At 34.0% G+C, this 72,089-nt stretch overlaps 1 protein-coding gene across 3 annotated transcripts; it reads right to left on the minus strand.

The window, feature by feature from the left end:
* Positions 1–7,080: 7,080 nt before the first annotated feature.
* Positions 7,081–51,663, minus strand: LOC129942497 (uncharacterized). Of its 3 annotated transcripts, none has more exons than XM_056051470.1 (3): positions 49,557–51,661; positions 8,691–8,905; positions 7,082–7,741 (listed from the first exon to the last, which is right to left on the minus strand). In XM_056051470.1, the coding sequence occupies exons 1-3, from the start codon at positions 51,502–51,504 to the stop codon at positions 7,685–7,687; spliced, it is 2,220 nt and encodes a 739-aa protein (XP_055907445.1). In that variant the 5' UTR covers positions 51,505–51,661; the 3' UTR covers positions 7,082–7,684. The 3 variants fall into 3 exon arrangements, with proteins under 3 accessions (XP_055907446.1, XP_055907445.1, XP_055907444.1); XM_056051469.1 differs by having other exon boundaries at positions 7,083–7,741; positions 8,696–8,905; XM_056051471.1 differs by lacking the exon at positions 8,691–8,905 and having other exon boundaries at positions 7,081–7,741; positions 49,557–51,663.
* Positions 51,664–72,089: the final 20,426 nt, after the last annotated feature.

Here is a 72,089-nt window from a genome sequence, read left to right on the forward strand (position 1 = left end):
AGAGTGGCAGACCATGCTTACGCACAAGTGCCGCGAGCCGTTCAGAGATGGCATGGCGTAGACCAGGACGCTAGAAGCTTTGGTGTACGCAACTGGATAGCGTCGAGTCGCCTCGCGATGGAGATAGACTTGATGTTTAAGGCCAGGACCGATCGATGATGACGATGATAGCAAATAAAATATTTAACCTAACTACATTATTGAGAATTACTTCGACATATAACTGATAAAATAAATTAATATGGAAGTTTTGTAAATTTAGAATTGGGCATATTTTGTTGTCTCACTTCTTTTTACGGCTTATTCTCTGAGATTTTGTATACAACAAAACTTGGCTCTTTTAGCAACATTTATGTTTTTGATAAGATCTCAAGGCTTTCTTGCAAGTGACTTTAAACACTAAGCTATCGATGTTTTTCTTTGTTCGTGCTTCATATTTTATCATTTTGAATAATACAGAAATTTGATATAACATAAATAATAATAAATATATTAAAAATGAGTAGTTACCACGAGTTCTAGTTTACATAATTTCAGATCTTTGATTGTTTTTCTTTATTTACACCTTAACCGCTTTCATTTAGCTTAAATCTATCATTCTTCAAGAGTTATAGTTAGTAAGCATAAGAGAGTAAGTGATGCGCTTATTAGTCAATACTAAGTTTCATTATTCTACAACTCTTTGAAGTGGTAATTTGAATTAGTACCTTTTATAAGGAAGGGAATAGATCCACACTCTCTAAATCAAAAACTAAAATTGTTTAATGTTTTCCTTGCAAGATCAGAAATTCTTTCTTGTACAAATTAATGTAAATGATTGAAAAAATTAAAGTTTCTAGGATGCCAAATGGTGTCAATTACGTTTTTTTGTTCTATGAAGTTGGGATCTGGTGTAGTGGATGTCCCCAACTAGCTTATTAAATAACTTAAATGGTTGTGAAGTTAGAGGGTTGAGGCTTAGTTTGTTCCGGTAACAACAGAGTGATTTCAGAACTTAGCTGAGCAATACCGTGCCCTTGGATATCCCCTTCCGTTCTTGAAATATGCCCGAAGAAAAATTGACTCAATTAGACCAAGATCTAGAACGACGTGCAGCTATAAGAACGGCTATTCCAGGAAGTCCAATTTATGACTCCGGTTCTTTCGCTCAGCTACACCATTCTGCTGTGGACTATAAGGAGATGCTTATTGCCTTTACTTTTAAAATAATTTTTCAACTTATTGCTAGTGAATTCTCCACCTCTGTCAGTTCTTAGTATTTTTATTGGTCTTTCAAAATAGTTTCCAGTTAGTTGTATAAACTCTACTATTTTCTCAACAGCTTGACTCTTTTCTTTCAAAAAATAAACAGTACAATACCTATTGTAGTCAATCATTGTTAGGAAATATTTGTTCCCACTTGGAGTTATTTCTCTTATAGGTCCACATAGAGCTGAGTGATCAAGATCAAAGACGTTATCAGATCTTGTTGTGGCTTGCTTTGGAAACTCTGGTCTTATGATTTTACCTCTCAAACAGAAATCACAATCATCAAAACAAGAACATTTAATGAGTTCAACTCCAGTAATGAAATTCTTTTGTATCGCTTCTTTTATCGACTTTAAATCTCGATGACCAAATTGGCGATGAAAAGTATGAACACATTCCTTTTCAATGTGTTTAACCCTGTTTGCATACAAATCTTCATTTAGCCTATAAAGGTTTTTGTATAAACTGGCCGTTGCATATCTTTTAGCATGATGTGATAGTTTACAAATCTCATCTTTAAATAGAACCTGCCCACCACTTTCAACAAGTTTTCGAACTGAAAGCAAATTTTTATCTAGCTCAGAAACATAAAGAACATTCTTGACAGGAATTTCCTTATTCTGACAAAACAATATACCACTACCAGAACCATTTGCTTCAATTTTGTTCCCATTTGCTAAATATATGTAATCGCCTGTCTTTCTAATTATATTTCTAAAAAAATTATCATCATTGCACATATGACATGTAACGACTGAATCAATATACCATTCAGAATGAATTTTATTTGTACGCGAACTAAAACACAGTTCAATATAGTTTTGTTTGCACTCACCCTTACCAGACATAGATGTTTCAACAGTTTTCTTGGCCTTGAAATAGTTTTTTCTTCGTTCTTGTACCTTGTTTGGGCAGTTCCGTTTTAAATGTCCGGTTCTTCCACAAAAATAGCATTTGAACTAGAAGTTTTGAGTCTTCAATGCTGCATCTTTTAATGGTCCTTTCGATGGTTTGTAACTTTTATTCTTATGTTCCTGAATCAGCTTTTCTTTAACTGATTCGAGTGCTAACTCTTCGTCTCTTCTGACTTGAAGAGCAGTCATTGTAGTCGTCTTGCAAACTTCGTAAGAGAAATGCAACTACAATATGATCTGCTAATTGCTCGCCTAAGCCAATTAGACGATCCACAATATCCAGCATATCACAAATGTGATCTTCCAATGTTTGTCTGTTCTGAAGGTGCATACGACATAATTTCCTTAATAGCGTTACCTTATTCGAGAGTGTTGACTTCTCGTGTGCTTTCTTCAGAGCATCCCAGCTTTCTTTAGCAGTATTTAATTTCCGAATATGCATCAGTTGAGAATCTTCCACTGAGAGTCCGATTGTGGCACGAGCTTTCCCATCTTTAAAGGTCCAACTAGCAAGAAAAGGATTAGGTGCTGCATCAGCAATAACTTCCCAAAGATCTTCTTGATTAATAACAGTTCCATCCTGTATTTCCATGTTTGATAGTTCTTGTTGTTCAGTTTCTTGAAAATCGATCTTCCTTCTTCCATCTTGAAAAGTTTTTTTTTTCTTTATCTATTATAATTTCCTGAATTAATTCCTTTAATTATAATTGTTGGGGTTCTGGGCCCTGGAAGTGCAATTTATAAATAAGAAGTAATTTAATTAATCATAAATTAAACAAGATGTTTATTGTTCAAGAAAATATGATCGAATAATAAAACTGAAAAAGAGCCATCTTAAATGAATTATATTCAAGAAAAAACCGATAATTGACGAACAACAGACAGTTTTCTATTAGAGTTTTTCAAAACTCGAATCATCTTGAAAAAATGGTATTACGTGGTGTTTCATACGATAAAACTATATTATTTGATTTCGATGGCCCTTTTATTTTCACGGTTTAAGAAAACAAAAAAGGTATTAAAAGGCTCATCACAACACAAGATATTTCTTGTATTGAAAACTGTCAGTTATTATGGATGTCAGTTAAGGTTGAATTTGTTACATCAAAAATTACTTAAGCTCGGTATTAGCGAATCTTGGAAAGACATTTTTGTATATAATTTAACATTTGTTGATTCATAAACCTGGCCTACCAGTATAATAACTCGCCAATTCACTTGGTGCGCTTAATAAAAGCTTACACAGAGGATCAAAATTTGTCCTCAATATTAATAATATTATTAAATAAATTTGAGGATGGTATAAGTACCCTCAGTTAATGTCAATGAGGTTAGCCGTTAGTTTAAAGACAAAGAATCCCTGGTTTCTGCAAGTAAGTTAGCATTTAGCGAAATATAGTTGTACTTATCAAAAGGCTGAAGGATTTATTAAGGAACTAATTTACGAAATGACCAACTACCACTCTTAACAGAAACTTGCTTTATTCCAATGCAATAAAAATTTAAATTCTTTGACCTATTCCGTTGACTCAAACAAATATTTAATTTTTCTTAGTAAAAAGCTTTGCACCTGGGCGAAAGAAAAACTTGTGGTTGATTTTGTATAAGTCGTTTCAAATTTGTTTCTTAACATCTTAAGGGAGTAGTAAGCACGAACAGGAATGTGTTTTCGTATTTAATTGAAATGGAGAGTATATCATATCTTTTCAAAGAAATCATTTCCTTGTTTTTTTTTGTCTTTTTGCACACATTTTGACAGTCAAATCTGTCACATTATTTGCAATTGTAAAATTTGGGTTGATTGGTTAAATCAAATTTTAAAGTTAAAAGGAACATTCCAAAATGAATTTTCAAAAAATCATTAAAATTTTTAAAAAAAGCTCTAAAAATTATAGGCAAACGTGGTATAACTTTAAAGGTTTGTCCATAGTACAGGAACATGTCAGGAAACACGGTTTAAAATGTTTAAAAGGTTTCCTAAATGTTCCCCATTTGTTTAACTTGTTAACACTTCAGAAACATTCTTAATGTTTCGCACTTTTCCCGAGATTTTATATCTACATAATTACATATATTCATTGCCACTCACTTTTTTCCTCTCTATGTAAATGCTTGAAATGGGAACCAGAGCAAAATAACAAAATCATTTCAGAATGAAAGAAAAGACATTTGACTCAGTTTGGCACGATGGAATTGTGCACAAGATGTTATATTTCAGGTTTTCTTCGTTTCTTGTAAAAATTATCCAAAGTTTTTGTCCAATCGTTACTTTAGTGTTTTCATCAACAACTGTTCGTTTAACTGTTACCAAGTCAACATTGGTGTCCCGCAAGGATCAGTACTAGGTACTTTACTGTACAATATTTATACTTCTAGTATTCCTAGATTACCAGGTTGTCAGATAGACATATTTGCGGATGATACGGGCATCTTTTTATCGCATGAATTCAGCCTTATCATTGAGACCAATTTGAAAAATGCGATAGAATTGATGACAAATTACTACACTAAATGGAAAATAAAACTGAATGCTGACAAACTACAATCTATCTTTTTCAGTAGAAATATCTTGGTATTATTTAGATCACTTAAAGAAAACATGTTGCAAAAACTCTACAAAAAGAAAGAATTGCTATAAATGTTTTATATCCTTTTATAAATAGAAAGTCCTGCCTTAGCAACGACAATAAAATGATTATTCCAAAAGTAGTTTTCCAAGAAATACTTGTCTTTGGATGCTAGGTTTAGGGGAAATGTGCAAAAAGTCTCCAATTTTCACAAGTTTCTATAAATGATGCTTAACCTTCCACGTTATCATTCCACCAAAGGCTTACATGAGAAAGCAAATGTTGAATTGATTTCACTTAGAATTAATAGTACCCGTGGCATGGTGTTTAGTGCGTTGGACTGCTATGCGAGAGGTCGTGGTTTCGATCCCTGCCTGCGCCACCTAAAGTTTTATTCACGGGTACTGCCTCTTGCAAGGAATTGACAAATTCTCCAAGAGTAATTCTTGTCATGAAAAAGTGCTTTCTCAAATAAGCCCTTCGGATTCGGCATATAAACTGTAGGTCCTCTCCATCAATGCAACTACTCGCACACAGGAATGGATGAGAGTTGTAAGTCACTAGGCCCTGGTTCTATACGGGTGAATAGGAACAAGCTTTTTTCGATTTTTATTTGACGACATTTTTTAAACCTTCGGGTTTTTTGGAAAAACAAAAATATGGATTAAATGAGTATTAAGTTTATTTTGGAAATAACAAATTTGGATAAAGCTGATTAATACAAGTTTAAGGGCGGTTAAAGTACCTGTTCTTAGTACGAGTATTAATTTGATAGAATCAAGAAGTATGGGTAGAGGTATAATTCTAACCAAGGAAGAAATAGGCCAAATTCGGGGTCTTGGGCCAAACTATCCGTTCTATAGCCAACAAAATTAGTAAAGAGTCCAGAAAGCCCCATCATTTAGTGAAAGGCGGGCGATAGTGAGAGCTGCTTCAAATTTATGGTTTTCCATTAGTAAAATCAAGGCAGAAGCTGGGGTAAATGCTAGTAGATCAACTGTTGCTTGGGTGATACATGTACATGACCATGTACGATACCAACAAATTGCGAAAAAACCACCATAGAATGGTGCACGCAAGACCCAACGCGTTAATTTTACAACAAATCACCGTATGTCTAATGAGACTTGACTAACCTTGCGTCGTCTTTTCCGATAAAAAAAATTGGACAGATCTGATGGATAAAGCTGCTATTTCCATTATTTTAGAAAGGAAGAATACTATATTAAAAAATAGCACAGCAAAGGAAGCGGTGTAATGGTATGGGGAGCAATCACTCATTACGGGGCCGTGAAGCTGTCTTTTCAAAGCTCTTAAATGATGGCAATCACTTACAAATTGATTCTGGAACGAATTTTTCCGCAGTTTTCTGTTTTATTTGATGAACAGCGATGCACTTCTCAAAAAGGTAATGCACCAATACGTACCGGACGGACACAAAAGCCTGGATTCCGTTGCCAAATGTGAACCTATTACCTCATATTCTCTTGATATGAACATCATGGAAAACGTGTGGGGATGGCTTTCGAGAAAAGTCTGCAAAGGAGGTCCGGAAAAACGAAGAGATTGTTAAAGCCAAATTTCGGTCAATTGTCTGACACCACTCTATGAATCCCTACTCCACAGATTACTTGAAGTAATTCCGAAATCAGGAAGCAGCACACATTACGAAAAAAAAATTGTATTCCATTCAATAAAACCAGCATTTACCTAAAACAAAAGATTTGTTGTTGTTTTTTTTACTTTAAAGGGTCTAAAGGTAAGTTATGATCTTGTCCCTATTCATGGTACACAAAAAACAGGTACTTTTTATGACCTTTTTTTGAAGAACTTAACTTAACTTAATCAAACATTTTTTTTGTAATAGAAACTTAATAAATAACTAAGAGTTTTTAAAATTTCACGGATAAAAATCGAAAAATGTTTGTCCCTATTCATGTGGCACTTGCATATGTAAGGATTGAAGTTATCACTCCATTCCCAAAATTTGCTATTGCCTCTTAGACTATAAATTTTTTAAATGTTTTCGAAAAGTAAAAAGAAAGAAAATATCTTTTGAATTTGTCAATTTTAATACACTTCTTGCAAAACTTCATAAATTAAAACAAATATGCGTATTATTTTAATAAAATAATTTCTTGAAAACCCTTTAATATTCTTAACTGTTAAAGCTTTACTTTTAGGAAATTTTTAATATTATATGCATACTTACAATTTGTGTTTAAAAACCAAACGGTATTAACTCCTTTAAGAAAAAACAAACCAGGTTTTTTTCAGGCTTTCATTTTATTTCTATCTAATTGTTTTACTATTTTCTAAACATTTATTAATATTTAAAAATTATTAGCACTATTATATACATACTTTTATATTGTTGTTGTTTTAACCTAAAATCTTATACAAGCATTTAAGTGGGTTTTACATAATAAGTTGCAATTTTAAAATACTTAAGAACAAATATTAAATCTTAAAAATTAAAAATAAATCTAATTGTAAGATTTTAATTATACCTACATTATAATAACTAACTTAATTTTGCTTTAATCATAACTTAAAATCTATATGAACAACACATTTTTTTAAGTCTATGAGAAAAGTCTTTTATGTTATTTTGTCGTTTATTTTTATGTTTAATTAAAAATTTTATTTCTTTATTTTACTTAAACTATAAAATGAAATGAGTTGTTTTTTTAAATTCTAATATTAATTATTTTTATACTCCCTGGGAGCGTTAAAGTTGTTTGTTTTTTATTTAATTAAGGGTCATATTTGTATTCCCTTTTGATCACTGGGTGCAAGTATTTATTTTTAATTTTTTAATACTTGCGCGATAAAATTTTGTCTTAAAAATATTTTTCGTTTTGTGTTTTTTAAATTTAATAAAACTAAACTATTAATACATCATTCCTGGATGAACGCCTCCACTTCGTTGGAAAAACACATTGGGATTACTGCTTAGTGTGGGCTCCAGTGTGGTATATAAGTTGATCTCATCGGGTCGTATAAATAGGCCTGAAATGAGACATAATCGAGAAGATATTTCCTACATTATTATGGAAGTCTTGACTTGGGTATTTTTTAGTATAATCAATTTATGTGGTGATTTTTTGAAAAGTTACATTTTTGCAGCTGGAAACTAAAAGTTCAAAAGAGGAAAAGAGGCTTCAGGAAATTTATTTAGTCAAGGAAATATTGGAATAGATTTTGGAATTGCAGTATAAATTGAAATTGAAATTAATATAGGTAAAGGTTTTGTAAAATATTGAGCTTGGAAAATACGAGTAATGTAAGCAGGTAAGTTTAGTCTTTGAAATGTGGATACCATGCTTAAATATTTGTTTTTAATTTTTTTTAATTTTTCGATTGAAGAAAACTCTGATTGACCTACCTGGAGGTATTAAACAGGTCTATCCAATAAGGGGTTTCATTTTGATATTTAAAAAACTAAAAAATGTTGTTAAAGATTTTAAGGCTGTTTCTTCGATAACTTCACGAATTAAATTTTTTTTAAAGTTTTGAGCTGATTGGCAATTGTCTTTTGCGTTGGCCCTTAGAGGAGGGTCTAAATGTGTTCGTTCAATCACAACTTTTAGAACAATCAACTAAATAATGAAACTTTTCTTGCCAATGTCAAAAAATTACGGCTTCAAAAGTGACAGCTGCCAAAATAACAAGATATGAAAATGAAACCCCTAATTGGAAAACTCTTAACATCATATTATTATTTTTGTAATTTAGATCTTTCGGTAGAAGCTTTTGTAGAAAATGTCCAAAACCTGCCTTAAAGGCATTGTTTTTTTTCGTTTTGTTTACAATAATTATTATAAGTCATTATTCGAATTACCCATTCACCAATATTAATAACAAATGTTTTAGTGTCTTTAGTTTAGAAAGTTTAAGAATTGAGAATAAATATATAATTAGGTATAATATGTACAAAGAGACATTGGGATATACAAACCTTACCTGGATACCTTAAGGTTTGTGCTAAATGTGCTGGTGTCATTGACGCTACTGAGCTGCCAAGTGCCTTAAGGGTCGGTGGTAATGGTGGATTTATTTGTGGCGGTGGTGGGGGTTGTGGATAAAAACAAAATGGGTGCGTCACATGTGCTGGAAAATAGTGGTACATACGTGTATAGCTCGGAGGAGCTGCTGCAACTAATGCCACATGATCTGTGTAATATGCATCCACAAAATTCGAAGCAAAAGGATTTTTTTACATTTTTATTTATTTTAAAAATTTAAATATTGTATTTGATTGATGATTATTTTGTATTTAAAAAATTTAGTTACGTTTTTGAGATGAGAGATATTATAATTAAATATTTTAATGACCGCCACAATGAGTTGGGTTTTTGTATATTTATGATGTTTTTGTTTATGTATATGATGATGTTTTGTATTTCCATATTTTCATGATTTTGTACATTAAATTAAATTGTATATGTGTGTGGTTTAAGTGTTGATGATGAGTTATTTCCATGAGATGAAATAAAAAAGATAAAATAAAAGTGTATTAGAATAAAACAAATATAATATTCATTAATTTTAAGTCACACCTTATAACTGCAATCTACTTAGGTTATACATTTTTAAAGGTTATCTACAATCTAACACCCTTGACTTTCCGCCATATCTATCGAATTTTTAAATATAGGGCCATTGATAATTTCAATTCTATCTTTTGAACAGAGTTGTAAGCTTACTTAACAGACATTATTTCCATACAAAATATCTTAAATTTAATTGTCTTTTACAACTTTACACGTTTTGGAAAAAATAAGTTTTTATCTTAAAAATTTAAAATTTTAAATACAAAATATCGTATTAACTTGAAAATATCTTTTTCGAAGGATTGAAGAAAATTGTTTTAACACATGGTGTGACGGTGCTCTTGTCATCGGTGGGTTGTTGTGGGACAATAAGTCAAACCACACAAAAGAAAGCAGCTTTGCTGTATTCTTAACAGCGTTCGTGCTGTCCGGGGACTACAGGGCATTCCTAGAAGCGCGGGAATTACGGTTTAATTGTTTTAGGGGAGGAATGCATCTGGCTATTTCACTGGAGTATAGTCCGTTAAAATAGTGGTAAAAAAGAGTGAGGCAAGAAACCTTGCGTCGATGTTCAAGTGATGTAAACGAGTTGATGATTTTAATGTAACCAATTATTTTAAAAGTTCTTTTTTGAATACTGTCCAAGAGGCTTAAACTTATACTGGAGCATATTCAAGTTTCGGACGTATATAGGTTTTGTTAATTGTAGCCAGATCAGACGGAGAGAAAAATTTCTTGCTATGTCTCAAAAAACCTAGACATCTTGCGGCATTTTTGGCAACATTGCGTATGTGATCGCTTCAAAAAAGGTGATTGCTGATGCACATTCCGAGGATGTCAAGATTTTCCGTTTCGTTGATGCAAGTGCCACTCATAGATAGTGGCAAAGATGGTTTATCTCGCTTTAACGATGCCAGACAGCATTGCGTTTTCGAAGCATTAAATTCCACATGATTTTTTATTCCCCATTGTAAAATGCTGTGTAGGTCGGAATTTAATGAGCTAATCATATTTTGCCGTTGCAGTTCCTCATCCGAATGGCAGGGTTGTGAGTCTGGAAACGAATATGAAAAGCAAAGAGTGGTATCGTCAGCGAAACAATGTATTGGATTAGAAGTAGCAGACAGGAGATCATTTATAAAAATGAGGAAGAGGGTTGGAGACAAAACGGAGCGCTGTGGCACCCCAGCATTTATTTTATGAGTTTTAGACTTGAATCTGTCTGAAACAACTTGATTGAACGGTTCGAAAGAAGAGATTCGTCGATACCGAAAGGACGCATTTTCGATAAGAGAGCAAGATGCCTGACTTTATCAAATGCCTTTGAAATATCAAGTGCAATAATCTTACTTTCTCCAAAACGATGTAAAGATTTGTTCCACTGTTCGGTGAGATGAACCATGAGATCACCAGTGGAGCTATTGCTACGAAATCCGTATTGCCGGTCATTAAGAAGCTTCCATTTCTCAAGATATTTCTTAAGCTGATAATTAATCAGCGTTTCTATGACCTTAGAAAAAGGGACGTTAGTGCTATCGGTCGGTAATTTGTGGGTAAAGAAGATTCGCCTTTTTTAAGTATTGGCTGATTAAATGCAGTTTTCCAACTACTCGGAACGAACCCAGAAGAATAGGATAGATGGGAAAGCTTACACAGTGGTTTTGCTAGCGTGGAAGAACACCTCTTCAGAATAATAGCGGGGATACCATCTGGGCCAGCGGATTTATAAATGATGAGATCTTAAAGAACTCTCGCCACAGTTAGAGTACGAAAAAAGATTGGTCCCATAGAATCATTTACGCGTTCAAGAACTGGGGGAGCACACTATCTGGTAAATTGGAGTTTTCGGCGAACTGCCTTGCAAATAAGTTGGCTTTATCAATAGAGCTAACTAAAGGAGTTTCATTGAAAACAAGCGTAGGAACCGATGAAGAGGAATAATTATTCATGTTTTTTACAAATGACCAAAAATTCGTACTGACTTTGCGACATTGCAGTATTTTTCGCCGTAATTTTTGGTCATGTACAAATTTGGTAATTCAAATATAGGCGTTGCAGGCCTTTATGGCTTGCTTAAACTTTTACCGGCTTTCCTCAGTTGGGTTGGCTTTAAAACACCGGAACCTTACCTTTTTCTCCTTGATAACCTCTTTGCAGCTCGAATCGAACCATGATTTAACCTTGGGTTTAATAATTTTAACCCTATTCGAGATAAACGTTTCCATTCCCAGATGAATTATACTAGAAATCATATCTGCACTATAGTCTACGTCGCTATACCAAGGAAGCATAGCGACCAGTTAAAGATCCTGAATAAATTATTGAGACCGTCCCACTTGGTTTTCTTGTACTGCCAAACGGTTTTCTTTGGAGCTCTTTCTTTAACTGGATTTTTTTAACACGAAAAAGTCAGGCCGCTATCAAATATCTGGATTCAGTCTCTAGAAACTCTAAAACAATCAATCATCAATAGATTCACCTTTGCTTGGTGCTTGACCATAGATACATTCCAGACCACGTTTGGCTATTACTGGATTACCAAACGCTACATGTAAACAATTGCTAATGCAAAGCGCTTTTAAGAAGGCCAACATGACCACGTGTCAGCTCTCAAAAAACATCGGGCCTATACTACATATGAAGCGATAAAGGTGGTTGTTATCTCTAAGAAGATCGCATGTAAGCTTGATAATCGGTGTCATAACCAGGCACCGTCTAATAAAAAGCAAGCCACGCTGCTAGAAGTATTCTCAAACGAGGAATCAGTTATGCATCTCCTCTGTACAAGTCATGTTCTAACTTAAAAACGCTTAAATTACCTTGCAAAATTTTTCTATAACGATCCAATAGATCTCAATCATTTTGACATAATCATTTATAATTCCAATAGGTTTTCTGTGCAGATAACGGTCTTCGCGCATTCACTTCTAACTTATCTATAATAAAATTATAAATCTAAAGAGTTAGTTTGTTTGAACGCATTATTCTCAAGAACATGTGGACCGATTTGAAAATTTTGTAGGTTTTTGTGTTTTGTTAAAAAAGTTGTCAGTTGAATTATTCTTAAAATATTTAAATTACCCACAATATTTTTCATATAAAGAAATAGTTTAGTTTTAAAATCTAGTTTTGTTAAATAGATTTTTAGTCGATACAAATTGGATGAATGAAAATAATTTGAGAGATATCAAAAACCGAACATCAAATTTTAATTTGCTTACTATTTTTTGTAGATTTTATTTTATTATAAAAAACAATATTTTCTGTCGAAAGTAAATTTTTACCAAGTTACACCATTGTTTTTGTTTAGGTTTTTATTTTATGTACAAAAAACTGTCAATTCGATTTTTCTCAAATTTTTTTTGAATGTTGACAACAATATTTTTTAAAATAAAAAAAAAATAGTTTAAAGATAATATCTCAAAGTTTTGAAAAGATATTCAAGTCGAAAATCAATTTTTATCAGCTTTTGTTAATTTTTTAGGTTTTTAGTTTTTGTAAAAAAACTGTCCACTCGATTTTTTTCATAAGTGTATCAGATATCAAAAACGTTTTTCTTTGTCGCATACAATTATTTTTCAGATAAAATGTTATTCAGATTTTTTGATTTATAATCAAATCGTTTAATTGCTTTACATCATAAGTTGCATTTTGACTTTGTCACGCCCTTGCATAACGGCGTGAAAACAGTTTTAAATTAAAGGATCATTCCTTGGGGGTTAGTTCCAAAGACCGATATCGTTATCTTAGAGCTTAGATAAGAAGAATATCACACAGAAGAAAAAAACATTTAAGAAAAAACAATTTTCTATCATTGGGCAGGTTCAGGCAACATAAGGGACTTCATTTGCAGTGAACGTAATTCTTTGAACGTACATTTTGACCAAGGCTACTTCAAGTGTCATGAATCTCAAATTCAAAACTTTACTTCTCAAACCTCTACTTAAAGTTCATAGTACATAAAGAACCAACAAAATAACTGTCTACAAAACACTCCTCGGGCAAGCTACAAGTCCACCACGATTTGTATTTTGTATTGTAAAGAAGTATTACTTATTTATTTTCAATTTGACAATGAACCCTTTTACAAAAAGCATTTAATGATGTTGTGCATAAAACAAGTAAAACATAGAGTAATAAATTTAAGGTAATTTTTTGGCAGCTGGTCAATCAGATGCTAGAAACTTGACAAACTTTCAAGTCCCTTATGTTGTCTGAACCTGGCTATTTTCAAGTTGGATGGATATATGACAAATATCTGATTTTGTGAGAAATAGTAATTTAAGTCAAAGTGACTTGCTCTATATTTACTAAAGGTTAATCTTAAGATCTTATTCTCCGAAATGGAAAAGTTTTATCAAAAATGTATTCCCCACTGTTATACTCTAGTTAAATGGACTAGCTCAAATCAACTTTGACTGAATTACATTTTTAGGTGAAAAGAGCATTCGATGATTTACTTCTAAGTGTAATAATCATGGGTTACATATAACTTAACCTAACCACTTAGGGCTAAGGGCTCAACTTACAAATTATCATTGCTTCACAAAATTATTTATAAATACTCAAAATTGTACACAAACTAGTTATAAATATCATAATTGTATGTAACTTCTTGAACTCAAAAACGTACTTTAAAAAAAAGAAGAAAAATACAAGTCTTGAAATTCCCAACAAACTTTAAAAACCAACGTATGTCTACTTAAATACAAGATATAATAAGTGGAGGTAGGCAATTTAGCAATAAGTAATAACATATCAACTCGCTTAAGTAATCATTTACTATACACTACATCACATCACATCACATCAACTTGTCTACTTTATAGCAGCTCTCAAGTTTCGATTTTCTTGCTGTTGCTGTTATTATTTAATCTTAAAAGGCAAAGAAAAAACATAAACAAACTAATAATAATATTGCTGAGCAAATAAAAATTACTAGCTAATACATCCATTGCTATTTAAACCTCATAAAATAAAATAAAAATAAAAAGACTTCCCAAAGTCAAGGTGTCGCTTCTCCATGTATTTTTACACGCCCCTCCAGCAGCTCAAAGTATCTTTCTGACATGGTATGGCATAGATACCTGTTTCAACCTCGTCGTTGAACTTCTCTTCAATATAATGCGCACCGATGCCGCTCCAGCTCAAGCTTCGGCTGCTGCTTACTGTTTCAACACCAAACTCGATCGCTTCTATAAGCAACCAACAACGAGCAACGTCGAAGTCAAAGTCAAAGTCGAAGTCGAAGCCGTCGACGAACGATGACGTTCCAGTGTTCCAAAGTAGTCGACTCATATATATATAGAGGACCAGCAAACGACGTCGACGTCTACGTCTACTCCAACTTCGACGACGACGAAAACGACAACAACGATAAAGACAGAGACCTCAACCATGGCTGGGTGATCTTCCAGATAGCCTAAAGATCATGATGATCATATCGTGTACCAACCGTTCGTTGGTTGAGGTTGGAACTTGAGATACTCTATAGAGCAGGCTAAGTGCATTTACTGTAATGGTAAACCTTGAATTAGGAACAATAATGGAGTGCGGTATTACTTGTGAAGTAAGACCCATTATTTAGGGCTATTCTCTTTACTTTAGCTTAGCTTTCAGTTCAGTTTCAGTTCACATCTCAGTATGCAACTAACTTAAAAGATGTTACCTTTGCTTAAGAAGAAAAAAACAAAAAATGAAGTAAAATATTCGTAATTACCATTTTTGTTTAAAGTACCTAAAGTCTGTTGTTGTTGTTTTTTGTGGTTTGATAAGAAACATTTTCGTGTACAAGACTCATAACACGAGCAAAAGGTTGTAATTAAATCGACTTTTGATTGTTGAGTGTGCTTATAAATTCATTTTACTCTTTTGGATGTGTAAATTAAGATGAGAGGGTTAAGAGGTGCCATGGGTATGGTATGGTCTTTATAGACAGAACATTATCGCTTGGACTCATTTAAGCATTTATGAGCCTTAACTTTAATCACGAGTCTAAGTTTTATGCCAATATGGTTTTTAGAATACATGAAGACACAAAATCTAACCATTTGAGTTTTGCTTCAGCTTTATAATTAAAAATCAGTCCGAGGGGTTTGCCTTGGGCTTAATTCAAAGTATAGGTATTATAGAACATATAAGATGTAATCCAGGAAGTAATCTTCTTCAAACGTATTTTTCTTAAGACTTATGTCTATGAAATTCTGATGTATTCATTTATTTTTTCGACCCCAGGGATCAATGAAATATTATGATCATTATCGAAATAATCATTTTTCGTTTCTTCTTATTCATAATTAAGCTGAAGTAATAATTTTAAAAAAGGTTTTGATTTATTGAGTTGTTAAAATTTTTTAACGTCAACACTTTGGTTATTTTTATGTTTTTTTTTTTTGGTAGTCTTTTTTATTTCTAATTTCTCATTTTTAGTGTTAAGATGGATTCTTAGTGAAATGTTATATTATGGCTTGAGCTTATGACTAAATTGATACTCATTATAGTTAATAAGCAATTCTGAGATCATTTAAGTAGTCATTAATTTTGTATTTAATTGGTGGTTTAGATGAACTTGTGTTTTATTTTTTTAAGAATAAAGATTTAGCGAGATAATCTTAAGGCTTCTAATTACAAACGCCATTTGACTGGAAGCAAGCCTACAAGTTATCTGCCCAAACCAGCTTTACATTATTCTGTTCAATAATAATATTTAGTTTAATGATGGTATTAACACGAAGTGTGAAACAAGTTGTAAAGAAAAATAAGAATCCCGATGGTTACATTAATAAATATCTTCAGTTCAATGAACACACAAAATTAAGAGATTAAATTAGAAAATGCCCCAAAACACACACGAATCCTTACCGACTTATAAAATAAATTGTAAACTTCTAAAGATTGAAGTTAACTTTTTTTTTGATTTTGAGATTTAATTTTTTTAAAGTCCATTCTTTGGCTTTTTGTGTTTTTATTTAAAACTTGGCAGCTGACAGAGCTGTTGTTACTTTGTTAAGTTTTTGAGAAAGGCAAGTTATCAATTTCAAAACATAGAGTTTGTCATTTTGCAAAAAAACTTTAAGTTTATAAAAAACTAAAGTAAAAGTTTTTATTTAACATGGAAATAAACAATAAACACATTTTGTTAGCTATCACTTTATTTTTGATGACAAAATTCCTAATTAATCCACAAACACAATAAAATTTCAAAATACTAATGACATTTGGTTTTTGATTTGAAAATATGTGTAGGTTATAGTTCAAGCATTAAATTGTGGCTCTCAAAAAAAAATTCTTTTCAAGAAAATTCAGATTCACAAAAATTAAAAAAAGAATCCTTTCAGTCTGCCTTCTGTCATTTGAAATTAAATCACTGAACTCGTTAGTAAATAAAGCGGTTGCCAATAAGAATGCTGTCACTTTTATTGCTGAAACACAAACACGCTTCAACTTCGGCTTTAAATGACACTTCCAATATGATATTTCTAAAATGGCACTTCTGTCATTAGCAGCTGTTATTTTGTTCTCAAAATAAAAAATATGAGTTTTGAAATCGAAAAAATTTAATTTATCGCGGAAGGAGCTTACACAGCCTATAATAACCATTAAAAATCTCTCCAAAAGCGAATGTATTTTGTTTGTTGACTTTTTTACAGCTGTTGAGCTGTCAGACAAAGCAAATTTGAACTAAAACTTCCGTTTGGAGTGACATTACGTAACATTACATTATTTCCTTACGATTGTCAAAAGAAACGTAAGGTCAAAGCTAAAGTAACTTACAATCTTGTAATTTAAGATGATTTAAAACTTGAAGGCTATTAATTTTTAGTTATCTAATAATATGTGATAATTCAGAAGCTATATTTCAATAAGTCAAGGCAAAATTGCAAAAACTGAACATAATTAACCAATTCCGAGAGCCATTTACCACATCGTAGAGACTGTTTAACATCAGACAAATTTTCTGGAGGGATAACCTTCAAATTTCTTTTAAAATAAGATTGTCTTCTCTTACACAGATTACAGTTTTGCTGAAGATCTGGTCTGGTTAATAACTCGACCTTAGCTTTAAAAATGGTGTTTATCACCTCAGATGCCTTTTGTAAAACAGTCTAGAGGCTGATAATGATGCTGCAGTTAAGTCCTGGTCATATGTTTTTTCGCTTACTTAAGCTATGATCATTGATTATAATTACATATGTATGTCCTGCCAATAGCGAAAGTTAACCAAAGATAACAATTATGTGATATCATATGCGATTGAGCCAGTTGGTTCCATTTCCTTAAAGGAGAAGCGTTGGTTTGCAATGATCTTAAAGGGATTGATCTATGATGACTATTTCATTTATTTTCATCATATTTATTTGATAATCGGAATTCGAGTTCAAGTTTTGCAGATAAACAGAATGGCATAGGTTTATTTTATCTCCATTTATAATAATTTTTGCTTCGCGATTGATTTGGGCAAGTTTTCGAACTAACAGAGCGTGAGTCTTTTTAGCAGGTACAACAACGTCTGTTCGCAAAATATTCCTTTGCCACTTCTTTTAAGTTAGCTTGCGGCGCAAATTATCTAAATTTTATTGAATTTGAACTGTGTTTGTCCACTTCAAAAACGATGAATATTTTAACAACACACTTCACAAAACCAAAGCACTTTTGGGTCGTCTTAAAGAACCTTCTTGGTCGAGAATAGAGCAATTTGTTTAAAAACATGAGCTATTGGGACAAGTAATCTATGTTAAGATTCAAAACCGCATGCGTTACTAAAGAACAACAAAACCTTAATGGCTGAAACACAAACACGCTTCAGCTTCACCTGACGTTTACGACTTCAGCCATAGGAATTGAATGCATGCTACCACAATGAAGCTTTGACCTCACGTTTCGTTTGACGATAGTAAGGAAAAAACGTAATAATACTTAATGTGACTCCAAACGGAATCTCTAGTTCAAATATGCTGAACATTTGTGTTGTCTGACAGCTCAACATCTTCAAAAAAGTCAAGAAACAAAAAACATTTGCTTTGGAGGAATTCACATTGGTTATTAGAAAAAGTAAAAAGGAAAGTTATTGAAATATTTGTACATAGAATAAGTATACAATTTTTTCTTGAAAACGTTTTAGTTTTGTAAACAGCAAATTAGTTTCCGTGATAGGCTGTGTAAGCTACTTCCGCAATAAATTTAGTTCGTTCGATTTCAAAATTCATATTTTTTACTGCACGAAAAATCAAAACCAACTTTTGAGAAAAATATAACAGTATGACAGAAGTGTCATTTTACAAATGTCATATTAGAAATGTCATTCTAAGCAACCTCGAAGCAGGCCAATCGTAACGCAGACGAAGCCGAGCTGAAGCGTGTTTGTATTTCAGCCATAAGACATTTGAAGAAACTGTCAATTTGACACTTGCAGTTGAAAGTTTATTACTTTCAACTCAGTTTATTTTCAAAATAGATGCCTATTAAATGTGCTGAATAACTACTCGTTTACACTTGGTTCACACTGTAGTATTGAAGTGCATATTTGCTTTATTTTTGTTTGTATTTAAGTTGCTCAAACTTGACTGTAGAATCTTTGAATTTTCAACCATTAATACCAAACTAAAAATAACGTTCGAAGATTAGAAAAATGTGTCTTATTTTGAAACAGCAAATCAATTCTGCCTGATTTTTTCTAATTTCGAGTTTCTTAAAACCTATGATTGGTCAACTGTCATAAAAGTATTTTACAAAATGCACTTCTGAATAATTTGGGTGAATAAAAATACTCGTTAAGTGAGATTTCAGGTGGAATACAAATTTTAAGACATGGGGCGTATTTCACCAAACACTTTTCACTTTGCAAAAAAGTAATACCACAGATAATAAATCTATATATACCTATATATAAATATATAAATACATATAATTTTTGTATGTGTGTTTATACCTTACAAAGCAAAAGACGAACGTGGTTCATAAAATTTGCTAAGTGAATAGAATTTTCACAGAAAAGACTTTTGACTTTTCAATTTTTCAGACTTTATTTTAAAAGTAATAGTGTTTCACCAACTCTTTAAGTAATAAGTATTTTAAAAGGTTGGAAAGTAAATCTTAGATTGTGTTTATTAATAATTTCTTCATTTTCTAAACACTTCATATATTTTTGTATAAGTTTTTGAAAACTTTTCACAAAAACAAACTCTTATTAAATTCTAAGTATAATTTGTAAAAAGTTTATTGTTTGGTGAAACAAAAAGGACAAATAGTTTGCAAATTTACAAAATCTCCACTTTTCAGAGGAAAGGACTTTGTGCTTTGCAAATTTGAGTTTGGTAAAGAGTATTTTGCAAAGAAAACAACTTTTCATTTCAATAATTTTCTCTTTGCGAATTTGCATTTGGTGTAAAGTGGTTTATAAACGGGCCTACCGGACTTCCCAAAAAAAACAAAGTTTAATTTGTAACATAAATTCTGGAAAAACTTTATGATTACTCCAAAATATCTTGTTACTTCTTCAAATATTTTAAACTTGCTAACGATTAAGTGTGTCTTTATTTATATCCATCATTTTCATAATGCTCCATCAACAATCAATTTAAGACTAAGAATTCCAATTAGCATCTCTTCAAACAAAATTGCTGCTCTTTAATCGCATCAGTCTTGATGTTTTAGAGTACCATTTCGTGTTCTCTTCTAATTGATCTTGCCAACGTTATGGATAAGCTAGGCACAAATATAAGATATAACCTCTTGTAGATATTAAAAACCATTAAAAGACCATTCAAAGTTAGGTTTGTTAGGCTTGTGCTTGTTACAAAAACAAGTTAACCCGGAATTCAAGTCCATATTGCTCTCAATGTGCATTTTTCATATATATATATAATAAACCACCAGCACAGCACCACGCATCACCGCTTTAATACGAAATGTCTTTAGCTTGTTAGAGATATGTTCCATGGTATTATTTATATGTATAAGATGGTTAGAAGGAGGTGAAGGCGGAAAAGAAGGATAGTTAAGACTCCTACGCCCAAATGTCATCCATCTTACGGCATAAGCGCACATAATTTCGCCTTTCTGTCTACGCTGGCTTGGGTTATCGCAACCGCACAGTCTTCCTCGTCGTTGTCATTTTCCATGGCTGTCGTCTCTTTGGCAAATATTCAAAAAGAAAAAAAAGAAAGAAAACGCGAATTTACAACTATTACAGCTCGTTACAGAGCATGTTATTTCCTCATTACCATCTCTAGTCTAGAGCTAAAATCAGAGACTGCTTCTCCTCATAAATATAAACCTTCTTGCAACCGAATAGCGAACTGAAACCGAGTGACCATCATCATCAGGGACAGAAACAGAGACCAACCAAACTATCGCATCAGCTAAACTATATATATAAAAAGCCTCCCGGCTCAACTCAAGCCAAAGCCATCACAAGTCACATCACAACTGGTTGCCAGTTCCAACAAGAATAAAGTACCTAACATACTCGTGTATACATTTGCGCAATTGAGATGCTACTCTACCTGGTTCCAAGTCCAGATTCAGATTCAGGTCCAAGTTGGAACTGATGGCTTTGGCGAAACAGAAATAACCAAGTGGCAGTGCGTCGAGTCGCATCGTCATCGAATACATCGTGGTCGTCGTGGTTGCAGTAGTCGAAAGGAATGGAAAAAGTAGATAGGCGCTCTTGGCATCTAATACCTCATACATTTCAAGGCTGATCACGTGAATTAGCGAGAAATTGAATTATTGACTACAAAGTGAGTGCGCAGCAGCAACAGCAACTTCAGCACTCACTTGCCCCGTACCGGACCCGCACATATGTTTCTATACCTTTCTAGCATATTCATGATGGCAAAGCATGATCCCTACTGCAATGATCGGATCCATTTTAAGGCGATTATTAATTAAGCAACATACAAACACGGAGTCTTTGGAGTTCGGAGAGTCTTGCCTTATGAAGTAGTACCTACCTATTGCCCCATCAGATAGATAGATACTTCTGGTAGATGATGGTGATGGGGCATCTAGATACAAGCTACAACTCTAGCTGATGCTATGGTGCGGATTATGTTGTTTGGCCTTTCTTATGCGCTTAGCCAAGTTAGATGCCTCATCTACTCGTATAGCATAGCGACAGGGGGACCTCCTCTAATAAAATGCAATGCGCCAACTTGAAATATATATTATTTAGCCACTTCCGAGCCGCATAGCATAGCATTACGATTGTTACGTAATTTACGTAGGTTAAGTGCAAGTGGTATTTAGGCTTCTGTGTATGTTGAGAGTTTCTTTTAACTCTGCCATAAGGCTGCTGGCCTTATGCTCGTTCAAGTCGATTTCGATTTCGTTTTCATTCAGAAGAGAATTGGACCTTCTTATACGCGGAGTACCCCATAAGTAGGAAGTAGCCAGCCACTCAGCATAATATGCTCTTGCAATGGCAATGGCTTGAAGCTGACAAAATAAGAAATTGCATTAAGCAATCAGCTATTGTGTTACGTCGCGGCGCGAACGAACGGTGCGATGGTGAACTCGACGCATATAATGGCCTTTAAGATAAAATAAACAATAAAAGGTTTTTGTTTGTTGTGTTGTTTTTGACGCCGGATAAAAAGTAAAACTATGCCTATATGAGGATTAATTGCTTTTCTTTTTATTTTGTTTAATTCATAAAATAGAAAGTTTCAATTCTTGTTATCGCATGGTTCATTAGCAATTCGATATATTAAAGTATTGTTGTGCAGAAAGCGATTAATCATTATTTATAAAAGTTTGAACTTTTTTGATATCATTGCTTTTGAATTGGGTGAAATTTTATATATTGTTTATACGAAAAGGTATAAGGCGTGTTTTAATTGTTTGTAAACATAAAAGTTATGTGTTTAACATTGAGATGTACCTATATACGATTTCTTAAGAGGCTCGTTCCCGTTTATGATTATGTCATATTTTTATATGTAGGTAGGCCTTTCGCTTTCTTTATTATAAAACTATTATTTTTGATTAATTGTACACAATTTGGTTCTGTTGTATTTTGTTGAGAGAAATGACAGGAAATAAAGTTAAAGATACATCCGTATAAAAATTTTAAGAAAAACAAATGAATTAGGTCCGGTATGTCTATATTTTGAATATATTTTTAAGCTTGATAGGTAATATCAGAGAATTGACTTCCATGCGCTCTAGGCTTTTGTCATAGCCATATCGATGGCGACGTTTTCACCGTGACATCACGTCGTCGCTGTTATACGCCCTTTCTCGATACTAGCGTATACCTTGTTCTGCTCTCATTAACCGTTAAAACCATTGTTTGCCGAAAAGAATAGTTTACTAATAAGATTAAATATTTTCTTCAGAAACTCTTATTAACAACTCTTCTCCTATAATTTAGAGCCAGTTTGCAGTATATATATGGTTTTTTAACGTCGACTTCGCTCAGCAATAATACAATTTTATTTTCCAAGAACACTTCTTCTGATGTCTAAGAATTGGACATTTACCCATGAAGTAAAATACATCTTCTCTCACTTGTAGATTACATAAGGAGCATAATATTTTCAAATCCTCTCTTTGTGGAATGAAGTTAAACGGTACGAGTTCACCACGCAGCTTTACCATCATCGAATTCTCCTCTACGCTGTATTCAGCCCGAAAATAGTTATTCGCGTCCAAATAGTGATTTGGTTGACTGTAAATTGCTCTGTGAAGAGACCTAGCTGCTTCATTAAGGCATTTTCTCCATAACATATCATCCACTTTTGCAATAAGGTGGAACAGTGGCTCTTTCCATCATGTTAAGGTCCATGTAACACTCCCTAGCAAGTTTCATCCATTCGGCACCTGACCTCTCTCGAATAGTTTGAAGTGAACTATCTTCGGTAACCGGTAATTATACATATTCATGATTTTGAGCACATATTCAATCTACATTCAAAGTGCTAATACAAAGAGTGGCTGCAGTCCCATTTCCAACATAACTATATAGTTCGGCGTATTTAGTGGCAGTCGGAAGACTCTTTTAACGTAGAAGCGTAACAATTTTTCCACATCTTCAAATTGCTTCGCTTCCCATACTTGAGCTGAATAAAACAGGATTGATTTTGAAACTGCCTTAAAAACAGTGTACTTACTGCTGTGTGCGATACTTTTGTTTGAGAAATCTACTCCAACATGCGCTAATGGTCGCATTTGCACTTGTAAGCTTTTCTCTCAGATTTATTTAAATGATTAAATTTGTTGTCGAGTTCACTCCAAGGCATTTGAACTCTTTGAAAATCTCTCCATTTTTCATTAAGTCAGTTTCTACCTCCTCTGTTCTTGAAAATCATGATCTTGGAATTTTCCATGTTAACTATAAGGTCCCATATTTTACAGTTACTGTTCGATACCAGCAGGCAAGAAATCGACTAAGTTTTTGATAAAGAGTGCGAAAATAGACTTAGACTCATCGTACAACCTTGTTTAACGCCTGATTTTATTCTGAACCACTCCGACCTTACTGTACCGCTCCAAACTGCTGCATTAGTATCCATGTATAGGCTTTGCAGGACTCTTCCAAACTTTAAAAACATTCTCATACCAAAGAGCTTATAGAAAAGAGCTGCCTATTCACCGTGTCAAATAAATAAATAAATTGGGTGGAGCAATAGTATTTGGACTGACTTTTGATAGATAGTTCCTCTAGTGTTGACGTGGGAGCTATGCACTATTCTTTCTCAACGACTCATGCAAATCGCATGACAGTAAATCACTTTGTCTAAAGCTTTTTTTGGCATCAAAAGGTTCGGTAAAGTTTGTTTTCAACCTTTATGGAGTAGCGCATAAAGGTCATCCTGTACAAATGGGAGGAATGTCAAAACCAGAAGATTTTGTAAGCGATGTTAAGTAGACTGCTTTTCTATAATTCGAGCAGTTAAGAGGGTTTCATTTTTGTGTTTTTAGACATTCTCATTCTTTTAAATGAAATTCGGTTTTCTATATTTTTTACGAAAAGTGCATCAAGTCTCACTAGCTTGACAACAAAAATTTTGCAGTACTGCCAAAATATCGTAGCCATAAAACTAAAATCTTATTTTCTGGTACAAATTTGAACAACTTTTACTTTTAGTTGTTTTCAAAAGAATTTAAAAATTATTGAAGACATGGAAAGATCTGGAATTTGGCATTTTCTTTGCCAATTAAATAGAAGAATATGGCTTAATAAAATTGGCGTAAGGTAGTTAAGTTTTCATAAATTTTGTCATTATGTGGAAATGTACCTATTACAAAAATTATAAAACAGCCGTTGATTTGTTTTAATTTGCCCAAAATGATGATAATTTTTGTTTTTAAAGTTGACCAAATAAACGAATACTAGCGTTTTCGTGATTAACTCATATTATCCCTTAGCACATCAGTACCTACCTACCTAAGCCTGATCAGACACAATTTTTGATCCTGATTCTTCTTAAATAAATTAAACGTATTTTAACATACACTTAAAAAAAATCTGCTAAGTCTTCATCCATACTGACAAATTAATAAATAATTTGAATTAACCTCAAACCCATAAACGGGAATAGGAAGATCAAACCATTAATCTTTGCATTTTTCTTAAGATGAGTTTTGTTTTCGGTATAAGCTGTCATTGAGGTATGGGCAGAGATGGGCTCCGTTCACACCGGGCACAGACATTTTTCCCACGTTTCATCCTGTGGCTGTGCTTTTGCTAAGGCTAGTTATGACGTAAGAAACGTTCCAAAAAAATATGAGGGTTTGTGCAAAGCCCAAGTATGTATTTCATAATCATATTTTAATGAAAAGTTATGTTTTCAACAAATAATAAATTTATATTTACATTTTGTTTTATAATTGCAATAATACAGAAAATTCTCTTTCTTTTTGACACCCGTAAAAAGAAAACTTAAGCCTGGTTTTTCAGTACGAGATCATGCAAGTTTCAGAATTAGTCTCGAATTAACTCCTGACACATGTTTTTCAGTCGATTATAATCTTGTAGTTAACTCTGAATTAACCCTTACATATGTTTTTGACAGATACTGAAATTGTAATGGAAAAATTATTTTTATTTCTTCGACTTGAGCAATTAGGAATTTATTCGAAATTTTAAGTTAAATATTTTTGAGAACAAAAAGAACTTTCAGATTGCAACCAACTCATTTTAATTAACTTGGAAAAAAAGTAAGGATTTCGTTTATTCTTTTTGAATAATATTTTAGCTAACTCTGAATTCAGAATTACTAGCCCTGGGCTTAGCTCGAAGTTAGTTTAGAACTTACTGCCAAATATTCTTTTAAAAAAATTGGAGTGGGATAGGTTAAGCTGATAGAATCACTGTCACAGTTTTGATAATCAAATTTGACTAATTGAAATAACATTATTACCTTTCTTGTGTTTTTTTAGAATTGCGTAAACTTTGTCGGTCACAAGAAAGTGTTTTTTGGAACCTAAAAAAGGGAACTGAAAAATGTTCCATTCATTTTTTGTAAGCGTCTGATAGCTCTATTCAGATACGATATATTTGTAGGAAAATGACTATCAAATTTTTCTAGTGAAAGCTTTTAAGGTATCAATTTGACTATCACCTTACACAGATTAAATTCGATTATTTTGACTATCAAAAATCAACAATCATCAGTTTTCGATAAAATGTTTTTAGTATCAACGGCCACTCTTTAAACAATTTTGAAAACATTTATTTTATTTGCTTTTGTTTGGCTTAAGGTCTTTTCGATTAAAAACCATAATGCCCAAATCCTAAAATGTCATAAATCCCAAAATTGGTCACAAATCCCAAATAGTTAAACAAAAATCGCCAAACAATACTTTTTAAATTAAAAACGACACAAGGCCCATATAAAATGTTTTACCCGTGTGAGCAAGCGTACCATTTGTTTTATTTCACTTTGAACATTATGGCCCTATTTCACTTTGCGAAGTTGAAATAATGCCAAGCCTATCCGTTACGCTTTCCTGACTTTCCGAGTTTTTGGGCGATCTGACATTTTTTCATTTAATGTTTGCGTTTGAACGATAAAACTTAAAACTCAAAATGCCCAAATGATGAAACACATCATCTTTTGGGCCTTGTGCTATTTCTCTCTGAGAAGTATTTTAGGACAATAGAGTCATTTTTGGGCGATATGAATTTTATGGTACCTTTGCGTTATTTTATTGGGTAGTAAGACTGAACGCTTCTTTTTATTTGGATGTCATAAAACCCAACTATGAAATTTTTAATTTGGGCTATATTGTTTTTTGGCTAAAAGAACTAACGCCTTTTTTAATATGTTTTGCTTTGGTTTTCAAAATATTGATTGTTGAAATCATACTATGTTTTGTTTGTCTAGTTATTTTCTGTGCTTGCACATTTAAAATCTCGTTACTTCACTTCTTAAAAGATAAAACTTTTACTATGAAGACATTTCAAATTTAATTACGGGTTCCAGGTATATCCAATTCAAAACTATTGGTAAAGTTTAATTATTGTTGCCTCAATACTCTCATTGTATCATTTTAACATCACTGGTGCTGGGTGCTCGGCATCCTTTTTGGTGTGCCTTATGAATAATTCTTAATAGCTTAGACAAAAAGATATACCAGCTCCGTGCTCCATTTACCTATAGTTGCCTTTTGTAAAGCGATACCGTGATGTGAATGTGACCTAGTTTATCTCCCAGAGTGTGTAGGTATAATCCTACTTCCTAAACAACATGGAAATCGATGCCTCCTTCATTAAAAACTCACCTATATGCACTTTTAAAGGTATATCCGATTCATGATCTTATGAGCCTTCTGCGCGCTTGCCTTTGAGTCAAAGTGCATGTAGGGTTTTTTTTGTATTTTATTGGTTGATTTACCTTTTTCCAATTCGAATTTAATCATTTTTCCCATCTTTGGGCTTTGAGATTCCTCGATATTCCCCGAAGGAAAAGTTATAAGGAAAATTGGCAATAGTTGATACCTAAAGGTATCGTAGAATTTTTCCCTCAAATTAAGGTATGTTACAGATTTACCGTTAGAAATTTCAGTTTTTGGAAAAGAATATAATTCTTTACCCATTTTCTATTGAACAGTATCATGAGTCTAGAGTATCCCATAACCAACAAAGAAAATCTATGCACCTACGTGTAGGTATATGAAAGACCTTATCAAAAAGAAAAAATGAGTAGGTAAAGGTATTTTAGGTCTTAGGTAGGTATAAGTAACTCTTGGAAGAATTGGAAAAATGAAAAACCACGAAGATGATGATGACGTCGCGTCTTCGTCGTCGTCGTTGTCGTAGTAATCTTATTGTATGCTGCTGCATGATGAAGGTTGTGGAAATATTTTTGATCACCTTGTTATGGTCACGCTTCGTGTATTCCTCGCATGAAACCCTGAAGCGTGCCCAATTAGGTTAAGTTCTCCTGTATCATTTCGCATTCTGTTCGTTGTCTCTTCGTTTTTTTCTATCTTATTTTTCCAAAGCAAAAGCGAATGAAGCTACCAATTATGTGGAGGCAGAGAAAACCACAACCAACAATTGTAGGTAGAGGTACTAGGTAAGGTACACCTATAGAAAATTCGATTCAAAAGCCTCCCATGACTGTAATCGGATATACTTTTCGTTCCTTTTGGTTTATGTTAGAAATGATTGTACGAATACCGAGGAATACACGTGTTTTTTCTGCAATTCAAACCATTCATCAGTTTCATCCAAATGTCTAGAGTTGAGAGAGAAGTTATAATGAAGACTATGTGTATAGGGTCTTTTAAAACAGTTATAAGTGTTCTTCAGTTTATGCATGTGAAATTATTTTAAATAAAGTTAAATTTATTAAACGGTTCAGGTATACGTATTTGATGATACACGGAAGTAATAACATATGACCTTGTCGGAAAAATTAAATATTAATAAATAACAAAATGTTGACAGCTGGCTCTCAACATAATGTCTTCCGTATTTATTCATGTTCTGATGCGCAATCTTGTAATGTTTATGCTTTGTGTGAGGCTTCTTCATATTGCTTATGGCATTGGAGTCAAAATTTATATGACTTATACAAATGTCAGTGGAAAAGAATTTCAAATAGCTTATAGTATTTTTAAGACCAGACATTTAAGGAAAAACACGAGAATGTGGCTGTTACAATGGTGAAATGTTGGTTTTAAGGCTTAATCTGAATGAGGACAAGACCACACTTTTTTCAACAATAAACAAATGTTTCCCGACATATTTAACAAAATGTCACTATTAAAGGTGATAACATTTTTAAGGTTTACCTTGACCCTTGAGGTCACTTAGGGGTTTTCTCCAAGTGTTTTTAAAAATTCTTATATGGGGTTTTCCAATAAGAGGTTTTAAGAGAATTCATTATATTTTTATATCATTGTAAAGATAAAGGTACAATTGATAATAGGAAATGATGCCAATGAAATGGCAGTCATGATGGCTACGGTTGCACTACCATGTCCATTCCATAGCATTTTTCATGACCAATGCGCACTTTCGAGGCTGTATTTCTTTGATAACTTTACGAATATCATTTTCAATGTCTTGAAATAAATTCGTAACCACCTTTCCCGAAAGGAAATTTATTTGCAATGCTTCTGTTGCATTAGAAGAGAGATTTTTAAAATCAAGTGTAGTACGTATTTGGGTCCAAAAATAATTTAAATAAAGTACAAACTTTAAACAAGAAAGAACTAAATATTAATAAATTAAGGGGCGCAACAATCCGTTAATAATTAGGGCCTAGTGACTTACAACTTTCAAACATTCTTGTGTGTGAGTACTGTTGTCGGGGATGCAGGGGACCTAAAGTTTTATGCCGAATCCTTTTTTTTCGTGACAAGAATTACTCTTGGAGGTTTTGTCAATTCCTCGCAAGAAGCATTACCCGTGAAAAAAAACTTTAGATGGCATAGATAGGGTTTGTAGGGTTTGAACCCATAACCTGATATAATCTAATGCTACTACAAGAAAAACTTGTTGTAAAAATAAGAAATTCAGCAAGTGCTGATTTTTCCCAATATAACATTAGGATTTTGATTAAAAACAGAGTTTGCACATCAGCTTTTTCATTTGCCTGCATGAACAGAAATTAACATTAATTTCAAAGCATCTAGATTGATAGATATATATTATTTTATGTAAAATTAAATTTTTGATAAGTTTTGATATGTAGTGCATAGTGCGTGGATATATGATTAGCTAAATTTATCTTGTTACTGAAACAATTTGGAGTTTAACTGAAATATTTATATCCGTCAATTAAGCATTTCCACTTACAAATTTAAGAAAACTAATAATTTAAGTCAATTGAAGTTAGCACTGCCATCCCTCAAATACGGTTAAAATTAACTTAAATTCAAAAACAGAGTATTTAATTAATTGCCGTGAATTTTTGTTGATGTATTGAAGATAATTCTTGTTTTGTCGCGTACATTTTCCAAACAAAATTCAATCCTAAATTAAATATTTCCAAAACGTACGCAAAGAAATGTAAAACAATCCTACCTCAAACAAAAATGCGATCTAACGGGATTATCGCCATAGAATTTGTTAAAATAATTGTAGTAACATGTCTACTTATAAGTTGTGCAATAAAAGTAACTGCCGCAAAACTAGCATCTGTCTGAAAAGTTTTAGTTAAAAAAGTGAAAGTTTAAAAAGTTGAATGGTTGTAAGTTTGAAAAGTCAACTTTACATACTTTGAACTATTCTGCTTTAAGTTTGAAAAGTCGAATAGTTATAGTTTGTATTTGTTTGCAACATGTTTCATGTAACAAACTAATAGAATAGTTAAAAGTTTTAAAAGTTAATAAGTCGAATAGTTGAGTAGTCATAGTTTGCAAGATGTTCGATGTAACAACAACCTTAAAGTCAAATGGTTGAAATCTCAACTTTAAACTTTTCAAACTTTCTACTACTCGGTTTTTTCAAACTTTCCACTATTTGACGTTCAACTATTCAACTTTTTAATTTGAGTTTATTTTAACCGTTTTTGAGGGGTAACTTTGTAATGGTTAATGAGTTGCTAGGCCTATCTTATTTAAAGTCTTTTGTGTATGTTCTTAAAATGTCAGTCTCTTGTCTAAGGAAACACATAAGTACTTATGGCTGAACTAACCCAAGGAATATCACAGTTATTAACTTCAGATTTGATTTGGGTAAAAAAAAGTCGTCTCTTTTTCTTGTGAAAAATATAGCCTGACTTTTCCCTGCATTTATTCCGATTTTCCATTGTTTATGGTAAAATTCAAATATAGAATTAAGAACATTTTGTATATCATCATTGAAAAAAGAAGAAGCGTATTCACCTGGAGCAAATACACATTCACTATTTTGAAGCCTCGGAAAATATGAGATGTTCATACGTATTGAAGAGAGTTGGCGAAGGACAATATCATTGAGGAACTCTCTGGGAAACATCTTTTAAAGGGAAACTAAATCCATTGTACGCAGGTATTTTGCAACACAGAGTCAAATACTTTTTCCACATCAAGTAACACAAAGCCAGTTGACTTCCACTCACCAAAGTTGACATATACTTGTTAATTGATGGGAAGTATTGTTTCCAAATGATCCAAAGAAATTCTGGTCTTTTATTAATTCAAAACTTTTTGCTAATTTTTTTATTATATTCTATATTGTAATTCTCAAGGAAATACTGTCATTTTATCTGATGACCAACCTTAGGAAGATCAAGGATGGATGGAATTAAACTTCGTCGATGTTTAAGATGGACTGAAAGGTCTTAAACCTGGTGATGACGGCATTATTGCGATTATTATATTAAGACATTTTTGTTCGCTTTGCCTTACTTTGCTTAATATTTTCAATCTTTTCTTGTCTACTTAAATGTTTTTCTTAGTTGATACCAAATTTAAAATCAGGTTCAAAAAACATTTTTGCAATCTCTAAACTTTTTGAAAGTTTAATTAAAAATAAGCTTGATTTTCTGAGAAAAAATAAGCATTAATTAACATGGATTTATTTCAGGTAGATCAACTGTTATCAATCTTGCATGCTTTTCTTCTTTTGTGTTAGAATCAATCGAAAACCAAAATTAAGTTCATACTATCTACACATATTTTAACAAGGCTTTAGATTCAGTTTGTCACACAATATCACTTCTCACTTTAATGGATCGGCTCATTTTTAATGGGGAGAGTCCAATAAGTAAAATTCAATGAATATAATTTTAGGCCCATTGGTTGTTCTCCAGGTATTCCACAGGGCAGCCATCTTGGTCCATAGCTGTTTATCATATTCATATATGACATTGTCAATCTTCTTAATTTTAGCCAATGTCAAGTAACAAGCGATATCAATTGCCTTAAACTTTAAGGCTACTTGGATAACTTATCCCGTCGTTGGTGTAAATTAAACTATTTGAATCTTAACATTAAAAAATATTTTGCTTTTTCTATCTCTAGGAAACACTTTGTGCATCAAGATTACAATCATCTTCAGAGAACTACAAAAGTAAAAGATTTAGGAGTAACCTTTGATTTCAAGTTGTTTCCATTTTCTCCTCATGTCGATGCTATTGTCGATGAATCCAATTCAATGCTAGGATTCATAAAAAGAGATTCTATTGATTTTTTTTGACCAATGCACTAATGTTGTGATCAGTGGCGGCTGGTGAGTTTTCGAACTGGTGGTGCACTTTTCCTGTTATCAAAGTTTGAAGATTAAAATTGACAACAAAAAAACAATTTAAATAAAATATATTGATTTTTTAGTATTTTTATACATTAAATCAATGCGACGACATTTTTCGTAACCGAAACGTTCAATCACATTTTTATTGAAATCGGGTATTGTTTGTATACATTTTTTTTTTTCAATGCTTAGCACAGAAACTGCATTTAGTCGATCCTGAGACATGGTGTTTCGAAAAAAAGTTTGTATTCTTTTCAGAGTCGAAAAATATCGCTCGCTCTCTACCGATGTCATTGGTATAGTGCACAGAATTCGAAGTAGTTGCATTGATTCTGAAAATGATTCAGAGAGGTCATTATTATGAAACAATTTTAAAATTGCAACTGCTCTATTTGCACTGATGAAATCGTCGCGATTGTATATTGCAGAGTTCGTTTTTCAATTTGTTTTTGTCCAAAGCAGCGTTAGTGCAAACTGTGATCGTGAAATCTATATCGGGAAAATTAGAACGGTATGTTTTAAAGTTCTCGCAGGAAAATAATTTAGCCGCAATCAAATGATTACAAAAATTAATTCTATCTTTCACTTGAGTAATAATTATATCCGACACTTCTTTAGCTATGACAGAGATGGCCGATTTAAACCTTTTTTGCGGAGGTTCTTCAAGTTGATCTACGTGTTACGTACACTTTATATACTGATTTCAAAATCATTAATACAGTTTTTTATATGAACCAAATCAATATTCCTTTTCTGCAATTGTTTCAATAAAATTTCAATATGTGGCAGAATAGATTGAAAAAAATTAAGCCAATATAAAAAAGTATCATCGTTTAAATATCTTTGCAGCATATCAGCTTGATTTATAGAGTTTTTATCCCTTTCCGTTTCTATAATGGTTGCCATGCATTCTTTTAAAGGCTCCATGTATCACTGAGTTAACCGTTCGAGAATTAAAGATCCATCTCGTTTGCGGAGCAGCTGTAATCTACTTTCATACAATATTTTTCAAAATCTCTGTACGCTTCGGAGATCGTAAAAAACTTTAGAAAAGCTTGAAGGCTGGCAAAAATGTCTGTACGCTTTTGTTTTGACTTACACTTTTGTACCTTTGAAGACTGTAGAGGATGTGAGATGCTCCTTCATGACTGTATCCAATTCTGATACAAAGTCTATTAATCCGCGAAATACCCCAGAATTATTTGACTCAATTATTTCATCGTGACCTCGCAAAGCCACAAAACTTAACACAGTCGATAAGACGTGAGAAAATATATCTGTTTTTATCATTTTGTTCGTTCGACTTTTGGATATTATTTCTATACACCGAATCAAGATGATTACGAATGTTAACCGTGCCTAACACAGACAAACTCATTACACTTTGTAAATGAACTTGCGAAGAATCGTTTTTTTTTTATCTTTTCACTTAAATGCGTCTAATCCTTGATTCCAGTTTCTGTCCAAATTGATTCTCTAATAAAAATAATGCAAGGAAAACAAAAGAATGCATTAAGACGTTCACATCCACAAAACCAATATCTACAAGTTTTGAAAAGATATTTGAGTCGAAAATCATTTTTTTTCGGTTTTTAATTTTTTTGTGAAAAACACTGTCAATTCGATTTTTTTCAAAATTTTACCGAATGTTGACAACAATATTTTTTGAAAGATAAAAGTAAATAAAAGCTAATATCTCAAAGTTTTGAAAAGATATTTGAGTCGAAAATCAATTTTTACCAACTTTTATTAATTTTTTTTAGGTTTTTATTTTTTGTAAAAAAGCTGTCAATTAGATTTTTCTCAAAATTTTATCGGACGTCAAAAATACTATTCTTCGTTGCACAAAATGGTTTTAGAGATGAAATCATATTTTAGGCATAAAATTTTGGAGGTGACAAATTTTTTTTTCAGTTTTTTTGATTTAGAAAAAAAAACCATTAAATGGATTTTTTTTTCAAAAAATGTTGATACCACGTTACAATTTATTATATAAAATTTAATTCAAGTCTCTAGCGGCTTAGCTTTGTAAGATATTTAGGATTAAAAAAACTGTTCACCTTTTTTTCAAACTGCTATCATAAAAAACCATCCACACAATTTTCTTGAGAGCCATTTCTGCATCTTTCTGCCTTATTATCTGTATAACAAAATTTATTTGAAATCGATATCTCTTCTGGTTCTTGAGCTATGGACGAGAAAAAAAAAGGTTGCGAATCTACGGACGTACGAACGTACGTACACACGTACGCACAGACATCTTTCTAAAAATCTTTTATTTCGACTCTAGGGACCTTGAAACGTCGAGAAATGTCAAAATTTTCAATTTGACAAAACGGACCCATTACAATTACTTCCTATGGAAAGTTACCTAATAACGCGGCACAGAACATAATACAGCTGATGATGAATAGTCATCTAGTCATCCTTGTCAGCTTTAAACATACAATTTCAAACATCGAACGGATGCTCTGTATAATTCTGCAATTTTCGATCAGCTCGTGCGGCGCACGAGAGCAGACTCATTAATCGGTATATTTTAATGAAATATCTTTTGTTTCACGCGTCAGGCCTATAAGCATGTAACTCATACAAGTTATACAAGCAATTCTCGTGCACTCGCCGAAGCGCACGAGAATTTTTCTTCACACATAAAACTTATTTTCATTTTAATTGTTTGGGGCATAGTTGGAAATTTGATTTTTTTATGTTTTTGTATGTTTAAAAGTAAAAAATAAATATTAATATGGTAATATAAAAATATAGAATCTTTGGAATTGGGTGTTCAGCGCACGAGCGCACTTAAGGTACAGCCGCCGTTGGTTGTGATCATACTACTTTAGTTATATCTATTCTCAAATATTCGGATGTTATCTGAAACCCTTATCAATAACTTTTCTCTGATAGAATTCAATGCGTCCAGAATTGCTTGTCTTTCATAAAATGTATTGGAACTTCTTGGAAGATCTAGAAGAACTATTCATGATGTAGTTTTTGTGCTTTATATTTTGTGGTACCACATCAAATGTCCTAACTTACTCTCTTTAATTTGTATTTATGCTATATCAATACCGTTGAGGAAAAAACACCTTCTTGTTCAGCCTACACGTAGAACTAACTATGGTATCAGGGAGCCAATCTGAAGGTCAGTTAGAGAGTTTAATGAAATGGATATATATTATTTATTTTAAAGAAGTTAATCTTATTATTATTTAATTTTAAAGATACGGCAAATTTTTTTTTATAGACAGAAAAATAAGAAAAATTTCAAATGTTGTATACAACTACCACTAGAACCCAAAGAGGTATGTAAGAAAGCCACACCATTTCAGAAAATCGGGTGGTAGTGAAAGCTGCTTAAAATTTAAGGTTTTCCATTAATAAAGTCAAGTCTGGGGTAAATGCTAGTAAATCGACTGTTGCTCTTTTAAAACAGCTGGCAGACCATATACGACACGAACAAATGAAGAAAAAACCACCATTGAATTCGGCACATAAGAGCCGACGCCTTAATTTTGCAACAAATTACTGTAGAGCTTGGCAAACTGTCGTCTTTTCCAATGAAAACAAAATTCATTTGGACGGACCTGATAAATATATGTAGCTGTTATTTCCATGATTTAAGGAAAAAAGAAATCCATCTTGAAAAACGGCACCACAAAGGAGGCAGTTTAACAATGTTTTGAGCCCACGGCAATGACTTAAAAATCGATTCCGGAACGAGCTTTTGCGCAGTTTTTTATATTATTTGGAGGACAACGATGGACTTTCCAAAAATATAATGCACCAATTCATACCGCACGGACAACAAGAGCCTGTATTCAGGGTCAAAATGTGAATCTATTACCATGGCCCCCATTTTCTCCTGACTTGTACATCTTGTCAAACGTGTGATGATGGCTTTCAAGAAAAATCTTTAAAGGGTCTGACAGGTAAATTTAGGATGGTACTTTTTATGACCTTCTTTGGAAAAACCGTCATAAAATTTGTATTTATCAACTTAATCCAAAAATCTTTGTTTGAATATAAACTTAATACATACCTTAATCATACCACATTTGGGATTTTACAGAAAAACCTAAGGTCTTAAGACATATCAGCAAATAAAAAACGAAAAAATCTTGTCACTTTTTATGTGACACGAAGTGTAATTAAAATAATGTATGTATAGATAAATAAATAGTAGCTAACTTAAAAGTTTGGTTAAAAAATGTGTTTCAATAAAAGACAGTGTTTCATAGCGTCTACTAATTACAGTAATCAAACATTTTAAGTATTTTTGCCTCAATTTGTGGTGTAAGATCTTGTCTAGTCTCTGATAAAAATCATTCAAATCTTATTTTATAAGTTTATTCACAAATCACTTAAGCATCAACCACAAACATAGTTTATTCTTAACACAACTCTTAACTTGATTCTTATCAACAAAACCCCAAACACAATCAATCACATTTAATCATATAATTTAATTCAAGAACAAACAAAAAATATAAAAAAGGATTGATAAAACCAAAAATGATACAAAAATATCCAATCGGTCATTTGCTGCTAAACCCATAAAACCCCAACCGACACAATTGCATAACAAAATCGAACAAAAACATTCCGTCTTGAGTATTTTTCTTTCTTCTTCTTTGATTTTTTGTTAGATACTTTAGAAGTATTTTTCTTATATTTCTATTCATATTTACAGCTATGTATCTAAGAATACAAAAACCTAGAAACCAGATAAACTCATAACCTACTTCAATAGCATGGTTTTCTTTGTTGATGTAAGATCGATGGATTCTTATTATTAAGAAACAACAACAAAGAATTCCAATCATAAAGCTTTTTAAAAAAGTTCAGTATCAGTTAATTTTTTTGTTTTTGTTATAATTTGCATATCAATAAATAAAAGAAAATCAAAGCAAAACGGTACTGCTGCGAATTGAATATTGGACATTTTTGCTTCTAATTAATTACGGTTTTTATATTCAAATATTAGCCTAATTTCGTGAAATCAAAATCAAGTTTATCTGGTTTTTTGTCTAGTCACTGGTCGCACTATGGGTTCATATACGAGACTGCGACGTTTATTCTTTTGAGATGACTAAGTGAAGGAAATACTGTTAAGATTGGCACATTCTTTGATTTTGCCGATAAGTAACTAGTTATCCATTTTGCGGTTTCAAAAGTATATGGCTGTTATTCGACATCTGTCGAACTGAGTTGGTTAGCCGATTTGACGAAAATGGATCGCATAACTATCGCACAACGCATACAAATAGTTAAACCCTACTTCAAAAAGGTTGGTCAGCTTTTTGGTCAGGATGTGTGATTGGTCAGGATACTTCTTCGAAAACGACGATGGAGCGACTGTCGCAGTCAATTCGGAGCATTGGTCATATGATAACCGACTTTTTTTGCCTGCTATTGAAAACTACGACTTGGAGAATATGTGGCATTTCCTGGTTGCGTAATTTCTTCTCGTGGAGATATCAACTGGCCACCAAGGTTATGCCATTTGACACCGCTGGACTTTTTTTGTGGAGCTACTCGAAAGACTGTGTTTATGCAGATAAACCTTTAACTCTTGACCACTTAAAAACCAATATTCGTCAAGTTACGGCTGAGATGCCACCAATATGTGTCAAAAAGTGTTCGAAAATTACATCAAAAGAATCGATGCTTGCAACAAATCGCGTCGTGCTCATTAAAGTGATGTAGCACTTCAGATTCAGAAATATAAAAACAAATATCTAATATTTGTTTTATTCATGTTTACTTTTGAAACCACAAAATGGATAACCCTAGATATTTAACTTAAAAGACTTTTGAGAGGTATGAGGTTGCAAACATATACACTTTACAAGCCATCAAATTTTAAGAATTAAAAAACACGTCAAAAGTAACCTAAATTCAAAATTATCGACTGGTCTGGTACTTTTGGACATTGGAAAAACTTTTTATATTATGTGACACGAAGGGTTAATTTAAAAACTTATGATGTTTGGTTTTTCGACGCATCTAATTAAATTAGTAATAAGTTCTTTACAAAACAGAAAATTTGCTGTATACGCAGGCCACGTAAACTCTATTCTTTATATTAAAGTTAGTGGAGTTCCACAGGAGTCTGTGCACAGGAGTACGTTTCTTGCCACAAACTTCGTTACAGCTTAACTTCGTCTGAAAACTGCAAATACCTAGGGATAACTCTTGACAAGAAACTGACTTTTGACAAACATATCCCCAACACGATTAACAAAACTAATCTTATAATACGAATTTTACACCCGTTCCTAAACCTCAAATCAGGTCTTGGTATGCAGAATATAATTTTAATATTCAAAACTATTTAAAAGCCTATACTTCCTAATGGTGCTCCAGTGTGCTTTGACTGCGCTGAAACCCACTTAAAAGAGCTTCAAGGAGTGCAAAATAAAATATTAAAATTAATGATAAAAAACTTCCCAAGACATTATTCTACAGTCAGTCTTCATGATAAGGCTCAAGTTAAGAGAATTCAAGCTTCTAATTTATAATTTGCAAGATATTTTTTTTAGAAGATGTTCTTATTTCGATAATGAGCTTATTCTTAGTCTCTTAAAATAGATATTTTGTTTATATCGCCTTTGGGTTTATGTGCAATTTTAAGTTTTTAAGTAGGTTTTCTTGTAGGTTTTCCCTTAAGAATAATTGTTTCTCAGTTAAATTATTTGTATACTTGTATTAAGTTTTTATAATGAAGCTGTAATAAAATAATAATAAATAAACAAATAATAACTCCAAAAAATTTTGTATAAAATTGTGGTTTTAAAAATATCTTGATATATTATCTAGTCTTAAATGAGATATAAACAAGCATTTTGCTTTCTTTAAAGACCATCAGTACCTACAAAATTTAAAGACTAGATTAAGATGGCTGAAAGTGGTTTAGAGCCGGTTTCAATTTTTTAAGAATCTTTCGCCTTAAGCTTTACAGAAATTTGAAGAATGTTTCCGTCAAATGTTACTTTTTTATTGTTCCTTTCAAAACACAACGTTGCACGTCAAGAAATCCTACATAATTCTCATCATCATCATCATGGTCTTCGTCGAAAAACAACTTCACCTTCATTCAAAGCCTGATATTAAAAAGAAGGCGCTCTGCTGCTACTGCTGCTGCTTTAGCTAAAGCTGATGCACTTAACTTACATGAGGTGTGCAGTGTAGCTTGTATATCGTATGTAGTGAAAGCCTAACTGATTATTGTCTCATTAACGAGGCGAAGAAAACGAGAGTAGAACAACAATCTTTAACTATAGAAGTTATACGATTATGAGTACGAGTACGAATACTCGTACTCACATCAAGTACAAACATCACAGAATGTTGGGTTTGAGGCTCTGGGGGCATGATGATGACGATGATGTGTGCTAAAAGAAGGTTCTATCTATCTTCTATTATACTTTATATTGCCATACCCGTTATAGCTTTATAAAGTGTGCAACTTTCTTGAACATGATTTTTATGTCAGTGGTTTTTGTTGGCATAAACAACAAAAAGAAAATAACACCAACAAACATCCAGATCCCGCGAATAGAATAGAAAAAAGAAGAACAAAAATTATTATTAGAATTAAAACCAAAGCAAAGCTTAGAAGAGCTACCTAACTGCTATTTTCTGCCATAACATTTATTAATGATTGCCTAGAGGTCTGTATGTTTACTCGTGCTTGGTGTTGTTGTTTGTTGTATGTCTTTAATTTATACATTAGACTGATTCAAAATAAAAAAATGTCTTTAACTTTCAATACCACTAGTTTTTTGGTAAGAGATTTTTCAAATAATACTAGGGCCCGAATTTACGCTTTTTGATTGATATTTAAGGTTCATTAGTCGCGTTTTTTGTAGTACCCGTGGCATGATGGTAAGTGCGTTGGACTGTCATGCCAGAGGTCTTAGGCTCGATCCCAGGATTTTTGAATATTGAAGAATTTTTCACGGGTACTGCCTCGTGCGCAGAATTGACAAATTTTCCAAAAGTAATTCTTGTCAAGAAAATAGCTTTCTCAACTTTGCCGTTCGGATTCAGCTTAAAATGTACGTTCCCACTATACCTGACACCAGTACTCGCGCACAGGGATGGTTGAGAGTTGAAAGTCACTAGGTTCTAGTTCTAGGCTTACTTAAAGTGTTTTTTAATTTCAAAATAGATTTTCTATAAATAACAAACACTTTTAAGATCTTAAAATAATTAAATAAATCTACTTTTTGAAGTAAATTTGCTTTGGATTCTCTAGAATTGAGACTTCAACAAGCATTTCAAGAATATAAATGCCCCATAAACGGCAAAAGTGACACTGTCATTAAATTAATGTCAATTAAAAAACATAATGAAAGTTTCATATCTATTTATTTAATATAAAGCTTCGAATCTCTCTTAAGTGAAAAAAAGATTCTGCAACATTTAATTGGTAAGTTCCACACTTAATTTCCTTTCCAACTTATTAGTTTACCATCATTTGTTTTTATATAATTTTAAGATAAATTCTGTACTTTAATGCACTTATTTCCTTAAATTCAAGAATCAAACAATTTTCTCTCTAAAATTTAAAGGTTTGTTTAAGGTTCACGCAAAACAGTAACTTTTTAGAATTTGTCTTCAATCATCAGTTTTAAAACTATAGTCATAATAGATAGAAAAAGCCATGAAATTCTTCATAACAGATCCAATTTTATTTTAATACAAAAAACATCACAGTTTTCTGAAAAAAAACTTTCTCATTTTCTGGGTTTTTGAATCCTTATTTGTGTAGATTTCTTGGCATCTATAAAAATCCCAATAAGAAAAGAATATATTATTTTTATAAAAAGCTTCGTTCCAACACAATTTCTAACAATTTTATAGGTAATGCACCAAATCCCCTCTTAACTATTGTAACTAAGCTCTTAAATATGCTATATTTAGAAAACTGTTGCAATTAAATAGTTAGACCAATCTTGCTGAACAACATGGTTCTAAAATGATCTAATAACTATAATTGTCAATTAAGCCCTTGATATACGTTAATATAAGGTAAGGATTCACATTATGTTATTTAAATTTTGTCAGCCTCCTTTAGAGAAACTTATATTAGAACATTTTTAAGCAGTACTCAAAACCTCATTTGTATGTTAATTTTGTAAGTTGTTTTAACAAAGTAAAGTTAAGATTGTCAAAATTAAGGTATTGAGTTTTCATAGTAATCCACACCATAAAGGAAAAAATATTGAAGAAAACATTTTGGTCCTTCGAGCTGGATTTCCCATGTTTAGGGACAGACAACAGACTAATGCTGGGCGGAGACTATGGCTCATAATATAAGCATTGAGGTTCACTCTGAGTTGGATCAGTTCCTCCTCTAGAATAAAAATGAGACATATTTTGGCACTGAAATATTTATACATTGAGAAAAAGTCATATTCACAATTTTTATACAAGTTATTTTCTGAAGTTAGAAAACGAAGAGTTTAACAAACCCGATGAGCCAACTCTAAATATGAATCTTAAATGTTAAAATTTCGAAAGGAGTATTAATTCAATAAACTCTAGCTAAAAACTTATAGTTGCATTGAAAATCAAAGATATTTTATGTTTTTTGTTTTCTGAATCAGTCTAACATTCATACTTGTATATGCAAAGACTGCACTCCTATAGTAATTAGCATTAAATAATGCAGGTATAGAATTTTAAGTCTTTCTTTCGATATAAAGTTATATGAAGTATAGGTAAGTGAGTTCAATGGAACTTATATATGTACGAGTATGTTGTACTTGTGCAGAGAAAACTTATAAAGATTTTTGTTTTATTTTTGTTTCGTTGCGCATTTCACATACATCATTACCATTTTTCTTATTTTTTTTGGTTTATAAATTTATTATTTATACAAAACGTAATGCTTTTAAAAATTAATAATTTATGAATTTTACTAACGTCTTAAATAATTACATTTAAAATACACGCATTGATGGCTGAAAATTGAAAATTAGAAAATTCCGTTCGACGGATGGAGAGAATTATACACTTTTGTAGTAAAACACTTTTATATACTATGTATGCGTGCTGTTTAACCTAGACTCTATTAGAGGTTTTGTATTCATAAAAAAAAACATTAAGATGAATGAAAAAATATTTAATTAGAAAATTTTGTTTAGATGTTTTAGAAAACTTCATGTTGTATGAAATTAAAAATATTTAGGGTTTAAATAGAACTAAGTGATGAATTAATAAGTATAAGAACGGCAAGAAAGCAGTTTATCATTGGGATAGTTTAAATTTGAACTAAAAAACGTTATTTGCACTTGGAAAGGGTCAAACTCAAAGCTGAAATTGCATACGACAAAATTAAATTATTTTCTGCCATAAACCAAATAGTCTTATAAAATATTTAGTTGGTTTGAATTAGGATCTTACTTTCAAATGGTTTCAGGTTTTTAAAAATGCTTAAAATTTTATGACGTATGACTCTTTATTGTAAAGTTGTAAAAAAAACCTTGAACCTTAATTTCTGGTGCTAATTTTGAATCTTGTCTGTTCAAATTTAGTTAAAATTTTTTTTTATTTTTCACTGTATTGATTTGTATTTGAAAAACTTACAGCCAATTTCTTGACAAAGTTTTAGTCCCTAAAACTAATTTGACTGATAAAATAGAGCTCGATTGAGCTCTAACTCATTTCCTCATCAAGTTCCCAAGCTTAAGAACTCTGATTTCAATTTCAGTCTGAGATAGAACTTTAATCTAAAAGACCCCCAAATTTGGGTTTCTATGATTTTAGAACTCGGTCCAGCAATGTTTTTACTTCTTCCAAAAATTTTGATTCATTCGAGGTTTGGATTAAATTTTAGCCTACAAGGACATTTGCATTTAAAACTTTTAAAGTATTTACTTATCGTCTGCATTATTAACTTAACATAGGATTTTATTGTAATGGGTTCGATTTGTCAAATTGAAAATTTTGACATTTCTCGACATTTCAAAGTCTCTAATTCGCAACTATTTTTTCGTCGTCAATAGCTCAAGAACTAGAAGAGATACTGACTTCAAATACATTTTTTATACAGATATAAGGCAGAAAGATGCTGAAAGGGCTCTCAAGAAAATTGCGTGGGTGTTTTTTTTTACCATAGCAGTTTAAAAAAAATGTTGGTTAATCCTAAATATCTCATGAACCAAAAACGCTAGAGACTTGAGTTAAATTTAATATAATAAAATGTAACGTGAAACCAATCAAATACATTTTTTGAAAAAAAAATCTAATTACTTGTTTTTTTTTATAAATAAAAAAACTGAACAAGAATTTGTCACCTCTAAAATTTTACGAATTCCAAATGATTTTATCTCCAAAACGGCATTTTACAACGAAAAATAACGTTTTTAGCATCAGGTAATATTTTGAGAAAAATCGAATTGACAGTTTTTTTTTTTATAAAAATTTAAAAGTTAAAAGAAAATTTAACAAAAGTTGGTAGAAATTGATTTTCGACTTAAATATCTTTTCGAAACTTTGAGGTATTGGCTTTAAACTACTTTTATCTTTTAAAAAATATTGTTGTCAACATTCAATAAAATATTGACAAAAATATAATTGACAAAAAATAAAAACATAAAAAAAAAACAATACTAAAACTTAGCTTCTAAAAATATTGTCTTCAAACTTTTTTTTATTTTACAGAAAATATCGTTGTCGGTATTCATTTGCTTTTTTTTATAAAAATCCAACAGTCCGTTTTTTTCATAAAAAATAAAATCTACAAAAAATAGTACGCAAATTTGGTAAAATTTGATGTTCGGTTCTTGATATCTCTCAAATTTATTTTATTTATCCAATTTGTAACCATTTGAGAAATGCTACTAAAATTGGTTAAAATTTGGCTGCATCTTGTAAATACACGATTTTGTAAGGCTTTTCAATATAATATTTCTATCATTGCATGCGATTGAGATTGAAGAACTTTTATGTATGTATATCTGAATTAATGGTACTAGTTTCCAAGAATCTGTGGAAACAATGAAATCGAAACCAACTCCATTTAATCTTTATTTAAGTGACGATGTTCAGTGCAACACGAATATGTATTGTGTACATTTATCAACAAAATAAACAATTTAAAAAACACCAATTTCATACAAATTCCATCCAAACACGAAAACACAATTTTAATTCCGAAAAAAGTGAGAATGTCAAAACTAAATCCCAACATAAATGTTTGCTGACAGATGTTTTTAATTTTGTTCGTAAAATGTCAGAATTACTAGATCGTGTTTTTAATTCATTATAGATCTTCGTCAAGAAATTGGTAGTTAGTGTTATAGCTTTGCTTAGACGATACATTTGTTATAAGAACGAAAGTTAACCTTAGAATAGTTTCGGCTTTTTCTGTAAAAAAAACTGCTTTAGCATACATAATTGGGGCTTTGAAAATTACTCTATAGCTTACAATCTTAATAAATGAACCCGGTTGAATTTCTACAAATGAGAGGGTATAACATTTTAGTACCAATGTTTATTTTGTGAAGGGTATTTGTGATATGGTCCCGTATGGTTAATGTATTGTTACCTAGATATTTGACAAAATCAACCCACGGAACATCACAGTTATGTTTTTTGAACTGACCAATTGATAAAGCACAGGGTTTCATTTTTCTTTTAAAAAAGATGGCTCTGGTGTTAACAGCGTTAAGTTTAACTTTTCATTCTATGAAATAATAGTAAATTTTGCTTAGAGCATTTTCCGCAAACATAAATATTTCACTAATAAATATTTCGGAGCAACCAGCAATGTATGCAATATAATATAATACCCGTAGGATTTTACACGAATAACAAAAACAATATCCATAGTAAGAATAACACCGATAAAAGTTAGAGTAGAATCTTACTATCGATAGGTTTTTGACATTTATACGAGCCTCGAATTGATCTTATGTGATTTCGTTCTCAAATGTTGGTACGATTGATATTGCATTTGTATCTCGATGGCTGTGTTTGTTGAGTAGTTATGAATTTGGAATCATGTATGGTTTCCATTGCGGAAAAAACGAATCTATTACTGTTGATATTATTAAGTTTTGTTAGTGAAAATGGACTAACTGCGTTTATTTTGCAAGAAAAAAGAATAGAAAAGATATTTATGTTTTGCTATGTTTCCAAAAAATGTTTATCTCAGTTAAGAATAGATAAATCTCAACTCGATTCAGGTATATAAAGAATTGAGGCGAGCTTCAAGCTCGCTTCAACACCACATGTAAATGTATTAGTATACAACAAACCCCCTTTTTGAAGTTTTTTATTATTATTTTGACAGATCTTCTTTCAGTTGTACCAATTTTTAAATACAAAAATCTGGCCACTGCGGATCGTTTTGTTGGGAATTTCTCACTTTACTATATATGAAATGCGAACAAAACGCACGTAATAACGGACCCATATCCTTCTGGTACCCCCGAGTTTATATTTTTTAAGCAGCATTGTACTTTACTTAAATTAATTTGTTTTTTTTTTTTTTTTATTTCAGAGAAAATTTTTTGTATTTTGTAAAAGATAAAAAGGACCACAAAAGACCTTAAATTTATGAAGAGCAAAAGCCTTTTCATTATCCAAAAGGAGAAGACCAGTAGACTATTTTGCAGTAAGTTTTTCTTTAATATGGTTACATATTCGAAGCACTTGATATATGCTACTATGAGCTTGCCTTTATCCAAATTGTTGGATCGGAATGACACTTAAGGTCTCAAGAAGTTTTATTTTTTTTTAACTTTTCATAATATTTTGCTAAGTGTACTAAGCGGAATTATTTGGCGATAGCTCTTTGGATTGTGAGCAGGTTTTCCTGGCTTGAGAATTGGTATAGTTTTCACTTTTTTCCAAGTTGGTTGGAAAATACTGTAACTTTAAGCAATCGTGAACAATACAGCATATATGAGTTACTCCAATCATTTTTGGAGTGTCTATGTCATATTTTAAATAATTCCCAAAAAATCTTCATTAGAAACATAAACGTATTTATTAATTTGTATTAATACACTTAAATATTAAGGCCACGTTTTTACTGGCACTGAATACTGAAACGAAGTTAACAAAATCTACATAAAACTTTATTGGATTAAAATTAAAAGACGAAATGAGAAACCAAGTAAATTTCTACAATAAAAATATGTCATATGTTTGTAAAATGTTTTGTTTTGAAATTTATTATTATGCACCTTGTTAAGTTGTTACTTAAGATATGATTAAAGAAGAAAGAAACCTCAAACGTTATTTCAAAACCGATAACTTCAAATACATTGGAATTTGATTTTCTAATAAATTTTGAATCGAAGGCTCTTTTTGTTGGTACAAATTTACAAATTAAGTACCTACTTGACAAATGTCAAGAATGATCATTTGTAATAAAGCTACATAGCTCAAAAAATACATTCGCAATTAAGGGCCTTGCATGCATTAACACTTCATCAAATATTATCAATTTATAGATTATATGCATATTCAGTCTTCGTATTCCTAGCATAATGTCTTTATTAACATTTTATATCGTGTATTTGCTCTAATTTTCGCAATTATGAATAATCATTTGATACCTATTAAATATAAACTTTGCATTCGTAAATTAAATTTGTAAAAAACAAAAATGAATTATAACCAATTTCATCACTTTCATTTAAAAAAAACTGAACTAAATGATATAAAATTCAAGAAAGTTATCAAAAGCTTGTCACCTTCATTTTTATGATTAAAATGTTTTAGTTTAAGTTTGAACTACATATAATATCTTTCAAATGTTTAAAGTAAGAAATAATGTTTTCCAGTTTTATGCATATAACTTTTATAGCCCTTCTATATTTTAGGTCACTTGTCAAGAGAGTATGAACTTAGTGTAATGTGACGTAATTTTGTTGTTTCCTAAATTTTGTTGCACCAATAAAGTTAGGAGCTTGAATTTCTCAATGTTGACAAACTTAGTGCTTGTAGTAAGTGCCTGACCAACAAAACAAATGAAAGTGTTTTGATATTTATTAAATATAAAAAGTTAAAAAAATTGGTGGAAAGAAGTGGATCAACATTAATTTAAATAACCTTAAAAATAAAAAAAAAATGGAAATAAGCAAAAGCATTTTGAGTGGTTCGGAAGAAGACTAAACAAATTATACTGAAATTAAAAGTAATTATAAAAAAGAAAAAATTAAGTACAGAAATAAATATGTAATGTCAATATCTACTTCAGTATAGATCAAAGAACAATGCGGAATAATTTAAAAAACATATATTAAAAAAAGTAAAATTAAAAAGATGTATTTGGTACGGAGATTTGTAATGTTAGTAAAATAATAGCAAATAAATTCAACGGTTTTTTTTTTCTTTTTCTTCTTAACTATTTATTAATTTTTTTTATAAATTGTAAATTGAGGGGTCATAGACTATTTTGATGAATTTTTTTACGAATTAAAGAAACTACATATTCAACAATTTTGTTTTGAAAAGTGTGGTCGGAACAATAAATACAATTCCATTAACTATTTTTAAAAACCATGTACAAGAAGTTGAAAGTGTGTTCAAATTTGAAAATATTTCATTAAGTTGGATTTAAGAAAAATTTTTAACGATATGAAAAACAAACGCGATTTTCACTTCATGTACCCAAATATCTACTTACAAATAGAGAATTAAAGTGGTTTGAATCGTAATCAAATAAAAGAAAGCAAAGAGTAAAAGTAAATAGTGAAATTTCTGGGATTAAACTAAACTATGGGGTCCCTCAAGGGTCAGTTTTAGCAACGCTTTTTTTACTATTTATAAAAGTGTTGTAAAACGTAGCAAAGTAGCTCTGTATATAATATGTGCAGTGCTAACGATGTTGATGTAAGCAATAAATTACAAGAAGACTAAGGTTAGAACTTATTTCAAAAAAAAAAACAAAATTAATCGTGCTAAATGATAGAAATGATGACAGCGATATTAAGATAATTTGGTGTAGAATAAGACCGAAAATTATCAAGAATTATTGGTAATCATATCGAATACAAAAATAGGTACAAAAATAGGATTTTTGAAAAGAATATAAAACAAACTTTTAACTATTAGTGCAATAAATATTTATAACGTAATTATAAAACGTCGTTTTAAGTATTCTTCACCTGTTTTGCTTTTATGAAATGATAATAATATTTTAAAACTGTAAAAATTACAAAATAAGGCATGTATGAATGTTTTTTGTTTGTATTTTAAATATTTAAGAGACTTATAACCATATGAACTAAGAAATAGAAACGATCTCAGACTTCTTAACTTTTTAGTACAAATGCACAAAATTAATTTAATTATGAAGGTTTTCAGTTATTCGGTAGTTTAAATATTCAAACCAAAAATGAAATTTACTTAAATAAACAATATAAAAGAAATTTAAAAACAACAAAAACTCAATTATGTTGAATAGTTTTAAGTAAATTTTATGAACTTAAACTAAACCAAACATTATTAAGCTTAGAAAATAACTACATTTAACAGTGGGCAGTTTTCAAAAATTGAAACTTATTACAAAAAAACGTTTGTATGTTCATAACCTAACTGCTAAAATTTCGATTGGATTAGTGAATTCTTTATAATTTTACAGAAATCCTCATTCACCATTTTTGTTTTTCAGTTTCTTTCACGTATCTTTTATTTTATGTTTATTAATATTTAAGATTTAATAATTCAGAAACATTGGCTTGACAAGAATGATAAATAACTAGCAAAAATTAATTGTTTATATTATTTGCTCTTTGTTGGTAACATTTTTAAAAATACCTATTAACATTTTTCAATTAGGACTTACACCTATTTGTTATGATATTGCACAAGTTGTACTAGATTTTCAATTGAAATTTTCCAAAAAATTCTGTGTATTTTAAAATAAAAATAAATACAATCAAACAGTTAAACTCCCTGCCTATTAAAATTTAACTATTCTTATAGGTTACAATAAAAATTAATAATAAAACCAGCTAAAATAGGTTACCATCAGAATCAGTGCATTGTGAAATTAAAACCTCTCCCAGTTAAAACCCCCCACGCACGCGCTATTTACCGAGTCATTAAATAGTTACACTCTTCTAGAACATTAACTGAAACCAACCTTTCAATTATACACACAGTACTCGTACCTAACCCATTAAGTATATAGTGGAACTTCATAGTGTACCAACTTCACTCTCAATCCATAAAGCTATAGACATCAAGTCAATTATTTAAACGTAGATAGCTCAACTGTGACTATGGAGATACCTTACTTAAGCCCGTTCATACATATATTTTCACTTCTCACTGCATTTGACATCCAATAAATCTTTCTCTCACTTTTTAGCAGCAATAAGGTGTGACTTGGTCTTAATTTTTAAAACACTGTTTCTTTGCTATCATAATTAAAATAGACATAAAAGCTTAACAAAAAATGCTAAACAACTTTATGTTTGACACACTCGAGCGGTTTTCAATAAAATAAACTTCAAAGAAAAAGAAACTTCTCAAGCCATCTCAAGTGCGTCAACCTCTTTTTCTTTTTGATGACAAAACAAACAAACAAAATGAAAATGAAGCAAAATAAAGTAAAAAAAAAACTTTCAAAACGAACGAAATAGAAAAGAAGAAAACTCACCACCTCCGTTCATAGTTGCAGTATGCTTCGTACTATTTCCATTGCCCGTATTCGATGTTGAATTCGGAACCGGACCCATCACTCCATACTTGATTGGCTTAAAGTGGAAGAAGGACGGCGAATATCCCGATCCGGCTCGACTAAGCGAACTAAACTGCTCCTCACGATCCTCCACGTAGAGGCCCTCCTTGCCCATGGCGGCCAATTGACGCCCCTTCGGCATAAACATTACCAAAAATACTGTTGCCGATGTTGCAACTAATCCAAATGCAATGCATGCATCCTTGTGCCGATCGGCCACGGCCAAGCCGCACAACATCCAACCAAGCCAAATTGGTATCGCACCACCAATCGCTAGACCAATGTATGTAGACTCCCGATAATTATCACGAATGCCGCGCGATTTGATCGCGAGAACCGCCACGAACACGATCAGGAAGACAATGTAAATTAAGGACAACAACAGTTCCGAGAATTGCGTCTTGCACAGGGGTATCATCATCGTGGCCGTGCTACCGTGTTGCAAACGTGTGATATCACTCGAGGTGATCAGCATGGAGGACAGTTTGTTGCTAACACTGCTGCTGCCCATGTTGCTGTTGCCACTAGTGCCCGCACTAGTTGCACTGCCGCTAACACCGAATGGAACTGTCATTGTGTAAATATCTGGCGGCTGGTTTAGCAGCCACTGGGCCCCAATGGCCACTTGGATGAGTACGGCGAACAACAGTAGCAATCCTTGATACGGTGCCGGTAGGTAGACACCGCCGTTCAAACTAATGAGGAACACGCACTTAACGAGCAGAGCCGCAAATACCAAGGCATAGGCGACCCCGGCCCCGAAACGTATCGCTCCGCAACTTAGCACAGTCGGTTGTGCCGTGATAATTGCGCCGAGACCGGCGCAAGCAAATAGGCCCAGCAACAGCATTTGGCCCAAAAATAGATGTCGGCGTGAGGGCGAGGTACGCCAAGCCTTGAATAGAACGAAAATCTCAAAGGCACCCATCATGATCATGGTGAGCGATGCTAGAACCAGTACGGGCACAACCCAGGGCTCCTTACGGAGTCCGTTAGGTAGACGTGTGCTAACAATGGTCGGTGGAGTCACCGCTGCTGCCGATGTGTTGCCATGAGATGGATTCTTGGGGGCCAGAATCAGCACCGGTCTCGGCTGGAGGTGGTTGTTCTTGTGCTGACCCGTCGAGTCAACCGATCTGAATTTCGATGTAGTCGAGGGAACGGCCGGTTTCTCTGTCGTCGTCGATGTCGGCACTATGAAGAACTCTGTCGACATTTCTATCAATCTGGCCGCCTTCGAGACGTTCAGATAGTCCCTTGATGGAGCCACTTCATTATTGTCGCTAAGTGAATCCAACGCGGCGGCGGATACCACGCTGGCCACTTCTTCGATGTCATTGTCATTGTCGTTGCGTCTGCGTTGTGGTTGCGGATGCGGATGATTCTCTTTCACTGTCGCAGTCGCACTCGCAGTCACACTCGAAATTGAGGAGTTATTATTTTGAAAAATTATACGATTTAGATTTTTATCGCTACCGTTATCACTGATGGTTCGAATTTCCTTTTCCACTTCACTGCCCGCTCTAATATAAACCGGGCCAAAATGATTATGATTATTACTACTTGCCACATTCAATTCACTTCTATTCACATTTGTCGTATTGAAACTATTTGCGATTTGTCTGTTTCGTGGTAATAAGCGATCACCGAATTTCGGTTGCGTCACGATCACCGGAGCGTTTGCATTTGCGTTTAGATCTAAATTCGACTGAGCCCGACTTATTTCAATAAGTATGGTCAATGCGAGAGCCACTAGTGGCAAAAAGCGCGATTGGGTGCAAAGTTGTGGTGAAGAATGAGAATAAATGGTTCGCGATCTCGATTTTCTCGTCAGCACTAAAGCCGACCGTCTTGGCTGACGGGCCATGCCTAACTAAAACGTTCATTGGAATCGCGCACAGCTAAAGGCTAGACTAAAGACTAGACCTTCGTCGTCGTCGTCGTGTGGGCCATAGCTATTTTTTGATTTTTTGTATATATTTTTTGGAAGCAAAGACCGAAAATGCGACTTATCTGGCCAACGATACGATACGATGTGCACCAGGTGAACAAGAACAATGCTGATCGAGGTGCCTGCTGCTTGGTCTTCGATGGTAAAACCTAACATTTCTTGTTATTTTCATACTTCTTCTTTGAATCAAATTGATTTGAAGTCGAAGTCGAAGGTTGTTGTATATTGTTTGTTGTGTTGTTCGAACTTCGAACTAAAAACAAGTTCGAGTTGTAAGTTAAAAAGAAGTTACTGGGTATCTCTTTAACCATATTTCGAATTCGAAAATGGTATTCTCTTAAGATTTGATTGGTTTCCATCAGTTGAGTTAGGTTTTCGACTTTTTTCTTCGTAGACTCTTTGACGTTGACGTTTCGTAAACAAACCATGTAGCAGGTTGTTTACCTTTGGAAATTTGCAACTTTTAGTTTGTATCTTTGCAATTGATTTACATTTAAAATTTGTATAACGCGTCGTTCGTTGTTTAACTGGGCTTAAACTAAGTTAGTGAATGGGAACCAATCGGTATTAATTTGTAACTTTGTTATGAATTGAGTCGAAAAGTAGGTATATCCTCAACCTTCGGTTTTTGTTATATTGTTGATAAGTTTATCAGTTTTGTATCATCTTTTTGTAATTTGTGTTCTATCGTTTTGTCAAAAGTGAATACGTTATCTGTTGCCACTTTCGTGTAAGGCTTTGCTATTGACATTGACGTTGAAAGAGAAACTTTTTGCATACAATTCTGATATACATAATTCGTTTTTGAAGCCTTAGGTCTGATTGTATATTTACCTTGGTTATGTAAAATCCGCATTCGCCTTTAAGTTTTTTAGAAAAATAGAAGGTAAGCCAAACTTTGCATGGATGGTACAATGAGGTTAGTGATTTGGTACCCTGAAAATTCGTTTAAAAAAAATATCTTTGGAGATAGTTCTTCTAAATAGCAGAAGCAGCTACTGTAGTGTTGAAGACTTTAAATTCGGAAACTGTATCAACAAATTTTTTACTAAAAAATGAGGCCACATGCTCTTTGAATGAACTTTAACAACTTTCGTTTTTTCTTTAGCATTTATTTTAGTTTATAACCAAGATATTTAAATTCATCAACAAGTTCCATAACATCGTCGCGAAGAGCCCAGTTACGACGAACACAAACCTATAGATCTGTTGCATGATCTGAAAACCCTAATTGTAGGCTTCAAGCTATTTATTTTGAGATTCCAAATACTTTCACTCTTCTTTTGTAACTTATTGATTTAAAGCTGTAGAGTAAATAGGTTATCCGACTTAATAACGGAATCGTCATCATAATACCTTCTGGGATGTGATTTTCAACATTATTAATAAATAAGGAAAATATGAAAGGATTTAACACACAGCCTTGAGGAACGCCGTGACATTCGGAGTCTCTCTATTTGTTTGAGTTATCTTGGACAAATGCAATATTGTTCTCAAGCATTTTCTCATAAAATTGTATGAATTTGGTTGATTATTGAAAGCTTGCAGACCAATGATTGCCTATTGACTATTCCGAATGCAGCTTTCAGGAAAACAAACAAAGTATATACAAATAGATAGGAGACAACAAGCTCTTAAAGGAGTTTCAACCAAGCTTTAGGATAGGTTATTCGACGGTTGACCACATTTTTACCCTTAAAAGTGTCACAGAAACATTCCTCAATAAGGACAGGAAGCTATATACGTTTTTCGTTGACTTTAAATCTGCATTTAATATGATCGCTAGACATGCGCTTATCTATAATCTGTATAGCAACGGAATGTCATAGAAGTTCGGGAGAGTTATTCATAATCTATACGCCGATACAATTGCTAAGGTATGGAATGGAGAAGAGTTTTCGAGAGGGTTTAAAACACAATCGGGAGTCAGACAAGGCTGTACATTGAGTCTGAGTCTGTTCGCATTGTTTATTGAAGATCTCACAGACCTTTTACCAAGTGGCATAGACTTCGCCGGACAAATAATAAAAGCATTGCTGTTTGCGGACGACATTGTTCTTTTGGCACCATCAACTGAATCATTGCAGTTAATGATAAACCGCTTGTATCAATATTGTCAGCTTTGGAGTTTTATGGTGAATCTTAATAAGTACAAAATTTTGATTTTTAAAGGAGGAGTAGGCCGCTATTCCAGCGGAAGAAAAATGGTTCTATAATGGAGAAGTCATTGAACTTGTCACGGAAATTCATGCATGGAAATTCATCTAAGAGAGAAACTAGTAAAGGCTAAAGGTGTATTTAGTGCAACTTGGAAAAGATGTTTTTGTAACATACGTATAGCACATAGCAGCAAGTTCAAGATATTTGAAGCGGTATATCAGACCGTCATGTTTTAAGCGGCACAAACTTGAGGAACGAAACAATACGAAACAGTTGAGAAACTTCTCTGATACTATATTAAGCGAATTTTTAGACTGCCATCAAATACACCCAACTATATATTATTATGTTGGAATCAGGATTATCACCTATGTATGTTCATACGAATCCTAAAAATGCAAGTTGATTACATCTTGAGAGTTGTGAAGATGAGCAATTACAGGCTATATCGAGGCCTTCTAATTTTTGTTTTTAAAGTCCACATGTAGAGTATTATTCCATGCTGAAGGGAGCCTTCAACAAGCGTTTTTTTTATTTTGAGTGCCGTTTCCAGATGAGGTGAACATATCATTCTTAGAGCATTGTTCCGGCATGCACCTTGATTGGTTTATAGTGTTCTGTATTGCCTCTGAGTGTTATACCGAGGACTCTACGTTCTTTTTCCAAATTGACGTTGTTGTTGCGAATCACGAACGGGGTTGTTGGGCATGAACATTTCTTTTGCAGAGGTGGAGGGCTTCCATTTTGGAGGAACTTAAGATATATTCCAAGAACTGCGGAATGCCATGTTTAAAGAACTCTCTTAGAATACCATCACGACAAGATGCTTTTTTATTTTTCATTTTTTTCAAGGATGAAGAATTTGATTAGTATGAATTTACGTTGATATTTCTTCTAAGCTGGTGCATTACAAGTTGTCCATATATTGAATTAGCTTTCTGATGTAATTATATACGATTTGTCTCTCCATTTTAATCTAATATTGTTGACTGCTGACTTTTTTGCCTAAAAGCTTTGGATCAAAAGTGGAAGTGACGAGAAAAGATAGGTTCTAAATGTATATTTGTACCTGCGCCCAAGTCAAAATATGTATTTCTCAAATTTCAGACCAGAGACCATTTATTCAGAAAATCCATGGGCCCTATCAAGCCTACGTTCCAACGGAGCCCCAACTGAAATGTTCCCTACTGCAGGACTACTGACACAAACTCTTGGCTCAGCCAACGTCTCTGTAGTAGGCCCTAACGCAGACAGCGTACCAACATCTATAGGGTCTGACCAACTTGTGCCTCAAGTTGGCTTTCAACCTTGAGACCTATTCTGCTATTCATCGGGGTGAATTTTACTTGAATTTGCAGTAATCATTATTCTGCTATTCATTGGAAGTGAATCTGTGTATGGCGGTAACGTCGGTAATACTGCGCTGTATTCTTCTATTCACGTGAATGCATTCATTCTATACAATTCAGATCCGCATATAAAATGAAGCGGATTTTTCATTTGATGTCTGGTTTGTTAATTTTTGTAAGGAAAATGTAAGTTGAAACTAATTTATTCCTAAATTTAGAATATTTGTGTTATAAATAAAAAAATATTAAAATTTTCAGGGGAAGGAAAACACTCTTTAACATTTTTCCAAAGCTCTCTGTTTGAGGATTCTCTTATTCTTCTGCTTACAATTGGAATGAATTGTCAAATACAGCTCATTTTCAAAAGTTACACAAATTATTCTGTTTAGGTGGATTAATTAAACTTAATTGTTCTATAATGAAAACACTTTATTCAACATTCCCAAGATTTGTACATGAACAGATGTTTATTTGAATGTCAAATTGATTTGGGATAATGTAGTTCACCCGATCGAATGGGTGAATCGAATATACGATCCACGTGAATAGCAGAATAGGGCTGCCTAATCGGAGTCTTTGCGTACTTGAATGACATTTTCATCGTTTCCGATTCTTTCGATAGGCACTTAGAAAATTTCAAAGGTTAGGAGAAGCTGGTTTAAAAGTAGCAAGGGAAAAGTGTAAATGTAAGTGTAGGCCTTCTATTTTTAGGTTATGTAGTTGATAGGAACGGGCTTCATGGTTGACCCGGAAAAAGTGGAAAGCATGATTAGGATTCCTCCACCAAAACACGTAAAAGAAATTAGGAGTTTTGTAGGGACAATTTCTTGGTATCGACGTTTCGCGCCAAATTTCGCAAATTAAGATATGCCTCTTACCGATCTCTTAACGAAAGGTTAGAAATTTGAGTGAACACAATAATGTGAAGAGATTTTTAGGAAAGCCAAAGAGTGTGAGTCACGGATTCTAACATGTCCGGATTTTACAAGGCCGTTTGTTGTACAAAAAGATACTTCGAACTATGGCATAAGGGCCGTATTATCTCAAGAAGTTGAGGATGGCGAAAAAGCCATTTGTTATTTAATTGGTTCATTGAAAAGGAATGAAAAGAATTAATCTACGACCGAAAAGGAATGTTAAGCGCTCCTTTTGGCGTTTGAAAAGTGGCGGCCAAATCTGGAAGGTGTTCGATTTACAGTCGTAACTGATCACTACTCTTTGGTCTGGCTAAGCAACCTTAAGGATCCGCAGGGTAGATTAGCTCGTTGGGCCATTCGGCTTCAAAAATTTGATTACATAAGATCATAGAAAGGATGTTCAAATGGTAGACATGTGCATTCAAGAGGACACAAGCGTCCACAGGTTTTTCTCAAAACCCACCTCTGTCTATCAACTCCTACTCTCACCTCCCCGCGGTGAACATCGGGTGCCTAGTACCTCAACTGGAGATTGGGTTCCAATCCCAGTGGAAAGTTGTTGGGGGCATCAAACGAGAGAGGGGGGGGAGAGGTGTTTCCACTAAGGCACCTCTCCTTATCCAGGCGGCAGCGGACGAATTCTCGAGATAGAATCAACGGTGGCGTCTACAGTTCCAGTAAGGTCGAACTACTTAGTGAACACCTTATAGGGCTTCTTCGACATATTCGGAGCCCAGGCCTATAAGGAGCGGTTCATCCGGCTCCCCTTCCTTGGAGTTATACTAAGGATCTGGCCCTCCAGGTTGGGGGTTGTGCCGTTGGGGTGACTTCCTGGCCACGTAAAAACATCATAGTTTCGAAGCAACAACAAGCCTCGGATACGGACGGATTCACTGTTGACAACCCACGCAAACGAAATAAGGACAACGAACTTCGGATATGTACGTGGAATGTTAGGTCCCTTAACAGACCACGTGCAGCCGAACAATTAGCGGAAGCCCTAAACTGCTGCAAGGCAGATATTACAGCCATCCAAGAAGTGCGATGGGATGGACCGGGTAAACGCAAACTAAAAGACTGCGATATCTACTACGGCGACTGCTACCGAGAACAAAGACAGCGTCTATTTGGGTGTGGATTCGTTGTTGGAACTAGGCTCAGGCAAAAAGTCTTGAGTTTCAACAGTGTGAGCGAGCGCATCACGACAATCCGCATCAAGGCTAAATTCGCCAACATAAGCCTAATATGCGCGCATGCCCCAACAGAGGAGAAAGATGAAGACACCAAAGACATATTCTTCGAGCTCTTGGACAAGACATATGAGCAGTGCCCTGGCTATGACATTAAAATTGTCTTAGGAGATTTGAATGCCAAGCTAGGAAGAGAAGACATCTTTGGTGGCATAATCGGGAGATACAGCCTGCACGACACTACCTCCGACAACGGATTCAGGCTGGTCGATTTTGCTGCGGGGCGAGACGTTCTGGTAGCTAGTACGCAGTTCACGCATCTTAAGGGGACATGGAAATCTCCTGATCAATCAACCGTCAACCAGATTGACCACATTGCGATTGACGCACGACACTTCTCCAGTATCCTGGATATCCGAACATTCCGAGAGGCCAACATTGACTCGGACCACTACCTCGTTGTAGCCAAGGTACGGCTACGGATATCCCGATCCAAGCCAAAACAAGGAAGTGCTGTGAGAAGATTCGACGTTAAGCCTAGTACATACTTCCTCGTGAAGTGAACGTTCGCCAGTGGAGAAAGTGAACTTTTGACATTGCTCACTGGTACACACTTGTGAGTACACGTTGTGAACATGCGGAAACCAAATGTCAAAGCTTCACCAACAGTTCCCGTACATTTTGCACGTGAATTGCCCGTGAACGAAAACTCTCCACTTTGTTCTCCACTCAGCTTCACGAGCAACTTCACGGGTGAACCAAAAACTGAAATTTGTATGGGTTCACGAGATGGTTCACAAGTATGTACTAGGCTTTAGACGGCTACAATCGCAAGAGACTGCCATGTCCTTTTCCGATCGAGTCTCTAATAACCTCCTAAGGAGTCCTATGCTTCCTGCATTAAGCATTGAAAACCAGTGGCAACATTGCCTTGCAGCCATCAGAGATGCCGCCTCTGAAGTGCTAGGTTTCACACGGCCACCACAGCGAAACCCCTGGTTTGACGACGAATGCCGGCAAGCTCACGCAGCGAAACAAGAGGCATACAAAACGGCGCTGCACAAAAGGACGAGAGCTGCTCGCGAGCTCTACGAGCAGAAGAGGAGAGAGGAACACCGGCTTCTTAGACGGAAAAAAAGAGAGCATGAGAAGCGCGCGATCGAGGAGATAGAGGGATGTCACAACAGGAATGAGGTTCGTAAATTTTACCAAAAGGTAAAAAAAACCTCCCAAGGGTACCAGCCACGAACCGAAGCCTGTAAAGACGATCAAGGGAACATCGTAGTAGAACCACAGTCGATGCTGAGAATATGGAAAGATCACTTCTCCAAATTATATAACGGCGATGACGAACCGAATTCCGCTGTAAGGGAGATAGAACCACTCAACCTCGGCGATGCAGATCAACAATTCCGCCTACCCGACCTTGACGAAGTGAAGATAGCTATATCTAAACTTAAGTCAAACAAAGCTGCTGGAGCTGACGGCATCACCGCCGAACTATTCAAAGCAGCAGGCGATGACTTGGTAGGGAGCATGCACCAACTCATCTGCAAAATATGGTCGGAAGAAAGCATGCCCGATGAGTGGAATCTCAGCATAGTGTGCCCGATACATAAGAAAGGAGACCCTCTAAACTGCGCCAACTACAGAGGCATCAGTCTCCTTAACATTGCGTATAAGATCCTCTCTGCCGTATTATGTGAACGTCTGAAGCCATTCGTCAACAACCTGATTGGTCCTTATCAGTGTGGCTTCAGACCAGGAAAGTCCACTATCGACCAAATATTCACACTACGGCAGATCTTGGAAAAAACCCAGGAGCTTCAAATCGATACCCACCATCTCTTTATCGATTTTAAAGCCGCGTATGACAGCATCTATAGGGAAGAACTCTACCGAGCAATGTCTAGTTTTGGCATCCCTGTCAAACTTATCCGTTTGTGCAGAATGACGATGGAGAATGCACGCTGCTCTATCAAGGTCGGAAAAGATCTTACCGATGCATTTGATGTCAAAAAAGGTTTTAGACAAGGCGATGCACTGTCATGCGACTTCTTCAACATCGTTCTGGAAAGAATTGTGCAAAACTCAACCGTCAACACTAGAGGCACAATCTTCCAAAGATCCATCCAATTACTCGGATACGCAGATGATATTGACATAATTGGAAGATCAAAGCGTGATGTCAGTGGAGCGTTTTTGAGCATTGCGACGGAAGCGAAGAAGATGGGTTTAGTGGTCAATGAGGGCAAGACCAAGTATATGCTGTCATCAAAAAAGGACACTGGACGACGACGTCTTGGACAAAACGTCACCATGGACAGCTATAACTTTGAGGTAGTTGAGGTAGGACTTTGTCTACCTAGGAACCGCTATTAATGCAGACAACGACACCAGCGCTGAAATCAAACGAAGAATAACTCTTGCAAATCGCTGCTTCTTTGGACTTAGAAGGCAATTGAGAAGTAAAGTCCTCTCTCGAGCATGTAAAATCACCATCTATAAGACACTCATCATCCCGGTTCTCATTTATGGCGCTGAGGCCTGGACCCTGTCAAAGAAAGATGAGAGCGTCTTAGGATGCTTCGAGAGAAAAATTCTTCGGGCGATTTTTGGTCCCGTACGCATAGATGGAGAATGGAGGAGAAGATATAACGACGAGCTGTACGGGCTGTACAGCGACACTGACCTAGTTAGCAGAATCAAAGTCCAACGGCTTAGATGGCTAGGTCATGTAGAGCGGATGGACATCAACGCTCCAGCCCGGAAGGTCTTCGAATCCAATCCCGAGGGACGGCGCAGTAGAGGAAGACCGCGACTCAGGTGGCGCACCCAGGTGGGAGAGGACCTCAACCAACTTGGCGTGCGAAACTGGAGACAGCTAGCTAGGGACCGAGCTGGCTGGAGACGCTTGTTGGTTGAGGCCCAGGTCCGCCCCGGACTGTAGCGCCACCTTAAGTAAGTAAGTAAGATCATAGAAAGGCCAAAGACAATGTCGTTAGTGATATGTTGTCGCAAGGAGATCCAGAAGTAGCTGGTGTCTTTAAGGAGGATTCGTACCCTTGGGTGATTAAAATAAAATCACAGGTGTAAAAGAGCCCGTTATAATAACCATACAATTGTTCATGATAATAGTGAGGAGTGGAAGTTAGTGTTAGGGAAAAGTAATAGGACGAAAACCCTTAACGAGTGCCATGATGGTCTGCAGCGGATAGCAGAAAAGTGTTACTGGTAAAAAATTAGAGGCGATATTACGAAATATGTTAGGAAATGTAAAATTTGTCAAAGCGTAAAACCGGTAAACGAAAAACTAGGTGGTCTAATGACTGAACGAGAGGGAAATGATTTGCGTGGACTTGGTGGGTCCATTACCAAAATTTTCACAAGAATTCGTTTATATTTTAACTGTCGTCGACTTTTCCCAAAATTTACCTGTGTTCGCGTTAGGGTCTGCAACGGCGAAAGCGGTATGTCGGGAGTTGGAAGAAAACGTGTTTGTTCTTTTCGGGATTCCTGAATGGATCTTCTGTTATAACGGTCCACAGCTCCTCGGCAAGGAACTGAAAACGGTAGCGTACGGGTTACAACTTCGGTTTACGGCGAATTATCATCCGCAGGTGAATCCGGCCGAACGGACAAATCAAATTATGAAGACAACGCTCCGGGCATAGGTATCGGAAAACCAGCGGAGTCGGGATTTGCAACTAGCAAAAGTGGACTGTGCCACATAATATAATATAATTGTTGACATGGGTTATTTTTTAGCTTATATTTAAACCAGGGTTTTTTCATAACCTTGGTTATTTTTTAACCTGGTTTGCTTTGGAAATTGGATCATTTTATAATCTTGGTTATTATTCAACTTGGGTAATTCTAGTTATTTTATAATCTTGGATATTTTACAACTTAACTTGTTTTTACCCTAGACAAATTAGTTGGTAAAAAATTATCAGAGCAAATAAAATTCAACCAAATCAGATACATTTGTTCATGTTATTTGAAAATTACATGAGTTCCTGATGTCATTCATAATTACATCAGAAAAGGCTTTAAAATATATTCACTTTTGTAAAATATGGATTGAATTTGGTAGTTAAAAGGTCTGAAAAATAAGCACTAACAGAATCTATTGACATTGAAAATAAATAGGCCCATTTATCCAAATGTCATTTCAATTTTTAGTTCTGCGTTGATCTGTCAATTTCTATATTCTGATGCATGCTCAGTAGAAACTCTGTGACACTTAAGCATCCATTTTCAATATATCCGACAGAAATTTGTGTTCTAACACGTCCATCCTAGAGGTTATCATTTTAGGATGAAACAAAAACTTAAACAGGAAAGCTTTTCAAATGTTTTACTAACTCAAAAATCACGTAAAGTTTTAGTGAAATTTTAACTATCTGTTATTTGTTATGAATTGGCAGCACTCAATTCCAGTGCTTTCAAGTTACATCATAATTTATTTTAATGTTTAATATTTTCCTCTTTATGGTAGTTAAATTGAAATATCAAATTTCACTTTCTGAAATGAAGTCAGTGGTTCTTAAAACAAATATCTGAACAGAACTAAAACTACATCCAAAGTTTTAAAAGTTTGTAACCTTTATCCTGGTTACAAAACTTAAAGCCCACTCTCCAACCCATACGATAAATCAATGTTAAACTTATCATAAATATGGTTCATTGGGTAAAACATATAACTACGAGTAATCTCAAAACAAATCTCGATAGGATGTTTCTTAGATGTTTTCTTACAAAGTATAAGTCAAAGTAACTTGACCACATCTCTTAAAGACGCTTGATTTTATTTCGCCTAACTATTCCTACTTCAATCAATTTATCTTCTCTATGATATGGAAAGCCTAAGTCTCTTGTATAGCATCGTTAGACAATTTCTCAGTTGTAAACAGCATAACAAATGAACTCCATCCATATTTGGATAGTTTAAGTCCCAGTCCAGTCCCAGAATCTAGTCTGTCAGTCAGTTTGTCTGTCTCTCCGTCCGTATTCATCCTCCTTACAGCTTTACCTTACCTTACCTACCGATTTCTTTTATGTCCTGAGCATGCATAGAGATACATGAGTAGAGTATATATGCTAATTCAAATCGAGGAGTCACCAGACAGATTGACGATCAACATATTGCCATAAATCACATTGGGGAACAACGTCGTTCTTCAGCTAGCTCCAAAGAGTCCGTTTTTCTGTCTTGTGTGGTTCCTCTGGCTTTGGACAGACATTAATAATATTCCCTTCTACCTGAGCACTAAGTAGGTAAATATGAAATGAAATAACGATGACGATGACAAAGACGAAGATGGAGACCACGACTTGACGCACGATGGAAATAACGCCGTTTAACAAACCTAGGTACTTCTACATATTCCAACAACTTAGTTACCTCCAGAATCTGTTTTCTATGTCTCTTTCTCGTCTCGTGATTATGGAATTTTCAAAACAACACAATGTGGTCACTGATGGTCATTCAAAACACAACAAAACATTCCTGCAACCACAGCGCAACAGAGGATGCGAAATGGAGAAAAGAATCATCCTGGTTGGGTTATTCTTTCTTGACAGACGATATTCTAGATGAGCGAGAGGGATTTTGTGGCACTAGTCGTGTATAGTTCCCATGTCCCATCAGAACTTGATGAACCTTTGACTGATTTATTAGTACTGCTTCGACAAATAATGGTATCCAGCAGGTAACGGTGAGCGTACTTGGTCATTTCTCCTACACAAAGCTCTTGAAACATTGCATTCTTCCACAACGACTCTATGGACGGTAAAAACACGGATCAAAGGTTATTCACGTGGACATAAATCTTCAAAATCTCATTCGAAGTTATGCGCAGCATCCGTGACGATCATGCGGAGCAGCGACAGACACACTGATTGACAGATAGCTAGCTAACCATCCTACGCTCCTTCCATCTAAACCTTCGCCTTTGGGTTTAGTCTTCCTCTTCAGAGACCATCATCGAGTAGGTAAGGTTTCAAAAACGAAAAGAGAAAAAACAAAAACAACACAGACCCATCAGACCAAGTGCTTATGGGGCAAACACGTAGGTCATTTGAATCGCAACACTAATTGACTACCCATCCATAAGGTTGTTTCGGATTAATCCGACGATAAGACTTGGCGCGTCCGTTTATGGAAGAATCGAAACCGACTTCGCGCTTGCTTTGAAGATCGGGTCCATGCGAACCCCAACTAAAAACAATGTTCTGTGTTTGAAGTGTGTTCACACCGTTTTTCAGATACTGCAAATTGAAATTTATTACTCAACGAGTGCTGTGCACATTGATCTAATTTCCGTTAGGGTATCTTCGGCACAGTAGACTAAGTTGCGCAGGCGCAAGTAGATATCCTGTGGCACAAGTGCCGTCGCCTTCGGCTTGGCCAGCCATCAGCCGCCAACAACAATGATGACGACGACCAACGCCAATTGTGGGGACTTTTAGTATTACAGGAACGGTGGACCGGTGGACCGGCCAGCCGTCCAGTCAGTCTATTCGTCGTCATCGGCCAAGTCTGCCTTACATCGGACGTCGCGTTGGACCGGGCCAAGCTGGGCATTCAAGATATCGCATAGAATCGAAAAATAATAATTATTTGTGAATTATTATTATTACCTGCCACAGACTTTTTGCGCTGCAAGGCTGTTTTTGTTGTTGTTGTTATATCTATAACACAACCTGCCTTTTGGCTGGACCTAGCTCATAGCTAACGTCCTCCAAAAGACTCGGATAGAGTGGAGTGTGTCTGCCGGATCCACTTGTGGTGTATAGATAGACCTTTTGTTGGCTTTCCTCTCCTTTGTCTTGAAGGTGTGATCTATTGTGGTAGATTGTATCAACATGAATGATTTACAATGGTCGCATAATTGACAGATCTGGAAATTTATTACACAAGACCGTGAAGTGGGAATAGAGAAATTGAGCAAAGAAAAAGAATAAAACATTTGGACTTCGTTAGAGATGGTAGGTAGGCAGAGAAGGTTATTTCTTTTTGCACCTTCGACACCTTCGCAAGGAAGTCTGAAGTTTTTGTTTTGTTTTCTGGTATTTTTCAACTTGAAAACATTGACTACATTTTTTCTTAAAACTTGTAGAAAAAAATGAGAATTGAAGACAATTAAACGACTACATTGTATCAACGTTTCTGCCTTTTAGATGATGATGATGGTTAACTCGTTAGTTGTAAGGAAAATATTCAACTTTTTCGAACTTAAAGTTTTGTAACTTTTCAAAATTTCAATTACATATTTTTTCATAAAATTTACTCTTTTAAAGAGTTTTTAATATTTAATTTGATTTCTAGATCAAATTGCTTACACATTTGTTTAGACGGCATTGATTATTTTTGTGCATGTCTTTGACCTTACAAAATTAAATTCGAAATTTCTTAAAATAGAGATTAATCACTTGATAAAAAGAAAACACTTTCATCTTTTATAAATTATAATATTATATGCAAGTGGGTACAGTTGAAAATCTTTTCTTTGAATTTCGTATATGATAATAACAAATGGCTGAAGAACAACATTTTGGCATTAGAAGTTAATTGTTAAATTTAACTTAGAGTCAGCAGATGGCACATTTACAATCTCATTCTGAGAAAAATTAAAAATGTCTTTTCGAATAAATAAAACTGATTGCATTGGAAGAGAAATGAGATAATAGAAATAAATTACTTCTTTTACTTATTATTACATAAATGTAGTCTTCCCTTTTTGGCAACATTTAAGATCACATTTTTATTTTGTTTATAGTTACTGGCTGCTTCACATTTTAAAGTCTTGTATGCTCAAATATTTCAAATTCATGTCTTCAAATTTGTACACTTAATCATTTCGAAAAAATAATGTTCGAAGCATTCATTTGTAAAGAAAAAAGTTAGGAAGTAGCAATAAAAACACGATGAACTGTCTATTGTGATTCTAACTGACTTACTTAAGGTGGCTCTACACTTCTACAGTCCTGTGTGCACACGGATTTAGAGGGCAATAGAGGCTTTGAAGATTCAAATTCCAACTAATAAACACTAATAAACATCTTTTCCTTTGGTATATTTTTTTTTGTTGCACTTTTACCTTTACATACAGCCTGCAGTACTTTGTACATACATGAGTATTTAAATATATTAATCTAAAATAACAGAAATCAGTGATTTATATTTGTTCACTCCAATCAGACAATCAGTGAAATATCAAAATCTAAAATAGAAGGACTTCCAATTCACTACCCATCTTGAGGGAGTACCCCAATCGCTTAATGACTGAGTGGGGTGGTACTTTCCCGCGTTCTATTTTTTTTTTTCTTATATAATGTACATAAAATTGCTGTATATGAAGAATCACTGTTTTTCAATGCTTGAAAAAAATCAATTATTATTGACTAATTGGTAATTTGTCCATCTTTGATTTCGTGCAGAATTTGTACATATTTTCCACAGCCAGTACAGCGTGGCATCGAATTCTGATTGGGAAATTAACGGAGAAGAAAAGCGGCCCGTTTAGAGGAAGCTCTAACCAGCATATCTTCTAATAAAGAGCAAAAACACATCGTGAGGAATGAAGCAACGCACCTACGGAAGATGAGTGGTCTCGGAACCGCTTTCTTTACAAAGTTTTGGAAAAATATCTTGGAGCAATTCAACGCTACAAAAAAGATGTTGTAAGACCCGAAAATGATTGTTGAATCGGAAATGCGTGCACCAGAATCATTGAAATCATTCGTGGAATCCAAGCGAAATGATTTTGATAAATACGAGAAAGCAGGCAAAAAATATCCCATACTGATGAATATGTACAATCACGCACCCGCACCAGAACGAGGAATGTGAAGTTGAATCCGCTAGATTACGGGAAAGCACAAGACGCAAATCTGTCAGCCAAGGAAAAATGCAAAGTATCCACCTCCATCCCAGTGATTGACCAGTATTTGGTTTTGATGGTAACATATTGCACTGGAGAGCGCTCATTTTCAAAAATTAAAATTATAAAAAATAGGCTTCGAACCACGATGAGACAAAACCGTCTATCGGAGGAAAAAAAGCTCGAAAGGTTCCGTTCGTTAGCCCTAAAATTTAATTTCAGATAATTTTTTATCCGTTTGTATTTATAATATGTGTTTGTTCAATACAAAAGGAATCTACTTGGTTTCACAAAAAATTATTGTTAGAGAAACCCGAGTGAACAAAATGGTTCACTTTGTTATGAAAATAATATACCGCGTTTGTCAAAGTCCATGCTTCGGCACCGTATAGAAGGACGGGGATTATTAGGGTCTTATAACGCCCCACTTTTTCGCTCGAGAGACCAATTTGTGTTTTCTTTTTATATGTAGACACAGTGTGAGCACTGGAAAAGGAAGATATTCCCGTAATACGGCTAAAGAACAAGTCTCTGTACTTGACAGTACGGCTGAATTTGGATTCAAGGATATACTGATGAACATTCCTAGAAGTGCGAATATTACGGTTGAACCGCACGGGGAGATGAACCATGGACCTATTGCTACGAAAATCGTATTGTCGGTCATTAAGAATCTTTCGGTCTTCGTATATTTCTTGAACTGATAATTAATCAGCGTTTCCATGACCTTAGAAAGAAGTTACGTAAGTGCAATCGGTAATTATAGGGTGAGGAAGATTTTCCTTTTCTTCGGGACAGGCTCTACGAAAGCAGTTTTCCAACTACTCGGAACGAGCCCAGAAGAATAGGACAGATGAAAAAGGTTTTGCAGTGGTTTTGCCAGCGTTTAAGAACACCTCTTCAGAGCAATAGTAGAGATACCATTAGAACTAACGTATTTAGGTTTGTTTAGATCTCTTAGGAATCTTTCCACAGCACGGGTGCAAAAAAAGATTGGCCCAATAGAATCACTAACTCGCTCAAGTTCAGGTGGAGTCATAACGTAGGTGCGTAGGAACCGAGGAATAGGAAGAGTTCCTAATATTTTTTACAAACGACCTAAAATTTGTACTGCCTTAAAGTTCTTTCTTAGCCCAAAGAAACACCGGTAAGTAAGAATAATTCCTCTTTTAATCTCAGCTCTGATTATATCATAGCGGATACTTGATAGACAAAGTCCTTAACTGCCTCAAAGTTACGCCTGTTGACGAATGAGTATTTGGACAATGCTGGATTTTCCGGGCCTATCACATTGTGTACGACACGATCGGATTCAGACGTTCATACGTTCATACGAAACAAAAGATCGTATACGCGATATTAACGAGACTGATGCCTCTGTAGTTGACGCAATTTATAGGGTCTCCTTTCGTGTTTCTTAGGCAAACTATGCTGAAATTCCACTCATCGGTAATGCTTTCTTCCGACCATATTTTGCAGATGAGTTGGTGCTTCCTTCCTCCCAAGTCATTGTCGGCTTCTTTAAATAATTCAGTAGCGATCCCGTCAGTTTCTTTATGATGTTTTTTGTACTTTTTGATACAATTTATGAACCTCATTCCTGTTGTGACATCCCTCTACCTCCTTTATCGCGCGCTTCTCATGTTCCCATTTTTCCATCTAAGAAGCCGGTGCTCCTCTCCTTTCTTCTGCTCGTAGAGTACTGGTCCTTTTTTACATCGTCGTTTTGTATGCCTGTTGCTTACCTGTGTGAACTTTCTGGCATTTGTCGTCAAACCAGGGGTTTCGCTGTGGTGGACGTGTGAAACCTAGTACTTCATAAGCGGCATCTCTGATGGCTGTAAGGCAATGTTTCCACTGGTTTTCAATACTTAATGCCACTGATAAGGATATCCGTAACATAGGACTAGCTTGGGTACAACGAGTTAGTAGATTGAGTCAATGTTGGCCTGTCGGTATGTTCGGACATCCTGTATACTGGAGAAGTGTCGTGCTTCAAACGCAATGTGGTCAATCTGGTTGACAGCTTATTGATCATAAGAGATTTCCATGGTCTTCATAAGTTGATGTGTAAACTGCGCACTAGCTACCAGAACGCCACGCCCTGCATCGATATCGATTAGCCTGAATCCATTGTTGGAAGTGGTTTTGTGCAGGCTGTAGCTTTTGATTGTACCACAAAAAATGTCTTCTCTTCCTAGCTTTGCGTTGAAATCTCCTAAGACAATTTTAATGTCAAAGCCAGTTCACTGATCATATGTTTTTCCCAAGAGCTCGAAGAATAATTTTTTTTTGGTGTCTTCATGTTTCTCTTATGTTGGCAAATTTAGCCTACATGCGAATTGTCGTAATGCGCTCGCTCACACTGTCGAAACACTTGGCTCTGTTCTTGGTAGCAGTCCCCGTAGTATAAATTTCAGTCTTTTAGTTTGCATTTGCCGGCCCATCCCATCACTTTTCTGTCTTACAGCAGTTTAGGACTTCCGCTAACTGTTCAGCTGAACATGGTCTTTTAAGGGACCTAACATTCCATGTAAAGATCCAAAGTTCGTTGTACTTATCTCGTTTGCTTATTTCGCCAAAAGTAAATCCGTTCGTATCCGAGGCTTGTTGGTGCTTCGCAACTAAACGCAAACGGCACAACCCTTAACTTGGAGGGCCAGATCCTTAGTATAACTTCAAGGGCGGGAATATTATTCTAGTATTCGGGGAGCTGGATAAATCGTGTCTTGCAGGCCTGCTTTCCAGATATGTCGTAGAAATCTGTGTTCACTAAGTAATTCAACCTTTGATTCCATCTCTGGAATTCCTCCACTGCCATCTGGATAAGGAGAGGTGCCTTAGTGGAAACACTTCAAGTGATTTTCAAAATAAAATTGCAAAATTTGGGAGACTTGTTCACCCAAACCAAATTAAAATAAATCATTTGAGAGCTCACAAAATGGTCACCAGTTAAGGTTATATACCTCTAAAAAAAAGCACCCGTTATTTAAGTTAAGAGAAATGAAGAAAGTAGATTTTTGAAACAGAAATTAGGTAACCTTAAATTCAAAGAAGAAACGTTCCATCACAGCAATTTATCGTTAGCGTGATAATATTGACACCTGAACTATATTATTAAAAAAAACAGAAATTCTGACTTTTATTTTTCATGTCACGCAATATAAACTTCAATTTAAAATAATTCAAATTATCAGAATTTCAAACGTATATATGTTCATATATTCAGCCTTTAGATACCATAATAATATAAAGCTTCTTTTTTTTACCTCCTGGCAGTTTATTAAAATTATCCATTGCTATTTCTAATCGCCTGACTGCGCGTTCCCCGGGCTTAGTTTTAAACACCTAATACCACAATTTAAATAAATTTTCCATTCCCTTTACTACCTACGAGTCGAGTATATGGAGTGGCATATAGACTGCAATAGCTAAGGTAAGCTAAGCAGTTTAAATTACTGATGGACGCATGTTTTCAAATGTTTATGTTTATACCACCCAAGAGAGTAGAAAAATATGCCCCAATGTAAACGTTTCCGCGTGCAGCTTTATACCACCCGTAATGCGTATCGTTTTTCCGCATTTAATTATTTTCTTCCACATAACACTACTCCCCACCATCTCCATCATCAACTTATACCAATCAATTAAACAGCATATAATTTTAACCGTCTTTAGACCGTCAAAGAAATACTTTTTATTTTGTTAAGTATTCAAAAGGCATAACTCTCAGCTTAAGACTTCTCAGGAAGTGCAATGCCTTTGATTAAAGAAAATCAAAAATTAAAAACAAAAAACAAAATGCGGTTACCGGTTACTTAGTTAGTATACTATTTTGTTTTAATTATTTAACGTTTTTATTGTTACGTGATGGCGGCAGATATGTGGCACGTTAATTTATTCGTTTGGAGTTTTTGTTTCTTCTTTTAAAGTTATTGTGCAGTTAGCTGAGTCAATTTTTGGTTTCATAATTCTTAAGAGAATGTAATTTATTTATAGTTTCCCTATAAGTGGAAGTTGGCTGTTTCTTATGGTCATGAGAAAAGAACGGAGTTTTGACTGACTTAATTAGGTAAAGGTACTTCAAAAGTTAAGTGATTTAGGAATGGAAATTGATATTTTATTTGTTTTTGGTTTTTTGACTTTTTAAAGGTCTAGAAAAGTCTAAATTAGTTCAATAAATTGAAGTTAAAGTTGACTGTATAAAAAATACTCTTTTGTTTACAGTTTTATAATGGTTTTGTTTTCCTTTTCAAAACAGCTTAAGATTAATTCCCTTTAAAGCCAGGAAAATACTACTTGAATTGAATAATTGATTACTTAATAATAATTTGATGTTGTTAAGTTATTATTTTTAATTGTTACAACTTATTAGGATGGTCTTGTTTTGTAACGTAGAAATACACAAGTTTTGCAAGTAGTTTAGGACCTTCAAAAGACACTCAGATTCAGTACCGAGTATAGTAGAGGACTCTTAGCGCACTAAAACCACCGGTTGATCAAGATCAACAAATGATTTTTCTTTCTTGGGGTCTTGGTTCTTCTTAACCTAACCACTTCTGTTACCATTTCAATTTAAAGGTTACGATGTAGATAACACCAAAGGGCATTTTTTATTCCACGAAGGATTTTATTTGTAACTTTTTGATAGGTTCAGCATTTCTTTTCTTTGTACACCCTCATAGATAAGTAAAAAAAATGTGTACTGTCTTTAAAATTTGTACTTACTTATAAGTATAACAATAGTTTGTTCTGGACAAATCGGTTAAAGTTCTTTCCTATTAACTTTCTTCTATTCTTCAAGTTAAGCTCTTATTTTTTTTTAATATGCTTTGTACCCAAATTCATTCTGAAGTATTTCCCAGTATTGGAGTAAGATACTTTTGTACTGTTTATAGAAATTTGGACGTAGTATCATTAGCAATGGTAGCCATGACCGTGTTGGTACCTACTGGAATATCACTTGGATAAAAAAGAAACAATTGTGGTCCTAGGACACTCCCTTGCGGTACACCAACTTCAATTTTTTAGGTTCATGTACTTTTGGTCGTACCATACTAAAAAAGAATCGGTTCGTAACATAAGATATCAGATTTCATCGACATCTAAAATGTAGCCGAACATACTTGTTTTTCTTCAAGTGCATTTTTCACAATAGACGTATTTCAATGTATTTAGTTTTAAATTGTTCGGAATTACTCTTCTTTCTTCGATTATTTTGCTTAACAATTTTTCGCAAACTTTTGACATGATTGACTCAAGCAATTTTGGTCTTTAAGATGTTATTTCTATTGTGTACTTACCTTGTTCAGGTATAACAATGACTTCTGCAATTTTTCAATGAAGTGGTTTATATGTATCTTAGTTCAAGGAATGCGTTTATCGTAAATTGTAGTTGTCTTAAGGCTATCGATTTGCGACGCCAATGATATAAACGACAGAGGTGAGTTTTTTTGATTATATTTTAACAACTAATCTAGTAGTAAGTAATGTAGGTAGTGAATCAACCTTCGTTATTAAAAATCGACAAGAAGTATTAGATATGACTCTTGTCTCGTTAAATCTTTCAAATAAAATTTTGAATTGGAGAGTATCAAAGAACCATTCGTTCTCCGATCATAGATACATCCAATTCACACTTACTGAAAAGTCTGATTAAATCAGAACTTTCTGATCCGTCCTTGTGCGATCAAAAAGTCGATGAGCTTACAGCAGCCCTCAATAAAGCCATGGAAACTGCCTACCCGCTCACTACAGTGCGGGGAAAGAAGAAACCATATCGGTGGGCTGCTGAGTAAAGGTTGTAGAAGGCTTTTCAATCGTGCGAAATATACTAGACACCCCCAAGATTGAGACTTCTATAAGGAATTTCTAATAAAGTATAAACAAGAATTGAGAATAGCCAAAAGATCCTCATGGATATTCTACTGTAGCTCAATAGAAGAATCTTCGGAGGGACCAAGGATAAGGAAGATTCTCTCAACAAATCCAACCATG

This window comes from Eupeodes corollae, chromosome 1 (genome assembly GCF_945859685.1).
Source record: "Eupeodes corollae chromosome 1, idEupCoro1.1, whole genome shotgun sequence".
NCBI classification, from domain to species: domain Eukaryota; kingdom Metazoa; phylum Arthropoda; class Insecta; order Diptera; family Syrphidae; genus Eupeodes; species Eupeodes corollae.

Bases quoted from the DNA above. Each gene is read 5' to 3' on its own strand.
- LOC129942497 (XM_056051469.1), bottom strand. From the start codon at position 51,504: ATGGCCCGTCAGCCAAGACGGTCGGCTTTAGTGCTGACGAGAAAATCG. The intron at 8,906-49,556 runs GTGAGTTTTCTT...CATATTACACAG, and splicing joins TGCAACTATGAACGGAGGTG to ATCATGTGGCATTAGTTGCA. The intron at 7,742-8,695 runs GTAAGGTTTGTA...GTCTCATTTCAG, and splicing joins ACAAACCTTAAGGTATCCAG to GCCTATTTATACGACCCGAT.